The sequence below is a fragment of the Oncorhynchus keta genome, chromosome 11 (assembly GCF_023373465.1).
Source record: "Oncorhynchus keta strain PuntledgeMale-10-30-2019 chromosome 11, Oket_V2, whole genome shotgun sequence".
Classification (NCBI taxonomy): domain Eukaryota; kingdom Metazoa; phylum Chordata; class Actinopteri; order Salmoniformes; family Salmonidae; genus Oncorhynchus; species Oncorhynchus keta.
In genome coordinates, this window is record NC_068431.1 from 21,429,480 (window position 1) to 21,501,568 (window position 72,089).

At 43.3% G+C, this 72,089-nt stretch overlaps 3 protein-coding genes across 3 annotated transcripts in view; 2 read left to right on the forward strand and 1 right to left on the reverse strand.

The window, feature by feature from the left end:
* The window catches only part of LOC118389907 (uncharacterized), a 12,244-nt gene extending 7,669 nt beyond the window's left edge, over positions 1-4,575 (reverse strand). The window contains exon 1 of the mRNA XM_035779872.2: positions 4,341-4,575. The gene's annotated coding sequence lies outside the window, so the exon portion shown is untranslated. The remainder of the gene's footprint in view (positions 1-4,340) is intronic.
* An 8,079-nt stretch (positions 4,576-12,654) lies between these two features.
* On the forward strand, positions 12,655-36,118 carry LOC118389908 (ceramide synthase-like). Its single transcript, XM_035779874.2, has 5 exons — positions 12,655-13,293; positions 23,857-23,943; positions 30,986-31,205; positions 33,017-33,112; positions 35,329-36,118. Exons 1-5 carry the CDS (start codon positions 13,172-13,174, stop codon positions 35,671-35,673), a joined length of 870 nt encoding a protein of 289 aa, XP_035635767.1. The 5' UTR covers positions 12,655-13,171; the 3' UTR covers positions 35,674-36,118.
* A 17,172-nt stretch (positions 36,119-53,290) lies between these two features.
* LOC118389909 (smoothelin-like protein 2) lies at positions 53,291-67,838 on the forward strand. Its single transcript, XM_052457512.1, has 13 exons — positions 53,291-53,504; positions 53,634-54,528; positions 62,966-63,041; positions 63,199-63,375; positions 63,500-63,694; positions 63,870-63,941; positions 64,328-64,746; positions 64,837-64,846; positions 65,468-65,513; positions 65,647-65,841; positions 66,264-66,378; positions 66,692-66,843; positions 66,987-67,838. The coding sequence occupies exons 2-13, from the start codon at positions 53,965-53,967 to the stop codon at positions 67,111-67,113; spliced, it is 2,148 nt and encodes a 715-aa protein (XP_052313472.1). The 5' UTR covers positions 53,291-53,504; positions 53,634-53,964; the 3' UTR covers positions 67,114-67,838.
* The last annotated feature ends 4,251 nt before the right edge of the window (positions 67,839-72,089 follow it).

A 72,089-nucleotide genomic window follows, 5' to 3' on the forward strand; every position in this document is an offset into this window, starting at 1 on the left:
CCTCAACCCATTTGAGATGGTTTGGGATGAGTTGGACTGCAGAATGAAGGAAAAGCAGACAACAAGTGCTCAACATATGTGGGAACTCCTTCAAGACTGTTGGAAAAGCATTCCAGGTGAGGCTGGTTGAGAGAATGCCAAGTGTGTGCAAAGCTATCAAGGCAAAGAGTGGCTACTTTGAAGAATCTAAAATATATTTTGATTACATATGTGTTATTTAATAGTTTTGATTTCTTTACTATTATTCTACAAAGTAGGTGTGTCCAAACGTTTGACTGGTACTGTACATGTATTTGTTTAAAATCACTTGATGGAGAGATAAATAATCATGTTATTTTGCAAAATGCTGTATATTCACCTCTCTCAGAGAAATAAGTAGTATTGCTAGGTTTTATACAGTCAACTGTAACAAATAACTACATTTTTAATAAAGAAATGTACAAATTATACATTTATGACATCAATGGTAAAAAAACATTTATTTAGTACAGTAATCTGAGATATGTATGTAAAACACCTACATTTGACATTTATGTCATTTAGCAGATGCTCTTATCTAGAGCAACTGTCACGACTTCCGCCGAAGTTGGTCCCTCTCCTTGTTCGGGCGGCGTTCAGCGGTCAGCATCGCTGGCCTTCTAGCCATCGCCGATCCACGTTTCAATTTCCATTTGTTTTGTCTTGTCTTCCCACACACCTGGTTTCAATTCTATAATTACATGTTGTGTATTTAACCCTCTGTTTCCCCCATGTCCTTGCAATTGTAAGTGCTTGTGCACGTTATGTCTGGTGTGCGACGGGGGTTTTATTATTAAAACTGCGCCGTTGTAACACAGTCTTTGCTCTCCTGCGCCTGACTTCTCTGCCGCCAGTACGCACTCCATACAGAATTCCTGACCAAAACTTATGGAGTCAGCAGGAGCAGGTACCCCGGGTATAGGATGTGGAGGAACGCGTCCGGGAGCATGCAGCAATGCTCCACCACCACGGACCGCGTTGTCCAGAAAATGGACCGCTGGGAGAGACAGGCAGTTCTCCCAGCATCTCCACCAGCACAACCCGGGGTCTCCACTACGCGCCCCTCCTTCTCCTGGTCCCAGTGGGATTCGACTCTCCCTTCCCCAGGAATATGATGGGATGGCTGCGAACTGCCAGGGGTTCCTATTGCAGCTGGACTTATACCTGGCAACCGTCCACCCGGCTCCTTCAGGCCGCGAGAGTGTGTCCGCCCTCGTCTCGTGCCTCACCGGGAAAGCCCTGGAGTGGGCTAACGACGTGTGGAGAGAGGGAGATGCGGCGTTGGACCAGCGCCTCTTCCATCTGAGACAGGGGATGAGGAGAACCCAGGAGTTTGCCCTGGAGTTTCAGACCCTGGCTGCCGGCGCGAGATAGAATGACAGGGCCCTGATCGACTATTACCGGTGCAGTCTGCGCGAGGACGTCCGTCGGGAGTTGGCCTGCAGAGACACGACCCTCACGTTCCACCAGCTGGATCCCCCCCCGCACCCCCTCTCCGATACCCATGAAGCTGGGAGGGCGGTGCGCAGGGAGACTCCAGCTCGTGCACCATCTGTGGCCGCAGAGGTCACACTGCCAGTCGGTGCCGGATTGGTTCCTCTGGGTATCGAGGCAGCAGGCAGGGCGCTCTGGCGCCACCCCAGGTGAGCCCGGCACCATTCTCACCGAGAGCCCTCTGTTGCACATATGTTTGTATGTCACTTTCCCTGAGTTTTCCCCACATTCCCAGCATAAGGCGCTCAGTGATTCAGGCGCGGCTGGGATTTTTATAAATCGTTCGCCCATAGTTTAGGGATCCCCATTGTTCCCGTGGCTATGCCCTTCCCCGTTCATGCCTAAAGATAGTCGACCATTAGGGTCAGGGTTGATTAGGAGGCCACCGCTCCTCTGGGCATGGTGACGCAGGGGAGTCACAAGGAGAGAATTAGTATCTTCCTTATTGACTCTCCTGCGTTTCCCGTGGTACTAGGCCTACCCTGGTTAGGTTGTCATGACCCCACTGTTTCTTGGCCACAGAGGGCTCTCACGAGTGGTCGCAAGAGTGCTCGGGGGGTGTTTAGGGGTTTCCGTTGGTGCTACTACGGTGGAAAGTCCAGACCAGGTCTCCACCGTGCGCATTCCCGCTGAATATGCCGATTTGGCTCTCGCCTTCTCCGAAAAGAAGGTGACTCAATTACCACCCCATCGACGGGGCGATTGTGCGATAAATCTCCTGGTGGAAGATGGCTTTCAGTACCATCTCAGGGCACTATGAGTACCTTGTGCCGTACGGGTTGATGAATGCGCCATCAGTCTTCGAAGCCTTTGTAGATTCGATTTTCAGGGACCTGCACAAGCAAGGTGTAGTGGTGTATATTGATGATATTCTGATATACTCCGCAACACTTGGTCGTCTGTTGGAACATGACCTGTACATCAAGGCTGAGAAATGCCTGTTCTTCCAGCAGCCCGTCTCCTTCCTAGGGTATCGCATTTCCACCTCAGGCATGGAGATGGAGAGTGACCGCATTTCAGCTGTGCGTAATTGGCCAACTCCCACCACGGTAAAGGAGGTGCAACGGTTCGTAAGGTTTGCCAACTACTACCAGAGGTTTATCTGGGGTTTTGGTCAGGTAGTGGCTCCCATTACCTCACTGCTGAAGGGGGGCCCGGTGCGTTTGCAGTGGTCAGCTGAGGCGGACAGGGTGGCTGGCCCGCTCCAGGAGTCTGAGGTGCGGGACGTTCCTCCGCCCTCTCTGGACATCGAGGGGTCCCCGGCGTACTCCGTTCGCTCCATACTGGATTTGAGGCGTCTTGCGAGGGGCCTTCAGTATCTCGTGGACTGGGAGGCGTATGGTCCAGAGGAAAGCTGCTGGGTTCCGGTCAAGGACGTGTTGGACCCTTCAATGCTGCAGGAGTTCCACCGTCTTCGTTCGTATCGCCCTGCACCTCGCCCTCCGGGTCGTTGTCACGCAATGACCTTAGAGAGCTTTTTATGTCTCTATTTTGGTTTAGTCAGGGTGTGATTTGGGTGAGCATTCTATGTTCATTTGTCTGTTTTGTATTTCTTTGTTTTGGCTGGGTATGGTTCTCAATCAGGGACAGCTGTCTATCGTTGTCTCTGATTGGGAACCATACATAGGTAGCCTTTTCCCACCTGGTTTTGTGGGTAGTTGTTTTCTGTTTAGTGTTCTGCACCTGACAGGACTGTTTCGGTTTCGTTTTGCACTTTGTTATTTTTGTTCTAGTGTTCAGTTGTTAATAAAAATCATGAACACTTACCACGCTGCGCTTTGGTCCGATCATTCATCAGATGACAACCATTACAGTAGTCCCCGAGGCCGGTGTCGGCGCGCGGCTGGTCCCTCTCCTTGTTCGGGAGGCATTTGGTGGTCAGTGTTGGCCTTCTAGCCATTGCCGATCCACCTTTAATTTTCATTTGTTTTGTCTTGTCTTCCCACACACCTTGTTTCAATTCCATAATTACATGTTGTGTATTTAACCCTCTGTTTCCCCCATGTCCTTGTCCGGAATTGTTTATTGTTTGTGCTTGTGCACGTTATGTCTGGTGTGCGACAGGGTTTTGTCCCATTGTATATATTGTTTTTGTTCACGGTGATTTTTATTATTAAAACTGCACCCGTTGTAACACAGTCTTTGCTCTCCTGCGCCTGACTACTCTGCCGCCAGTACGCACTCCTTACTGTAAGTTGCTGTAAGTGCATTCATCTTAAGATAGCTAGGTGAGACAACCACATATCACAGTCAAATATAAAGGATACAAACATTCCATTCCAGCTAAACAATGGATATATAGTGTATTGCAAAAAAAAAACACATTTTCACACATCAAGAATCTATGAATAAAAAATCTGAGAAAAGTACAATTTTACACAAACATGAATCTACACAACCAATAATTTCTGATGAAAAAAGGCAATTAAAGGGGTACACACACCAATTAACCATCAAGAGTAAGGAACTATGAAAATATTTCAAATAAACCCTATTTAATCTATTAAAAAAACTGTCACAGAGAATATATTATTTTCAGTATGGATCAGATGGAGGGCATTACCACTAAATACATTAATAAGAACTTGTAAGTGTGCCACAATTTTATATCCCATCAAAGTGTGCCATGGTTTAAAAAAAAAAAGGTTACGAACCACTGCTTTACGCAACAAAATACTTAAATGCAAAAGATAAATACTATTCATATATACATACTTACTCTGACAATTCAAATGTTGACCCAAAGGTCCCTTTTATCATATTGTTTGCATAACGAGTGACATTACATTTTGTAGCATAACACAGTACACCAAGTTAGCCACACTAACCTGGAATAACAGCAACTGGTGTGTCCCTCTTTCTCTTCTCCTCTTATTCTCTTCACCCAGTTTCATCAGCTTTTATACCAAACTGTATCCAAGTCACGTCATCATATCCACATCACCATAAAATATTTTTATTTTTTTACTTAATAAACGGATGTCCATCCTCCTGTTCATGTTGGCAATTTATTGCCAGGAGAACTGTAAAAGTATATTGCACTATCAGTTTGCTGTCAACCTCTTATCTGACTTCAGGGCAATGAGGAAAGACAGGAGATAGACCTAACTGGGAACCATGCACTAAAACAGTACTAAACCGTATCTTATTAAATAGGCTGTCAAAGGGAAAGATTATAATTATCAGAATATATATATTCAAGGTGTCCTTCATTAAAGTTTTTGTCATTTAGCACACATTCTTATACATAGCAACTTACATTCAGTGCATTCAACTAAGTAGAAAATAATAATAAACACATTACAATTATTGCAAGTACACCCTTCCTCAAAAATAGCCATTATCAGCCAAATCAGTTCCTTAACTGATCCAGGTGGTAAAAGCCAAGGTGATTGGATAAAATACATGTACTATGTAATATAAGGATTTAAGGAATATGGTAGATACTGGGCACAAACATCAATTCAACATCTATTCCACATTGGTTTAACGTAGTTTCATTGAAATTATGTGTAAACAACGTTGACTCAACAAGTGTGTATTATTTCCCTCCTCTTGAATTCTTGAAATATAGTGTGTCTGTCATTATGGCAATGTATTCACGTAGGGCCCTGAATGGTTGGAGCCAAGCTGTCAGACATTTTCCATTGGTGTCAATGGACAATGGGCTTCTTCATCTACACCTTGTGTCCCAAATGTCACCCTATTCCCTACATAGTGCACTACATAGGGCACCATTTGGGAGGCAACCCTGAATAGGCCCAGTAAAATGAACATGTGTTAATAAAATATATACTGCTCTGTGAATAACATTGTGTTGATTATACAGAGTTCTACTGAATGACTCAAGACTAAGCCTACAGGTTGGTAGCCTGTGAGATGGTTGAAGATGAGTTTGTGTGAGTATGAAGAGGAGATTTGCCCCCGGACCGTCATGGTAATGAGAGAAAGAGAGTGAATAGACTTTGCAGTTATTTGTGTTATTGTTTTGTGTCATTGTGTTTAGCTCTCTTTTTGTTTTGTTTCCGTTTTAAATTATTTCACTAATTTCTGTAAAATAGCATGAAATACACTCATATACGTATCCACACACCCATGCAAAACTGCACAAATTGGTTGTGCGGACACACACACACTACAGACACATGCATGCACACCTACATTCCATAGATGATCTCATTGTACTGATTCAATGTTTTATAGATATACACTGCATGACTTGATTGTACTGATATACATGTTCTTTTTTTATATTTTTTTACTTATCAAAGCTAAATTCTTTTTAGATTATCTCTACTATTTTTATTAATCTATATGATTTAAATGTTATTACTTTACAAAAATATATTTTTAATCCCTTTGGTATTATTTTCACAAGTATGTGGTACATTTTCATAACTTTTAGTACAAAACTCACTGGTCACGCTTGTAACGAAGCCAGTCTTTCATTCAAAACCTGTCATTGTGCATTAATTTGGATCGTAAACATCTGTCACCACACAACCATGGATTCAAAACGTAAGTTTATCGTGAAATGTAATGAGAACATTGGTTTAAATCACCAAAACACAACATAATTATATATTTACAATTTAGTTGTTTTAACTACCAGTTAATCCAATAGCAAACCATGCAAGATACGTGTTTAAAATCACCCTTAGAAGTACTGAAAGTAATATGCTACAGTCTGTAAATGACAGTAGATTACACATTTTTCACATTAGGCAAAGCACTTACATTATCCAACAAAATTGACAGAAATAATTTCCATAAGATCTATCCAACGTGTAATCAAAGGTGTGATCAATAAAGACATCCTCTACAATCATTCATGCAAAAAAACATAGCACTTTTCAGTATAATTGCAACATAGTTGTACTGTCTGTAATTAAATGTAAAAAATGAAATAAAACAACTTAAATGAATAAAAATAAAACAGCGTTTAGTATGCATTCATTTGCATCTAGCATGTCTTGAGCATTAGGCCATAAATTCTCATCCACATCACAATGAATGTCCTCATTGTTAAAAATATTTGTTGGTCTGATGTGATTAATAAGGAGCATCCAGACGCTGCAATTGATTAATTTATGAAATTGCTTCTTCCAATTATTAATAAACATGCACCTGTTAAGAAACTGACAGTTAGAACTGTTAAGGCTCCATGTATTGATGAGGAATTGAAAAACTGTATGGTTGAAAGAGATGGGGCAAAAGGAGTGGCTAATAAGTCTGGCTGCACATCTGACTGGCTGACTTACTGCAAATTGAGAAAGTATGTGACTAAACTCAACAAAAAGAAGAGGAAACAGTATTATGAATCCAAGGTCAATGATATAAAGATTGAAGTGATGTGCAGAAAGACAAATTCAATTCCATCTTTCATTGAATCAGATGGCTTATCCATCACAAAACCATTCGATGTTGGTAATCATTTTAATGATTACTTCATTGGCATAGTGGGAAAACTTAGGCTGGAAATGCCAACAACGAACAGTGTGTCACATCTGCTCCTGCCACGCCCTCTAGTGCTCATCCGGTGTCTCTTGACCTGCCGCCACTCCCCCAGTGTGGTCTGTCTGTCTGTCTGTCTGTCTGTCTGTCTGTCTGTCTGTCTCTCATAATCAAGACCTTTACAGACACTCAGCACTGCCAGATCTCTGCTCAGTCAGTCTACGGTTCCCTACTATTTAGATCCTGTTGTGCCTGTTTTCCTTGCTTGATGCTGTTTTCCTCTCCGCTACAGTTCTGCCCGTTCTGATTCTGGTCCCTGTCGTCAGTCCTGCTGCTCTGTCCTGGATTCCCCACTCTACGCTCCCTTGGATTCCCCTCCGGATCTGCTTACCCTGTCCCCACACCTCTCGCTCCAGCCTGAGCCACCGCACCTGGTTTCCAGCAACCCGCCCAGGCTTCCCCTGGCCTGCACTCAATCTTCCCCCCGTGTTTCAATAAATACCTTGGTTACCTCATCCCAGTCTCCTCGTCTGAGTCTGAGTCTGCTCTGCTCCTGTTCCACTCCACATGTTGTTACGTTACAGCCTTATTCTAAAATTGATTCAATCGTTTTTTTACCCCTCGTAAATCTACGCACATTTCCTTTTATTTAATTTTTAATGTTTCATTTAACCTTTATTTAAATAGGCAAGTCAGTTAAGAACAAACTCTTATTTACAATGATGACCTACCCCAGCCAAACCTGGACGACGCTGGGCCAATTGTGTGCCGCCCTATGAGACTCCCAATCATGGCCGGTTGTGATACAGCCTGGAAATGAAGCAGGGTCTGTAGTGACACCTCTAGCACTGAGTTGCAGTGTCTTAGACCGCTGCACCACTTGGGAGCCCAACAATGCTCCATAATGACAAAGCAAAACAAGATTTTTAGAATTTTTTACAAAAAATAAAGAAAATATAACATTTACATAAATATTCAGACCCTTTACTCAGTACTTTCTTGAAAAACCTTTGGCAGCGATTACAGCCTAGAGTCTTCTTGGGTATGATGCTACAAGCTTGGCACACATGTATTTGGGGAGTTTCTCCCATTCTTCTCTGCAGATCCTCTCAAGCTCTGTCAGGTTGGACGGGGAGCGTCGCTGCACAGCATTTTCAGGTCTCTCCAGAGATGTTCGATCAGGTTCAAGTCCATGCTCTGGCTCGGCCACTCAAGGACATTCAGAGACTTGTCCGGAATCCACTCCTGCATTACCTTGGCTGTGTGCTTTGGGTCGTCGTCCTCTTGGAAGGTGAACCTTTGCCTCAGTATGAGGTCCTGAGCTCTCTGGAGCAGGTTTTCATCAAGGATCTCTCTGTACTAGTCTCCCAGTCTATGCCGCTGAAAAACATCCCCACAGCATGATGCTGTTAGTACTGTAGGGATGGTGCCAGGTTTCCTCCAGACATGATGCTTGGCATTCAATTTCAATCTTGGTTTCATCAGACCAGAGAATCTTGTTTCTCATGGTCTGAGAGTCTTTGTGTGACTTTTAGCAAACACAGAGAAGGCTGTCATGTGCCTTTTATTGAGGAGTGGCTTCTGTCTGGCCACTCTCCCATAAAGGCCTGATTGGTGGAGTGCTACAGAGATGTTTGTGGTGCTGGAAGGTTCTATCATCTCCACAGAGGAACTGTGAAGCTCTGACAGATCGGGTTCTTGGTCACCTCCCTGACCAAGGTCCTTCTCCCCCAATTGCTCAGTTTGGCCAGGTGGCCAGCTCTAAGAAAAGTCTTGGTGGTTCCAAACTTCTTCCATTTAAGAATGATGGAGGCCACTGTGATCTTGGGGACCTTCAATGCTGTATAAATTGTTTGGTACCCCTCCCAGATATGTGTCAAAAAACAATCCGGTCTTGGAGCTCTACGGACAATTCCTTCGACCTCATGGCTTGGTTTTTGCTCTGACATGCACTGTCAACAATGGGACCTTTGTTAGTCAGGTGTGTGCTTTTCCAAATCACGTCCAATCAATTGAATTTACCACAGGTGGACTCCAATCAAGTTGCAGAAACATCTCAAGTATGATCAATGGAAACAGGATGCACTTGATCTCAATTTCGAGCCATATAGCAAAGAGTCTGAATACTTATGTAAATAAGGTATTTCTAAAAAACAGTTTTCGCTTTGTCATTATGGGGTATTGTGTGTAGATTGATGCGTAAAATGTGTCATTTAATACATTTTAGAATAAGCCTGTAATGTAACAAAATGTGGAAAAAGTCAAGGAGACTGAATACTTTCCGAACTGATAGATGCACACATAAAATACATGTTAATATTTTTAAATGTATGTAAATTGTAAAGTATCTTGTCTGTAACATCTTTTTCGTTAAATGGCGACCAATTGTGGTTACCACTATGTTAAATCAATTGGCAATAACGAGTAGTCAACGGTTGTCATGTACCATACATTGCATTCGGAAAGTATTCAGACCCCTTGACTTATTCCACATTTTATTACGTTACAGCCTTATTATAAAGTGGATGAATAAATATAACATCTCATCAATCTACACACAATACCCCATAATGACAAAGCGAAAACAGATTTTTAGATATTTAATTCAGACCCTTTGCTATGCTTATTCAGACCCTTTGCCATGAGACTCAAAATTGAGCTCAGGTGCATCCTGTTTTCATTGATCATCCTTGAGATGTTTCTACAACTTCATTGGAGTCCACCTGTGGTAAATTCAATTGATTAGAAATTATTTGGAAAGACACACACCTCTTTATATAAGGTCCACAGTTGACAGTTCATGTCAGAGCAAAAACCAAGCCACGAGGTCGAAAGAATTGTCCTTTCAGTTCCGAGAAACATTCTGCAGCATTGAAGATCCACAAGAACACAGTGGCCTACATCATTCTTAAAGGGAATTTGTTTGGAACCACCAAGACTCTGACTAGAGCTGGCCACCCGGACAAACTGCTCAATTGGGGGAGAATGGCATTGGTCAGACAGGTGACCCAATGGTACTTCTGACAGAGCTTCACAGTTCCTCTGTGGAGATGGGAGAACCTCACAGAAGGACAACCATCTCTGCAGCACTCCACCAATCAGGCCTTTATGTTAGAGTGGCCAGAAGGAATCCACTCCTCAGTAAAAGGCACATAACAGGTCGCTTGGAGTTTGCCAAAATGCACCTGAACACTATCAGACCATAAGTAACAAGATTCTGCAATTACTTTACATTTAAGGTATTTCTAGATGAAACACTGATTAGGGTTGGTGAAAAAGTTACTGTGTGATTTTGTGTGTTGTAGTAAGTCAATTGAAAATGCACTTAAAGTTTTGAAAAAACAGCATTGTTGAATATGTGTTTTAAGTTTGTACTAACAGTTGTGACATTTTACCACAGACTAGTGAAAAAAGTACCAAGCAATAATATATATTTTTATTTATATATTTTTTTCCTCTTCCTCTAATCACCATTACTATTATTTATTTATTTATTTACTGTTTATGTAATTATCTCACTTTGATTTAGCAACAGTGGCCTTGTCATTCATGTTAATAAAGTATATCTGAATCTGGGAGAGTGGGAGATACCATGAGAGAGAGCAGTAACACCAACAGGATATCTCTCTCCCTCGTGTGTGTGTGTGTGTGTGTGTGTGTGTGTGTGTGTGTGTGTGTGTGTGTGTGTGTGTGTGTGTGTGTGTGTGTGTGTGTGTGTGTGTGTGTGTGTGTGTGTGTGTGTGTGTGTGTGTGTGTGTGTGTGTGTGTGTGTGAGGACTCAGTAGGGGTAAGTGGGTGGTGCTGGCTTTGGGAGCCCATGGGGCAGGATTAGGGGCTGTGACGGGCACACTGGAGAACAAAGGGGAGCCTGTGTGGACTCAACAGCACTGGGTGACCTGTGGGTCACTAAGCCCTCACACCATGAGCCCTCCACCACTCAGTGAGCGCCACAGCCGGAGCGCCATTAATGCCACACTGCCCTTTACCCATCCCACCATACCCCCCTCAGCATGAAAACCTTCACTCACTACTTACTGTTGTCCCCCATCGTATACATTGATATACAGTGCCTTGGAAAGTATTCAGACCCCTTGACTTTTTCCACATTTTGTTATGTTACAGCCTTATTCTAAAATGTATTAATTAAATAAAAATCCTCAGCAATCTACACACAATACCCCATAATGACAAAGCGAAAACAGGTTGTTTATTTTATTTTAATTTGTTTTAAGTATTCAGACCCTTCGCTATGAGACTCGAAGTTCAGCTCAGGTGCATCTTGTTTCCATTGTTCATCCTTGAGATGACTATACAACTTGATTGGAGTCCACCTGTGTTAAATTCAATTGATTGGACATGATCTGGAAAGGCACACATCTGTCTAAGAAGGTCCCGCAGTTGACAGTGCATGTTTGCGCAAAAACCAAGCAATGAGGTCGAATGAATTGTCCGTAGAGCTCCGAGACAGGAATGTGTTTTGGCACAGATCTGGGGAGGGGTACCAAAACATTTCTGCAGCATTGAAGGTCCCCAAGATCACAGTGGCCTCCATCCTTCTTAAATGGAATTTGTTTGGAACCACCAAGACTTCCTAGAGCTGGCCATCCGGCCAAACTGAGCAATCGGGGAGAAGGGCCTTGGTCAGGGAGGTGATCAAGAACCCGATGGTCACTCTGACAGAGCTCTAGAGTTCCTCTGTGGTGATGGGAGAACCTTCCAGAAGGACAACCATCTCTGCAGCACTCCACCAATCAGGCCTTTATTGTAGAGTGGCCAGACAGAAGCCACTCCTCAGCAAAAGGCACAAAACAGGTCACTTGGAGTTTGCCAAAAGGCACCTAAAGCGCTCTCAGACCATGATAAACAAGATTCCCTTGTCTGATGAAACCAAGATAGAACTCTTTGAGACTAGATAGGATCGAGGGAAAGATGAACGGAGCAAAGTACACAGAGATCTTTGATGGAAACCTGCTCCAGAGCGCTCAGGACCTGACTGGGGCGAAGGTTCACCTTCCAACACAACAACAACGCTAAGCACACAATGCAAGAGTGGCTTTGGGACATGTCTCTGAATGTCCTCAAATGGCCCAGCCAGAGGCCGGACTTGAACCCAATCTAATATTTCTTGGAGAGACCTGAAAATAGCTTTGCAGCGACGCTCCCCATCCATTCTGACAGAGCTTGAGAGGATCTGCAGAGAAGAATGGAAGACACTCCCCAAATGTAAACAATTTATTAATTTTTAGAATAAGGCTGTAACGTAACAAAATGTGGAAAAGGTCAAGGGGTCTGAATACTTTACGAAGGTACTGTACTTATACAGAATGTGGAGCAAATACAACATTGACAGAGCTCTTTTGATACTTATATGTTTTATACAGCGTTTAAGGTGATTAGAAATAGCATGCACATTACATCAATACATATACAGAAAATACATACAAATGTGGTGAATATTTATATTTCTACTTCTCTTTTGTGATACATATAAATAGAGTGTTTTTAAAGAAAATGCATGCTTTTATAATAGTGCATAGTCTAATGCAGTGTTCTAGTGGAGACTAGTAAGCGTTGGCTTCTAAAACAGCTACATTCAGAATAATCAGGGTTCTGTAACGGTATGCAGCACAGGTCCGCTGCTGCCTAGATGGCGCTGTCTTGCGGAATGCACCTTGCAGTCCACTGTGTGTAGGGTCTGCACCGTCAGGCATAAAAGCGCTTGTCGAGTCGTTGATGGTTAGCAGCATAGCACCCCATCTCGAAGAAGTATAGGTCGAACCTTGCCTTTCCGCGGTTTAATTCACATATTTATGATATTCATCGTGGACTACCGGGCGCATGTTTTTGCTGGTTGAATAATCTCAAACCTCGTAATTAAAGTGTATTCCGCGGCATGTAGTTAGCGTGTTGGCTAACGTTACCGGCTTTGCGCCAGGGCAGGAGTGAAGACCAATCAATCACCGGGTACCTTCACCGCTAGTTTTTGTGTAACGGTACAGTGTGGTGCTGCTGAGGCAAGGGAAAAAACGCAGCGGTCACCGGTGACTGGATCTTGTGGCGTGAGCACCAATGCAGTCTAGAAAACACGGCGAATCCCAGTCACCGGTGTAAAACACGGTGTGTAAAATACATTTAGTAGCCCTCGAACCAAATTATAATAATAGATAGGTCGCTAGCTTGATAGCAGGACAAGTGCAACGCAAGGATGTTGCAAGTGCTGGCTTGCGGCGTCGTAGTTTTTCCCGGTCTCTTCTTCATCTTTCGGAGAGTACTCCCTTCCATTTTCAAACAGTGGACCGATGCCGACGTTGTACTGGTCAGCGAGAGGTAATTATTAATTTCCTTTCTTTATGGTATATGTTTAACCCTGGACAAGCAGTAGCTGGCCCTAAGGCTATGCTAGCTAGCTAGCTGGCTAGCACGGTCGTGCAAGCTGATAAAACAACTTGAGTCTTGAGCTTGGCACAAGGTTTTAAACGAATTAGCCACATTTGCTCTTTCAAACAGCGCTAAAATATATTATTCTGTTAGATATTATTTGTTTGTAAATTTGATTTGTCTTAATGGCCATGTCGTACTCAAATCTTATTGTAGGTAGCGTTAGTAGCGTTATTATAACGGTGGCTAACCCAGTGAATTACAACATAATAACTAACACCTTGGGAATATTGCTCCGTTTTGGTCAAAATTATGCACTCACATGCGCAAGGGTCAATTCAATGTTCATTTGAACCCTGTCACTCTAGTTGGGAACCATGTCACTCCAGTTGATAATCCCCGCCAACCTCCAGCGCTGTGGTGGCTACTGCGTTATGCAATGTTAAGTGCTGAACTATACTGAGCGGATCGCTTGGTTTTAATAACGCTCTTATCAATTCTGTAATAATTTCCCGTTAACGGGAAAAAAAACATCTTTTTTTTTTGGATACGTGTGGATGCCCCAGGGGCTACATTCTCAGTAGCCCGGTAAACTCCGTTTGAATGCCTCTCCAGTTTGCTACATTGTCACACAGCCCGTGTGTTGATGTTGTTTTCTTTAGATTAATTTGGACGTTGTCTGTCTGCAATACCGCTATAGGATAAGTTTTGTTTTCCGATCTGTTGGCCAGCAACTGTATGTGTTGTATTTATTTTACCTGCCTGTTAGAATTGCCAGTGGGTCAGTCGTCTGGATAAGCTGCAGCATGTGATGCTTGAGTTGTTCTATCTCTAGCGGTATTTTAGCCAGTGATGTGTTTTACCGACACTGCATCTCAGTGCTAAAGGCGTCACTACAGACAACCTGGTTCAAATCCAGACTGATTTTAACACTGTCAGCGCAGGGATTAGATCTTGCAACCTTTCAGTCACAAGTCCAACGCTCTAACCACTAGGCTACCTGCCACCCCTACAGGTGGGTTCAAGGCCCACCAACCACCATGACAGAACATCAGATCATTAATTCCCATGTACCCACACTGTTCGAATCCATGCTTTATGTAATAATCTAGGCCTCATATTAATTATAATATGGTAATTATGTCAACACGCTTATCCAATGAAACATACATTTCAATATATATACACTACCGTTCAAAAGTTTGGGGTCACTTAGAAATGTCCTTGTTTTTGAAAGAAAAGCAAAAGTCCATTAAAATAGCATAAAATTGATCAGAAATACAGTGTAGACATTGTTAATGTTATAAATTACTTTGTAGCTGGAAACGGCAGATTTTTAAGTTGCTCAATTGTAATTACTTCGCTACTATGGCCTATTTTCTTTGCCTTACCTCACGCCATTTGCACACACTGTATATAGACTTTATTTTTTTCTATTGTGTTATTGACTGTAAGCTAGTTTATTCCATGTGTAACTCTGTGATGTTGTTTGTGTCGCACTGCTTTGCTTTATGTTGGCCAGGTCGTAGTTGTAAATGAGAACTTGTTCTCAACTACCTTACCTGGTTAAATAAAGGTTAAATAAATAAAAACTTCTGACTTCAACTATATATCCAAAGCAAAAAACATCTACATTTAAATGGACTTAATATTATTTTGCATATATTTCCATTAATTCCCACGGAAAGTTTCCACCGTAGAATATTCCCCAACATGTGCAACCCTAGTCGCACCATTCTCTGTTTACCCTAGACACTGGATCTGGCGTTCCTGGCACCGACCATCATACCACTCTCAAAGTCGCTTAAGTCACTAGTTTTTCCCATTCTAGAGTTCAATTGAACAGTAACAATGCCTCGATGCCTGTCTGCTTGCTTTATATAGCATGCGAATGCCACATGCGATCCATTGTCATGAACTGGGTGGTGTACCTAATAAACTGGCCTGTGTGTATATAAAACATTAAGAACACCTGCTCTTTCCATGACAGACCAGGTGAATCCAGGTGAAAGCTATGATCCCTTTTTTTATGTCACTTGTTAAATCCATTTCAATCAGTGTAGAAGGGGAGGGGACAGGTTAAATAAGGATTTTTAAGCCTTGAGACAATTGAGACATGGATTGTGCATGTGTGCTATTCAGAGGGTGAATGGGCAAGACAAAATATTTAGGTGTCTTTGAATGGGGTATAGTAGTAGGTGCTGGGCACACTGGTTTGTGTCAAGAACTGCAATGCTTCTGGGTTTTCCACGCTTAACAGTTTCCCGTGTGTATCAAGAATGGTCTACCACCCAAAGGACATCCAGCCAGCTTGACACAACTGTGGGAAGCATTAGAGTCAACATGGCCAGCATCTCTGTGGAACACTTTCTACACCTTGTGGAGTCCATGCCCTGGCAAATTTAGACTGTTCTGAGCACAAAAGGGGGTGCAACTCAATATTAGGAATGTGTTTCTAATGTTTTGCACACTCCGTGTATATAGCCTACTATAGTCATTGAATGTGGCTATTGGCCAACACAGTAGTAATATAGGCCTAATTTAATCCAAAGAAACATATTGTTATGACATTTATTCATTAGGTTATATTTGGCTAATACAATACCTAAATCAAACCCACAGCTCAGCTATTTTGAGCCCCATGCTCCTCCAACCAACTGAAAATCATGCTGTATGTGGCCATTTCCACATTTGATATTTTTTGGCACAATGATACACCAGCATCAGGGTACCTATAGGCAAGACATGACCTTGCCCCAGTTTAAAAAGAACTGAGTTTATCTGGATTGGAGAATAGTTTCCTCCACAGTGATGGAGACAGACATGGTCACAGCGTTGCACCAGAAGGTTTTCAGCTGCCCCATTTCTGCTATTATGTGAATGTCAGTTTTCAATGTGTGGCTGCATCCCACATTTTCCTGAAGTGTGCACTTGACTTGTGTACTCCACTTACAATTAAAGCATGATTCTATGCTAGAGGGAGTTTCCACCATATTTTTCTTGTACCAGTAATTTCCATGGATGGGGTCCTGGGGTCCAGCAAAATTAAGGCAGTTATACATTTTAAAAACATTACAATACATCCATAACAGATTTCACAACATATTAAGTGTGTGCCCTCAGGCCTCTACTCTACTACCACTAGCATCTGTAACACAAAATCCATGTGTACATGTGTGTGTATAGTGTGTTTGTTATTGTGTGTTTGAATGCATGTGTCTTTGTTTGTGTGGCTTCACTGTCCCTGCTGTTCTGTAAGGTTTTTTAAATACAATTTTACTTCTTGCATGAGTTACTTGATGTGGAATAGAGTTCCGTGTAGCCATGGCTCTATGTAGTACTGTGCACCCCCCACTTTCTGTTCTGGATTTGGGGACTGTGAAGAGACCTCTGGTGGCATGTCTTGTGGGGTATGCATGGGTGTCCGAGCTGCCAGTAGTTAAAACATACAGCTCGGTGCATTCAACATGTCAATACCTCTCACAAATACAAGTAGTGAAGAAGTCAAACTCTCTTCCACTTTCAGCCAGGAGAGATTGACATGCATATTATTGTTAGCTCTCTGTGTACATCCAAGGGCCAGCCGTGCTGCCCTGTTCTGAGCCAATTGCAAATTTCCTAAGTCCTTTTTGTGGCACCTGACCACACGACTGAACAGTAGTCCTGGTGCGACAAAACTAGGGCCTGTAGGACCTGCCTTGTTAGTGCTGTTAAGAAGGCAGAGCATCGCTTTATTATAGACAGACTTCTCCCCATCCTTGCTACTGTTGTTTCAGTATGTTTTGACCATGGCAGTTTACAATCCTGAGTTACTCCAAGCAGTTTAGTCTCCTCAACTTGCTCAATATCCACATTATTCATTACAAGATGTCAAATCAAATTGTATTAGTCACATGTAGGGTTGCAAAGGGTAGGAAACTTTCTGGTAAATTTAAAAAAGAAAATCAGAAATTGTCCATGGGAAGTTAAGCTCGGGAATTTGGGGAATATTGCTTAAATTCATCAAAAAAGCTAGCTTATAACAGTGAATGTTTTTTGTGGGATACACAAGGTAATTCTAGGTCTTGTGGCATATTTTGGTTACATTATCCCCAATTCAATGGAATTACAATCCTCTGCATACACAGTACATTCTTCCATCACATGTGTAGTGCGCTCTTCCATCACATGTACAGCTGATTCTCAAGATCTTACACACTAATGAGATGCTATAGAGCCCACACTACCACACTGTCTGAGCCAAGGCCTACATGCTTTCTGGTAAGTTTTGATTACAATATTGGGTGGGGTGAATATATTTTATGGGACATACATGATACTTTGTTAACTAATAAATAGTAGCCTAAGGCAAAGTGTGTTTAAATCATTTCTAACTTGTTAACAATTTCTGCTAGTTAGTTTTTGCTATCATGTGGATTTTTAGCTTGCTTGAAACTGCTAACTGAGTGTTAATTCACCTGTTTACATAAATGTTTTAAAATGAAACATGTATCTTACAAAGGAGTTGTTTAATCTAACTGCTTAACTATTTATCTGTACATGGAATTGTATTTTTTTTCCCCCTAATCTTTACAGGAAAATGCCACGGGCACTATCTGATGTGTGGAGACATTTACTGCCGCTAATGTAGAAGGAAAAGCTGTGTACATTTGCAAATGCTGTGCCAAATCATATGTGAAGAATGCAACAAAGATGCAGAATCATCTGGCCAAGTGCATAAAGTTCCCTCAGCACTCACAACAAGCAACCTCTGACAAAAGTCCCTCTACTTCTATTCGAGGTGAAAATTATGAATCAGACACTTTATCGATAGCAACAGCTCATGGTTCTCCTGGAATCAGAAGTTTTTTTTGACTCAATGGAGGATCATAGTCAGAGAAATGCTGATGAATGTCTTGCTCGAGCTGTATATGCAACTGGTTCACCTCTGATGCTCATAGGCAATGTGTATTGGACAAGATTTCTGAATGTTCTTCGCCCAGCACACACCCCTCCAACCAGACATGCTTTATCTACTCATTTGCTGGATGCAGAGTTCAACAGAGTTCAAGTGAAGGTCAAGCAAATCATAGAGAAAGCAGACTGTATTGCATTCATCTCTGATGGGTGGTCGAACGTTCGTGGGCAAGGAATAATTAACTACATCATCTCCACCCCTCAACCAGTATTCTATAAGAGCACAGACACAAGGGACAACAGACACACCGGTCTCTATATTGTAGATGAGCTGAAGGCAGTCGTCATTGTCCTTGGACCACAGAAAGTATTTGCACTGGTGACAGACAATGCTACAAACATGAAGGCTGCTTGGTTTGAAGTTGAGGAGTCCTACCCTCACATCACACCCATTGGCTGTGCTGCTCATGAATTGAATCTGCTCCTCAAGGACATAATGGCACTGAAAACAAGAGAGCCAAGGAAATGGTTAGGTATGTGAAGGGTCATCAAGTTATAGCAGCAATCTACCTCACCAAGCACAGTGAGAAGAATAAGTGCACCACATTGAAGCTGCCCAACAACACTCGTTGGGGTGGTGTTGTCATTATGTTTGACAGTCTCCTGGAGGGGAAGGAGTCTCTCCAAGAAATGGCCATATCACAGTCTGCTGATATGGACAGCCACATCAAGAGGATTCTCCTGGATGATGTATTTTGGGAGAGAGTGGAAATCAGCCTGAAACTCCTGAAACCTATAGCAGTAGCCATTGCACGGATTGAGGGACACAATGCCATCCTGTCTGATGTTCAGACTAGAGGTCGAACGATTATGATTTTTCAACGCCGATACCAATTATTCCAGGACCAAAAAATGCCAATACTGATTCATCGGATGATATTTTTAAAACATTTTAATTATTATTTATATATATTATTTGTAATAATGACAATTACAACAATACGAAATGAACAATGAACACTTTAAACTTAATATAAACATAAATAAAATATATTTAGTCTCAAATAAATAATGGAACATGTTCAATTTGGTTTAAATAATGCAAAAACACAGTAATGGAGAAGAAAGTAAAAGTGCAATATGTGCCATGTAAAAAAGCTAACGTTTAAGTTCCTTGCTCAGAACATGAGAACATATGAAAGCTGGTGGTTGAATATTCCCAGTTCTTCAATATTCCCAGTTAAGTTTTAGGTTGTAGTTATTATAGGAATTATGACGCGTCGACTATTTCTCTCTATACCATTGTATTTCATATACCTTTGACAATTGGATGTTCTAATAGGCACTTTAGTATTGTCAGCCTAATCTCAGGAGTTGATAGGCTTGAAGTCATTAACAGCATGTGAATCAAGCACTGCTAAGAGCTGCTGACAAACACAGTATCGTTTGAATGAATGCTTACGAACCTGCTGCCCCTTACCACCGCTCAGACTGCTCTATCAATTATCAAATCATATAGTTTAATGCTAGCTAGCAACTTACCGTGGATCCTTGCTGCACTCACGTCTCAGGTGGTCAGCCTGCCACGCAATTTCCTCATGGAATGCAATGTAATCGGCCATAATGTGTCCAAAAATGCTGATTAATCGATCGACCTCTAGTTCAGACTCTGCTTGCAGATATAAGAGAAGAAATCCGTCCTGCCCACTTCACTGTTGCTCCAAGCAGAGGAAACTACAGTTCTGAAATGCATCAAAAAGTGTGAAGACTTCTGCCTGAAGCCCATACATGCCGCAGCGTACATGTAGGTCCCCAAGTATGCTGGCAAGAGCATCCTGTCTGGTGCAGAGATCAACAAGGCCTATGGTGTCATCACTACTGTCTCGCCACCTTGGCCTGAATGAGGTCAGGGTTCTTGGCAGTCTGGCGAAGTAGAGTTCCAAGCAAGGGCTTTGGCCAATCTTGGTGTTCTCTGGCAAATGCCAAACGTCCTGCACAGTGTTGGGCTGTAAGCACAACCCCCACCTGTGGACGTTGGGCCCTCACACCACCCTCATGGAGTCTGTTTCTGACCATTTGAGCAGACACATGCACATTTGTGGCCTGCTGGAGGTCATTTTGCAGGGCTCTGGCAGTGCTCCTCCTGCTCCTCCTTGCACAAAGGCGGTTGTTGCCCTCCTACGGCCTCCTCCACGTCTCCTGATGTACTGGCCTGTCTCCTGGTAGCGCCTCCATACTCTGGACACTACGCTGACAGACACAGCAAACCTTCTTGCCACAGCTCGCATTGATGTGCCATCCTGGATGAGCTGCACTACCTGAGCCACTTGTGTGGGTTGTAGACTCCGTCTCATGCTACCACTAGAGTGAAAGCACCGCCAGCATTCAAAAGTGACCAAAACATCAGCCAGGAAGCATAGGAACTGAGAAGTGGTCTGTGGTCACCACCTGCAGAACCACTCCTTTATTGGGGGTGTCTTGCTAATTGCCTATAATTTCCACCTGTTGTCTATTTCCACCACTGACTCAAAGAGCCCTTATGAGCCCCTCATTTACAGAAGAAGCCTCAAACAAGTTTCTAAAGACTGTTGACATCTAGTGGATGCCTTAGGAAGTACAACATGACCAATATCCCACTGTATCTTCAATAGGGAATGAGATGAAAAATGACCAACCTCAGATTTCCCACTTCCTGGTTGGATTTTTTCTCCAGTTTTCGCCTGCCATATGAGTTCTGTTATACTCACAGACATCATTCAAACAGTTTTAGAAACGTCAGAGTGTTTTCTATCCAAACATACTAATTATATGCATATTATAGATTTTATGGCTGAGTAGCAGGCAGTTTACTCTGGGCACCTTATTCATTCAAGATACTCAGTACTGCCCCCTAGTCACCAAGAAGTTAATGAGTGTTGCTCTGTTTGCTCTTTTCCTCTCACTCTGCACTCTTTTCCCGGTCGGCCCGGGCAGGCACCAGTGCACTGTGCTGCTCTAAATTACACACACCATTAACCATAGGAGGAGAAAAACACTGCTCCTGACTCAGAGAGGGCAGAAGGGAGAGAGAGCGAGAGGGTAGTCTTCAAAACGTGGCCCTGCCACACACAGTAGCCATAAAGAAAGAAAAGGAAGACCGACCGACTCTGTTCTGGGAAAAGGAAGCCACGGTTAGGGAAGAAAGGGAAACATGACAAAACATGGCAACCCACCTCCCTCTCTTCCCCCTCAAGGCCTTTAAAGGGAGGACACAATTGTGGGTTTTGAAAATCTAGGTCTCGTGACAGAGTGTGCAGCCCGAGGAGGCAGTGAGGCGTGGAGGTAAAAACAGGGGGGGGTGTATGGAGGGCAGTTGGGGTGGAGGAAGGCAGGGGGGGATGGTGAAAGGGAGGAGGGGAGGTTGGTAGTCTTATCCAGCTACGGGCTTGTAGGGTCACATAACCACTGTCGTCATCACGACAGCCTGCGTTGCCGAGGAGAAGGGTGGCGGGCCTCCGGAGGAAACAGCTCTGTGTGTGTGTGCCTTCTCTCTCCCTCCCTCCCTCTGACCTAGCCTGGACTGAGAGACTCCATTGTACTGCTAAATAGAATCACCCGTTTAATCATTTGGAAATCGTGCAATGCATAAAAGGCGTAAATAGCGAGTGGCTGTGGTAAGGGCGAATTAATGAGATTTCCGTAATATTTCAGAGCTGCTTATTGCCAGAGGTGCCAAGATCTGTCAAACTAAGCTGGGAGGTGGAAGTGCCTGGTTGAACAAGCCATTTTTCCACATTTTAAAGGGGAACTCCATTGCGGTGTCTGAAATTGCACGCTATTCCCTATAGTGTACTACTTTTGACTAGGGCCCATAGTGGTGCCATCTCTGCAGCACTCCACCAATCAGGCCTTTATGGTAGAGTGGCCAGACAGAAGCAACACCTCAGTAAAAGGCACATGACAGCCTGCTTGGAGTTTGCCAAAAGGCATCTGAAGGTCTCTCACACTATGAGAGACAAGATTCTCTGGTCTGATGAAACCACTCTTTGGCCTGAATGCCAAGTGTCACGTCTGGAGGAAACCTGGCACCATCCCTATGGAGAAGCATGGTGTTGGCAGCATCATGCTGTGGGAAAGTTTTTCAGCAGTAGGGACTGGGAGACTAGTCAGGATCGAGGGAAAGACGAACGGAGCAAAGTACAGAGATTCTTGATGACAACCTGCTCCAGAGTGCTCAGGACCTCAGACTAGGGCAAGGTTCACCTTCCAACAGGACAACAACCCTAAGCAAACAGCCAAGACAACGCAGGAGTCGCTTCGGGACAATTCACTTCATGTCCTTGAGTGGCCCAGCCAGGGAGACCTGAAAATAGCTGTGCAGCGACGCTCCCCATCCAACCTGACAGAGCTTAAGGGGATCTGCAGAGAAGAATGGGAGAAACACCCCAAATACAGGCGTGCCAAGCTTGTAGCGTCATACCCAAGAAGTCGCGAGGCTGTAATCGCTGCCAAAGGTGCTTCAACAAGGGTCTGAATACTCATGTAGATGTGATATTTCAAAAAAATGTTGTTATAAATGTGCAAAATAAAAAAATGTTTTTCATTATGGGGTGTTGTGTGCAGATTGATGAGGAAAATAAACAATTGAATCCATTTTGAACAAGGCTGTAACGTAACAAAGTGGAAAAAGCCAAGATTCTAAATACTTTCCGAATGCACTGACCTGGCCGTGGTCCCCCTGCAGTACCTTTGCGGACCCCCAGGTCTAGAAAGTAGCCTGTACAATCGGTGTCCTCTAAGAAATGATTGTCTGGTTTAGCTTTTGTCTAAAGATTGGGTCAAAAGATTTGTACGGTTGGGGTCAATTCGAACTGAGGTCACCCAATTCAGAATGTGAGTTTGAATTATAATTGGAAAACTATAAAATAAAATGGAAAACTAAAAAAAAAAAAAAAATTCTTCATTTGTTGCAACACCTGTGAATGTGAGCCAATTGCTGACATTTTGCCTGACATCCCACATTACAGACATGGGGTGCAAACAGTTTCAATGAAGGCAGGTCCAGAAAGAAAGGGAGAAGTGAAACTACAATGAAACTGAGTACCCCATTATGCTACATGTGAATTGCACCCCAATCAATAACGTAGTTAATAAAAGTTTGCAGTTCAAGACCAAATGAAACAGTAAACTGATAAAATGGACTTTCTATTAGCCTGCCATAATAAATGCTTGTGAGACAGGATATGGAGTAGCCTACCCTGGGTAAAATGCTTACATCCTTAATTTGCCTGAAGAAAAATTAGACTCTGTCTATTTGCAACTTGTGAAGCGACATACTTCCTTTAGAAAATGGAGAGTATGATGATGCTGTCTAGTTCTGCTCTCCCTATGATTTTCTTGTCTCTTCTTGAAATCTAACATACATTGATAAAAAAGTTGACAGCTTTTCATATGATTGTATTGCCTGTAAATACTGTTTCTGGTCATTGACATTCTGCTAACTGTTATTATTAATGCAACTGGTATTATTAATGCAAGCTGGTAATTATAGTAGTGAACCGACGGTTTCTCCTGAAACTTCACATTTCTAGTTGTCTTAATTGCGTGTTTGTGAAACATTTCTCTCCTTTTTCTCAGGCTGGTGTCCTCCATCCACGCCATCATGGCCACCACGGCGGGAGTCATCGTGGTGTCGGCGTGCAGCGGTAACGTCATGACTGACAGGTAGGACAGCCACTCACAGACTGGAACAAGCACAAAATTAACAACCCCCACCCGCCAAATGCGGGTAGATTTAGGTATTGGCAGGTAAGAATGTCTATTTCACCAGCCACGTTGGCAGGTGGTCAGTTTGCAGGGCTCTACAGTGATTTAATTAAATGTATTTATTTCACGTTTATTTAACCAGGTAGGCTAGTTGAGAACAAGTTCTCATTTACAACTGCGACCTGGCCAAGAATAAAGCAAAGCAGTTTGACACATACAGCAACACAGATTTACACATGGAATAAACAAGCTTACAGTCAATAATACAGTAGGAAAAAATATATTTACAGTGTGTGCAAATGAGGTAAGATAAGGGAGGTAAGGCAATAAATAGGCCATGGTGGCGAAGTAATTACAACACATCAATTAAACACTGGAGTGATTGATGTGCAGAAGATGAATGTGCAAGTAGAGATACCTTTGGGGTGCAAAGGAGCAAGATAAATAAATACAGTATGGGGATGAGGTAGTTGGATGGGCTATATTACAGATGGGCTATGTACAGGTGCAGTGATCTGTGAGCTGCTCTGCCAGCTGGTGCTTAAAGCTAGTGAGGGAGATATGAGACTCCAGCTTCAGTGATTTTTGCAGTTCGTTCCAGTCATTGGCAGCAGAGAACTGTAAGGAAAGGCGACCAAAGTAGGAATTGGCTTTGGGGGTGACTAGTGAGATATACCTGCTGGAACGTGTGCTACGTGTGGGTGCTGCTATGGTGACCAGCGAGCTGAGATAAGGTGGGGCTTTACCTAGCAGAGACTTGTAGATGACCTGGAGCCAGTGGGTTTGGCGACGAGTATGAAGCGAGGGCCAGCCAACGAGAGTGTACAGGTCGCAATGGTGGGTAGTATATGGGGCTTTGGTGACAAAACGGATGGCACTGTGATAGACTGCATCCAATTTGTTGAGTAGAGTGTTGGAGGCTATTTTGTAGATGACATCGCCAAAGTCGAGGATCAGTAGGGTGGTCAGTTTTACGAGGGTAAGTTTGGCAGCATGAGTGAAGGATGCTTTGTTGCGAAATAGGAAGCCGATTCTAGATTTAATTTTGGATTGGAGATGCTTAATGTGAGTCTGGAAGGGGAGTTCACAGTCTAACCAGACACCTAGGTATTTGTAGTTGTCCACATATTCTAAGTCAGAACCATCCAAAGTAGTGATGTTGGACGTGTGGGCATGTGCGGGCAGCGATCGGTTGAAGAGCATGCATTTAGTTTACTTGCATTTAAGAGCAGATGGAGGCCACGGAAGGAGTGTTGTATGGCATTGAAGCTCGCCTGGAGGTTCATTAACACAGTATCCAAAGAAGGGCCAGAAGTATACAGAATGGTATCGTCTGCGTAGAAGTGGATCAGAGAATCACCAGAAGCAAGAGCGACATAAAATCAAATCAAATGTATTTATATAGCCCTTCGTACATCAGCTGATATCTCAAAGTGCTGTACAGAAACAAATGAATAAACATCATTGATGTATACAGAGAAGAGAGTCGGCCCGAGAATTGAACCCTGTGGCACCCCTATAGAGAGGTCCAGACAGGCCCTTCGATTTGACACACTGAACTCTATCAGAGAAGTAGTTGGTGAACCAGGTGAGGCAGTCATTTGATAAGAATGTTGATAAGAATGTTGCATAAATTGCATAGTAGAGAAGGTATGGTGGGATTCGAAATGGTCGGTAATCTGTTTGTTAACTTGACTTTCGAAGACCTTAGAAAGGCAGGGTAGGATAGATATAGGTCTGTAGCAGTTTGGGTCATGAGTGTCTCCCCCTTTTGAAGAGGGGGATGATCGCGGCAGCTTTACAATTTTTGTGAATCTCAGATGATACGAAAGAGAGGTTGAACAGGCTAGTAATAGCATTACAGTAATGATAGCATTACATTCTCAAATAAAATTGTCAAAAGTCAAGTATGAGCGCATGAGTATTTCTGCTGTTTTGTTTTATAGCTGCTGATTGCACAAAATAAATATAAATCCCATTATTTCACCTCACACAGAAACACTGCCTGGCAGGGGAACTGTGCGCAATGAGTGAAGTGCTGATAGATTCATTTTTGTAGGCTCTGCACACAGGCATAACAGTTGGTCTAATTTACTCAAAAGTCTACAAAGTGAGGCTGTCCTCGTGGTTCTTGGCCATTTGCATTGTTTTTTTTTCACAAGCTCGGTTGTTATTCAACGTTAGTTTGTCTGCTGCTTCAACTGATAGCGAAGAGACGCCCTAGTCAGATTCCAAATCTCACACTCCCAGACAAGCATGACAGGACTGAGTGGCCCGATACCACAATAACATCCAGCCCTTAAAGGAACAGCTGAACATTTTTTCTCTGATATTTTCGTTAATAGACACCGGTCACAATTATTTTTCAAGGAAATTGAGCAATATACCACATGACCTCTTACTAATACATTTATTGTTTTAGAAACATTACGAAGCATCTGTTTGTGTTTTTGTGATATAATTATGGAGCAACAATATTTTGGCTAGTTAAACATCTGAGTGGCTGGAATATTTTTTTATCTACCTGCCACAGTGGCTGGTGGACCAAAAGGTTCATTTAGGCCCTGAACCCCTCTATCCTGAGTCAGATCTGCTCAGTCAGTCAGTGGCAGTCAACAGCATAGCTTTAGCTTACTATCCGTATCCTTGACCTGGCCAGTGCTACCTAGCTGATGCTAATAATGTATCTCGGTCAGATGGCCATATGCTCAGTCTGCAAGTAGCAGGTTGCTGTGTGGGCTAGTGTAGCTTAGGATCCTTATCCCTGTATCTCTCTCTATCTTGGCTTGAGAAGTGCTGCTTGGCTAATACTAACACTACTGCTAATGCTAATAGTCAGTGTAATCCAGCCAGTCAGTTGCCATAGCCCGGGATGCCTCTGACCATGGCCCAGCCTCAGTCAGTGCTATGTCCTTTCTTCCTCCTGACCTAACCCAGCATCAGTGCTCTGCTAATCCCCCCCCCACCCCCCTGGGCTTAATTCCCCAACAGCATAGCGCAGAGCAGGCGCGCGAGTCGCCAGCCTGTAACATTGCAACACACACAGCCACGGTGCAAGGAGGATAGACTGTTTGTGTTATCCTTGTCATTTAGCTTAGGCAGGCAGGCAGGGCGCACACACACACACACACACACACACACACACACACACACACACACACACACACACACACACACACACACACACACTCACACTCTTCTTCCAATAGACTCATTGCTGGCATGGGAGGGACCAGCAGAGGGTTAGTAACAACAACTAATGTGCTCTAATCAACTGAGCTAATTGTTCTACGTGGTGTGTCGTGTTTCAGTCTATACATTGCTACATTCCTACATATAGCTGAAGTTAATGTTATAAAATAATTGCCACAAACACTAAACAGACACTTTTATCCAAATAAACTTACAGTACAGTGAATTCACTGAATAAATATTTTGTAACAGTACCAGTCAAAAGTTTGGACACACCTACTCATTCAAGGGTTTTTCATTATTTTGATTATTTTCTACATTGTAGAATAATAGTGAAGACATCAAAACTATGAAATAACACATATGGAATCATGTAGTAACCAAAAAAAAGTATTAAACAAATCAAAATATATTTGAGATACTTCAAAGTAGCCACCCTTTGCCTCGAAGACAGCTTTGAATGCTCTTGGCATTCTCTCAACCAGCTTCACCTGGAATGCTTTTCCAACGGTCTTGAAGGAGTTCCCACATATGCTGAGCACTTGTTGGCTGCTTATCCTTCACTCTGCGGTCCAACTCATCATTAACCATCTCAATTGGGTTGAGGTTGGGTGATTGTGGAGGCCAGGTCATCTGATGGAGCACTCCTTCTTGGTCAAATAGTCCTTACACAGTCTGGAGGTGTGTTGGGTCATTGTCCTAGCTATATTTGTACCAATACAAAATGGTCCAAGGCAAAGTATTATTATTTTTTAAAAGGACACTACTTTAAATATATATAACAAATGATAGTCCCACTAAGCGCACACCAGATGGTATGGAGAATGCTGTGGTAGCCATGCTTCAAGTGTGCCTTGAATTCTAAATAAATCACAGACAGTCTGACCAGCAAAGCACCCCACACCTCCTCCATACTTCATGGTGGGAACTACACATGCGGAGATCATCCGTTCACCTACTCTGCGTCTTACAAAGACAGTGGTTAGAAACAGAAATCTCAAATTTTGACTCATCAGACCAAGGGACAGATTTCCACCAGTCTAATGTCCATTGCTTGTTTTCCTTGGCCCAAGCAAATCGCTTCTTCTTATTGGTGTCCTTTAGTAGTGGTTTCTTTGCTGTTAATCGACCACGAGGGCTTTAATTACACAGTATTCTCTGAACAGTTGATGTTGAGATGTGTCTGTTGCTTGAACTCTGAAGCATTTATTTGGGCTGCAATTTCTGAGGTTGGTAACTCTAATGAACTTATCCTTTGCAGCAGAGGTAAATGTAGGTCTTCCTTTCCTCATGAGAGACAATTTCATTATAGCGCTTGATGGTTTTTGCGACTGCACTTGAAGGAGCTTTCAAAGTTCTTAAAATGTTCCACATTGACTGACCTTCATGTCTTAATGTAATGATGGACTGTCATTTCTCTTTGCTTATTTTAGCTGTTCTTGCCATAATATGGACTTGGACTTTTACCAAATAGGGCTATCTTCTTTATACCACCCCTACATTGTCACAACACAACTGATTGGCTCAAACGCATTAACGCATTAAGAAGGAAAGAAATTCCACAAATACATTTTTAACAAAGCACACCTGTTAATTGAAATGCATTCCAGGTGACTACCTCATGAAGCTGGTTGAGAGAATTCCAAGAGTGTGCAAAGCTATCATCAAGGCAAAGGTTGTTTATTTTGAAGAATCTCAAATATAAAATATATTTTGATTTGTTTAACACTTTTTTGGTTACTACATGATTCCATATGTGTTATTTCATAGTTTTGATGTCTTCATTACTACAATGTAGCAAATAGTAACAAAGAAAAAAAACTTGAATGAGTAGGTATGTACAAACATTTGACTGGTACTGTATGTATGTGATCCCTGAGGGAATTGAACCCACAAACTTTTTTGCCCACTTGGCTCACACTTCTCTTACCAACTGAGCCACTCTGGGACCAAGAGAAACTCACTAGCTTTACTACCCAGTTTACCCTAAGCACTTCCTGGCATGTTAAGCCATCATGGCTGTCTGGTGACCTTATAATACAGGGTGAAGGTTGAATCTACTGAGGGGGTCAAAGGTCACCAACGCTGTTCTGGCCGGTCATGATATGAACCAGTAGCAATCTGCTTTTATTAGGGGCAGTCTGCTCCTGTGCTGCTCACTCCCAAGCTCTTCATTTCTTTATTACAGTTGCACCATAAGCTTAGCTGCCTGTATAGCCCTGTTGTTGTGTACATGATCACTCATGTGTCTGAGAGTGCTTGCTTGCTCATATGAGTTTCGCAGGAAAATGTGTAATGCTGTATCAACAGAAACACAGGATGAAACTTCCTCAAGACTTCTCACTCCCCATACACACAGAAAGAATCTGGGAAATGGAAAGGCAATACACAACTGAATGCATTCAACCAAAATGTGTCTTCCACATTTAATCCAGCACCTCTGAATCGGAGAGGTGCAGGGGGCTGCGTTATTCGACGTCCACATCATCGGCACCCGGGAGCAGTTGTTGTTGGGGGTAAACTATAGGCTTTGGTGGTATACCGATTTTCCTATAGTCATACCGACCTTCTCTCATCCCGGGATTTACAGTATTACCGGCATAGCACACAAGGGGGCACTAAAGAAGCAAATAAATCCCATTGGGCCTCTTTTACCAGAATCCTGAAAAAAATTGCACAAACTAATAGCAAAATCACATAGACGCTGTTAGCTAAATGCTAAAAAGCGAAAACAAACAAACTAATTGCAAAGACATGCAAATCCAGATCATAAAGTTATATAAGCATAGCAAGTAGCTACCGAATGTAATTTTCGGTGAGTGGACATGTTACAAGCAAAAGTGAATGAGATAAATTGTACAAATGAATAAAGTTTTGATGCATGCTTCTTTGAAGGAAGAGCAGCATGTGTACACTGAGCAGAGGGGAGAAGAATGGAGGATAGGAAGAAAATGCTAATAGCAACACAGGGAAAAAATGACAACTGTACAGAACTCATCCAGAGCTCTTTGACTTCTGTCAGAAAGCCATTATTAGATAGCTGATGGCTAACATGTAGTAGTGGATTGCATATGTAGAACGCCAGCTCCAACTTTCTCCTGTTGTGCTTTTTACATACGTGACTGTCTTAACTGTTCTGGGGAACTACGGTAAGCTTCATAATGTAAAGTAATGTGACAGGTGAAATGAGGAACACAATGCTTTAACTCCTAACATATAGCACAAGTTGACTGCAGTTATTAGCTTAAAAAGTAACTACAAATATTCAAATATTTTGACAAACTTAAATAGTTTTGACGGTGTTTAAAAACCATCCCATAGATTTTTCCAAATACCCCGGTATACGGTATACCGCCCAAGCCTGCCTTGCTCAAGGGCAGAACGGCAGATTTTTCCACCTTGCGGGCTGGAGTTTCACCTTTCGGTCACTGGCCCAAAGCTCTTAACCGCGAGGCTACCTGGGGCCTGTTTTGGAGTATACAACATTACAGAACATTCAGATAGAAATGTATTGTGTTATTATTGATATTGTATGTCAAATCAGCACTATTCACTATTCATACTATTCTATCCATTTTACGATACCCTGAACTTTTCACATCAATGAACACACCCATACTAGGTCTTAATCACGAGGAACATACGGAACCAAAAGGGCCATAATGCGGAGGGACAATCTGAAGTCACTAATGAACATGACCTTGGGTTGTATTCACTAGGAACCAAACACAAGCAAACAGCCAAAACGGGGAGGGACTAACCTGAACGCGTCCAATAAGAAACGCTTGTTTCCCTCCCTCTCTCTCAGGTACTGGCTGGCCACCTACTTTGTCATCTGGTACGGCGTGCCCTACATGACATACGATATCTATGCCATGTACCTAAGCCACTACTACCGCTTCCGGGTCAAGGGCCACGAGGAGTACAAGGAGCACTCGCTGACCACGGTCAACTCGTTTGTCCGCCGCGAGTTCCTACTGGTGCTCCACCACATCGCCCTGCTCACCATCTTGCTGCCCGTCACCCTGGTCAGTAACACACACACACACACACACACACACACACACACACACACACACACACACACACACACACACACACACAAAATCACACACACACACAAAATAAATCACACACTGAACGTGTCCAATAATAAAAATCATCATGTACATTTGCAATTAACAAAAATTACAAAGAAGGGAATCATATTGATCGTGTTCTTTTGTTTTTATATTTTATTTGACAAATCACACATAGACACAGACACACACACACACACGCACACACACACAGACTCTCTGGCCTCAGTCTCATGCCTCTCTTGTCCCTGTCTCTGACCATCACCCTGGTCAGTAACACACACACACACAGACTCTCTCTGAGGCCAGAAAAACAGGGGAGATTTTAATGCCCTGCTGAACATTCTGCTGCCTGCCACTGACGAGAGGAGGAGGAGAGACGTGGGAGAGGAGGAGGGGAGACGTGGGAGAGGAGGGGAGACGTGGGAGAGGAGGAGGGGAGGGAGATGAGAGGAGGGTGAGTGAGTGATAAAGTGACATGGGCCTTCTGACCATTGTGCTGCTCATCAGTCTGGTGAGAGAGAATATAGAGAGAGGGAGGGAAGGAAGGGGGAAGACAGGGATACCCCGTTGACCATTCTGCTTCCTGACATTGATGAGAGGGAGGGTCAAAAGAGGGGAGAGAAAAGGGATGAGTGAATGATGGAGGGAGAGGCTAAGAGAGATATGGCACTAACCCTATTTGACAAGTGCTTTGACAATGATACAAGAGATACTAGCTGATATTTTCCTTCTATTAGTTTGCCGTCTTCAGTCTTCCCCTCCACAGCATTTTCAGTCGAACGCTAGCTAATGGCCGCATAACGACAGATGAGTGCATAATACAGTAATCAACAGTGAACCTACCTACACAGACACACACACACACACAGATCGTGTTAGCTTCCATTTCATGTAGCGAGGAGGCCAGGTGCATTGGAAACCTGACCCCTGTGTTTGCAGTGGCTGTCAATGGTGATATGAGATCACCTTACCCCCCTCCATTATTCAGGCTCCAGCTACTGTAATCCTCCTCTCTTCCTCCTCTCCCCTCACTCCCGGCTTTGTTCCCCTCCCACACACGCAGGTAACACACACTGACATGTATTACACACACTCACACACAGAGGCCTGGTCCAGCGGGTAGGTAGGTAGGTGTAGTGTTACATAGCAGCAGTGTGTGCTGCAGGTCATCCTTCCATTGGGCAGATGGCAGAGTTTGTGTCTTACCCTTTGCACCCGCATGCTACTGATTTATTCATCATCACACACACACACACACACACACACACACACACACACACACACACACACACACACAGCTATGTCTCACACACACACACAGACACGCACACGCACAGCCATATCTAACACACACACACAAAACACACACAGAGCCCTCTCTGTTTGGCATCCTTGTCTGCAGCTTCCATCAATACACTCCTCCTTATGTTTACTCATAGTGATCCATTCTCTTCCCATACTGACTGGGCTCATGGCATAAGTCTGGCTCGTATTCATTAGTGTACTCAACAGAAACCTTTTACAATGAAATACGAGTGTTTCTTATTGGAGTTTCTGGGCCTGGTTTCTCTTCTCTGTTGGTTTGTGGCCTTGTTGGTGTTATTGAGCCGGGTCCTGACTCCTGTTTTTGTATGCAGCCATAGGGACAATCCATTCCTCAAGTCCTTTCTGTTCCTGGGGGGTTTGTGTGTGTGTGTGTGTGGTCTTGTATCAGACTGTAGTAACGGTGTGTCATCTCCCTCCCTGTGCCTTTTCAGTTCTTCAGGAGGGACCAGGGAGACTACTTCATTGGCTGCCTGTTTCTCACAGAGCTCAGCACGCCCTTCGTCTCCTTAGGGAAGATCCTCATCCAGGTGACACACACCTAACAATGTATAGATACGCTATATACACACAAGTATGAGACACCCTTCAAATTAGTGAATTCGGCTATTTCAGCCACACCCGTTGCTGACAAGTGTATAAAAACAAGCACACAGGCATGAAATCTCCATTGACAAACATTGGCTGTAGAATGGCCTTACTGAAGATCTCAGTGACTTTCAACATGTCACCGTCATAGGATGCCACCTTTCCAACAAGTCAGTTTGTCAAATTTCTGCTTTGCTAGAGCTGCACCGGTCAACTGTAAGTGTTGTTATTGTGAAGTAGAAATGTCTAAGAGCAACAACCGCTCAAATGGTAGGCCACACAAGCTCACAGAACGGGTGTAAAAATAATCTGTTCTTGGTTGCAACACTTACTACCGAGTTCCAAACTGCCTCTGAAAGCAACGTCAGCACAAGAGCTGTTGTAGGGAGCTTCATAAAATGGGTCTCCATGGCCGAGCAGCCGCACACAAGCCTTAAGATCACCATGCGCAATGCCAAGCGTCGGCTGGAGTGGTGTAAAGCTCGCCGCCATTGGACTCTGGAGCAGTGGAAAAGCGTTCTCTGGAGTGATGAATCATGCTTCACCATCTGGCAGTCCGACAGACGAATCTGGGTTTCGCGGATGCTAGGAGAACGCTATCTGCCCGAATGCATACTGCCAACTGTAAAGTTTGGTGGATGAGGAATAATGGTCTGGGGCTGTTTTTCATGGTTCGGCCTAGGCCCCTTAGTTCCAGTGAACGGAAATCTTAACGCTAGAGCATACAATTACATTCTAGACGATTCTGTGCTTTCAACTTTGTGGTAATGTTTTTTTCAGCAGGACAATGCACGCGTACACCAAACGAGATCCATAAAGAAATGGTTTGTCGTGATCGGTGTGGAAGAACTTGACTTGCCTGCACAGATCCCTGACTTCAATCCCATCAAACATCGTTGGGATGAATTGGAACCCCGACTGCTAGCAAGGCCTAATCACCCAACATCAATGCCCAATCTCAATAATGCTCTTGTGGCTGAACGGAAGCAAGTCCCCGCAGCAATGTTCCAACATTTAATGGAAAGCCTTCCCAGAAGAGTGGAGGCTGTTATAGCAGCAAAGGGGGGGACCAACTCCATATTCATGCCCAATGAGATGTTCGACGAGCAGGTGTCCATATACTTTTGGTCATGTAGTGAATGTACTAAATGTACACTTTTGGTATGTGTGTATCACAAAAAAAGCAGAGCAGTGAGCAGGCAGTCCTCTTGGCCTCCAGCTCCCTTTCTGCTGACATCTGTCTCTTCAGTCTGTAGGGCCGCCCGCCACAGATAGAACAATGAGACAGATATTTCACTGGATGTTTAAATGTGAAGCATCCGGTTGGTGTTCCATATGGTAGTGAGAAGAGGAAGCCCAGTGGCCGGCAGTTGGAGAAGATGGAAGGAGATGGATTTTGGATGAAATTCTGCACATTTTCTCATCAATGAAACATTTGATCTCAATACAGTTTGCTGTTCCCAAAACTAGAATCTGTTATAAACAGAGTGGACTAGGTTTGTAAACTTAAGCCTTTGCAAAAGTTTGAAAAATGTGCATTGTTTAGAAGGAGTGCAAAAGCAAATTGAGTTATTGCACAGGTGCATTTCACAGAGTAGGCGTTCCCTAACGGAATTATGCAGATTATGCTAGAACACACCAATAGGATATCGCTAGCTTGTGCTTGGCTCTGCCCCCCTCCATGCTTGTTTTGCCCACTATGTCTCATTCTTTCCCATTGTAAACGGCAGGCTGTGGGCTATCTTGGTTTAGTTATAAAAATCTTTGGGGCCGCTCTCTGTCTTTACTCACAGCTCCCTCTGGTGGACTGGTTGGGTACTGCAGAGCCACTGTCACTTGTGGGCCCTGTTAGAATGCCTCCTTCCCTTCCTGTAATGGTGTATCAACTGATCTATCATTATGCATGGGCACCACATCATAGAGTTCACCAGTTCGGTCGTGTCAGATCAGTAATTTCATCATGGAAAGGAGGAAGGAAGGAAGGAAGAATGCATTTTCAAAGTATTTGAACAGGCCCAGGTATTCCAACCCACTTTATGTTCTGCTCACTTAGAATTTCAACACTGTTTGACCATATATTGACCTCTTTTCTCTCTTTTTGTCTCTTTTGAATATTTTCCCAACACATCCTTCCCTTCTCTCCTCTTGTTTGTCATAGCTGGGTCTGCAGGACTGTTGGGTCCACAAGGCCAATGGGGGCATGGTGCTGCTCAGCTTCTTCCTGTGTCGAATTGCCCTTTTTCCCTACATGTACTGGGTCTACGGCCGCCACTACGGCATCCCGATCTACGGCGTGCCGTTCCATCTGACGCTGTCGGTCAACCTTGGCAACTTATGCATCCTGGCGCCGCAGGTCTACTGGTTCGTGCTGCTTTGCCGCAAGGGCTGGCGGCTCTACCAGCGCCAGCGTCACGCCACCGCTGCTGCCGGCAGCCAGGACTCCTCCCCCCTGACCCCACCTAGCCCCTCCCTCACGGACAACCAACCCAAGGGAGACCATTAGAGCTGGAGAGCTCACGCTGTCATCATTGCGCTCTCTCGGATCTTTCTTGTTCTCTCTACTCTACCTGCGCTCGAGTCACACAAAAACGAACCACCATTGACTACTATTTACTACTTACTACTACTACTACTACTGCAAAGGCACTATGGCTACTTACCACAGTCTCCCCAAAACAACTACTACTACTACTACTATTATCACTACTTCTACTACTATCGTTACTACTATGATTACACTAGCTACTGCTCTTCCACCCATGCCCAGTCCAAGCGATACTGATGATGATTTTTGACCCCCCCTTAGATATTTTTTGGGGTTCCTACCCCCCCACCCCCCTCTTTCTGGATTATAGGGACTGGACATGGGTTATATTTGGAGTGTTACAGTGGAGTTTCCGAAAAGGATATGAAGAAGACTGAGAATGGAACTCCTGGCTTTTTTTGATGGGGGGTCTTGCTTCTTCCCCCATATTACGTGACCTGTGCAGTATTGAGTCACTCCCCCAGCCTCGCCCCCCCCTCTATTACTAGATCTGCTGATTGGAGGGTCTGTTACAGTGTAGATGAATGTGTCTGTAGAATTGATTGATTTGTTCTATTTGGTGTCAATGATTTTTAAGTGTCAAGTTTTGAAGATCCCCATTTTATGAATTGTTTGTCCACCCACCCAGTCCTGATCTTTAAAAGACCGGAGGGAAAGGAGGAGAAGCGGGTAGGGGGCTCGGCATGCAGATAGAAATAGTGGCAAGGCTGGGTGGAGGGACAAGGGGTGGGTTGGAGGGGTGGGATGGGATAGACTAAGCTAGGTACGGGTGTCAGCATCCACATTTGAAGGAGACAATGAAGTAAAAATGTTTGCTCCAAGCTCTTTGCACCAGCATAGCTACACAAAAAAAACCATTTAATGTGATTGGATTGTGGAACCCCACACTCCTTTATCCATTTTGACACCTCCCATTGTCCTTTCTCCTCATTAGCCTGTCTCTATGGCTGCTGCCGCTGGCCAATCGGTGCACCTGCAGCGCTCCCGTCTTCCTCCTTTGTTGTTTATGGCCCAACAGAGTTCTGTGTGCTGCCCTGCTGCGTCTGTTTATAGTAAGTCTATCAGCCCCACCCCTCAGTATCACGCAGGGGGTGGGGCATCACAAGCTCCACCCCTCCCAGGAGAGGGGGAGGAGCCTATATTATGCGCTGTGACCTACCTGCCTAAAGGGGAAGGCTTAGCAAAAGTTTAGTCCGTATGTTTACACACGCAGGACTTCTCAGAGATGGAAGAGCAAGCGAGATATCCCACTCCCTCATTTTTTCTGTTTCAATGGAAGTCCATGAACGAGGTAGACCAGACCCAGCTGCTATTACATTGGTGTCTATGGGAGAGCCACCCCCTTAAGTACACCTGAACTGGAAAAAAAATGATATGGTAAACGGCCTGAGTGAACTATCTTCATTTATTCACCATCTTTGGACTTCTCTGGGAGCGCTGTAGCGGCATTAGAAGGAAAGGGGTAGGTAGTTTAGTCCCGGGTTTGGCTCGGTTGCTACAGCGACAACTGAAGCTGCTTTTAATGGGTGGAGACAAGACTTTACGGTCACTCGAGGTCAAGTTTGCCGGGTGTGGGTGATCCGGTGCTTCTGTTAGGTACATTTTGCCCTCCTGCAAAAGGTGTCAGGGATGCTTCTGTTAGGTCAATGCTGCCCTCTGGCAAAGGGGTCTGGGGGCCACATGGGAGGGGCTTGTATACCACTGGGCATCCCATTTAAAGTGGAACTGACATCGTTTTAACTACTTTGCAGATATGAAACAGACAATCATAATATCAATCAATTCCCAGTTTATCCCTCAAAACCAACTTTATAAGAGGTTATTTTAATATATATTTTAATATATATATCAGTCAAAAGTTTGGACACACCTACTCATTCCAGATTTTTCTTTATTTTTACTATTTTCTACATTGTAGAATAATAGTAAAGACAACAAAACTATGAAATAACACATATGGAATCATGTAGTAACCAAAATAAATGTTTCACAGAGTTCAAGTAACAGACATCTCAACATCCACTGTCCAGAGGAGACTGTGTGATTCAGGCCTTGATGGTCGTGTCAGGCCTTCCAACCGCCCTGTCTTTGTGATACGCAGAGTAGGTGAATGGATGATCTCCACATGTGTGGTTCCCACCGTGAAGCATGGAGGAGGAGGTGTGGGGGTGCTTTGCTTGTGACAGTCTGATTTATTTAGAATTCAAGGCACACTTAACCAGCATGGCTACCACAGCATGCTGTAGCGATACGCCATCCCATATGGTTTGCGTTTAGTGGGACTTTTCATTTGTTTTTCAACAGGACAATGACCCAAAACACAACTCCAGGCTGTGGAAGGGTTATTTGACCAAGAAGGAGAGTGACGGAGTGTTGCAGACCTCAACCTAATTAAGATGGTTTGGGATGAGTTGGACCACAGAGTGAAGGAAAAGCAGCCAACAAATGCTCAGCATATGTGGGAACTCCTTCAAGAAAAGCATTCTCATGAAGCTGGTTGAGAGAATGCCAAGGGTGTGCAAAGCTGTCATCAAGACAAAGAAGGGCTACTTTGAGGAATATAAAATATATTTAGATTTGTTTAACACCTTTTTGGTTACTTCATTATTCCATGTGTTATTTCATAGTTTTGATGTCTTCACTATTATTCTACATAGTAGAAAATAGTAAAAAATTAAGAAAAACCCTTGAATTAGTAGGTGTGCTCAAACTTTTGACTAGTACTGTATATATAACTTAGATTTTACTAAAAATTCCATGACTTATAGTCTGGTATTGGTGGCAGAATAGATGGATGCAGTCAATGCATGATTAATATATTTTACCAATACGTTCTTGGCAGTGTAAAACATATTGCTATCAGGTTGTATGAGCTGTGATTTACATTGTTTGCTGCTTGCAGCCATTCGAGTGATGAACTGTCGTAAGTTGCACTCGCTCAATATTTTCGACAAAGCTACCAAGGGCAAGGATCATAAGTCAACATGGCTAATAGGCTATCTGATCTTTTTATGTATTTTTGGCAAGCTAAAAACACATTACCTTGTTGTACCTAGCTAGCTGCTGGGAGGATTTAATGTCAACGCTTGGATTTACATTTACATTTAAGTCATTTAGCAGACGCTCTTATCCAGAGCGACTTACAAATTGGTGCATACACCTTATGACATCCAGTGGAACAGCCACTTTACAATAGTGCATCTAAATCTTTTTAGGGGGGTGAGAAGGATTACTTACCCTATCCTAGGTATTCCTTGAAGAGGTGGGGTTTCAGGTGTCTCCGGAAGGTGGTGATTGACTCCGCTGTCCTGGCGTCGTGAGGGAGTTTGTTCCACCATTGGGGGGCCAGAGCAGCGAACAGTTTTGACTGGGCTGAGCGGGAACTGTACTTCCTCAGTGGTAGGGAGGCGAGCAGGCCAGAGGTGGATGAACGCAGTGCCCTTGTTTGGGTGTAGGGCCTGATCAGAGCCTGGAGGTACTGAGGTGCCGTTCCCCTCACAGCTCCGTAGGCAAGCACCATGGTCTTGGATGAGTGGGTAAGTGACAGACTTTATATTATTTGAGATATTTTTTCTCCCCAATTGGTAATTAGTCTTGTTCCATTGCTGCAACTCCCTACGGACTCAGGAGAGGCGAAGGTCGAGAGCCATGCATCCTCCGAAACACAACCCTGCCAAGCCACACTACTTCTTGACACACTGCTCGCTCAACCTGGAAGCCAGCCGCACTAATGTGTCGGAAACGCCATACAACTGCCGACCGTGTCAGCATGCATGCGCCCGGCTTGTAACAGGAGTCGCTAGAGCGCGATGGGACAAGGACACCCGACCGGCCAAACCCTTCCCTAACCTGGACGACGCTGGGCAAATTGTGCGACACCTCATTGTTCTCCCTGTTGCGGCCAGCTGCAACACAACCCAGATCTGTAGTGATGCGTCAAGCACTTAGACCGCTGCGCCACGGGAGGCCCTGACAGACTGCTAAATTGCAGTTGTCATTTGGTTCATTAGCTAACAAGAAATCTGACTCACTTCTGAACCTGAATGACTGTTATCCACAGTTACCATATCTTAGTTGTCAATCAAATGTGCAGGCTAGCAAGCTGGTAAATCCCGTTAAATTGACAAAAACGTGGGTTATGGGACAGACGGCAGGCTACAACAGGACGAGCAAGCAAGCTATTCCCCATCGTATCAGTGTAACTACAGGCTGAAAAGGTTTGACTGAGCTTATCCCTCACTAGATTTAACTCTTCTGGTATTTACATATTTAAAGCCCCAATGCATTATTTTTCATTGTAAATCAATGATATATGTTTAATAAATCACTGTTTTATTTAATGAAAATATCTTTTTTATTTACCTGAGCCTCCTTTTGCCATTGAAATGCTCAGTCTGATTGTGTGGGTGTGATGATACAAATGTAAATATATTTACATACACATCCCTAATGGATGGATAGGATCGTCTAGACTCTAGTCTAGAGCAGGGATAGGCAAACTATGGCCTGCTGGCAAGCCCATTGAATCCGGCCGGGGGAAGTTTTTTTTGGGTGGGGGGGATTATTATGGGTTAAAAAAAACACTCCAGCCTCCCGGGTGGCGCAGTGGTTAAGGGTGCTGTGCTGCAGCACCAGCTGTGCCACCAGAGACTCTGGGTTTGCGCCCAGGCTCTGTCGTAACCGGTCGCAACCGGGAGGTCCGTGGGGCGACGCACAATTGGTCTAGCGTCGTCCGGGTTAGGGAGGGTTTGGCCAGTAGGGAAATCCTTGTCTCATCGCGTACCAGCGACTCCATGTGGCGGGCCGGGCACAGTGCACAGTGCCAGGTGCACGGTGTTTCCTCCGACACATTGGTGCGGCTGGCTTCCGGGTTGGATGGCCCTGTGTTGGTTGGGTTGTGTATTGGAGGACGCATGACTTTCAACCCTCGACTCTCCCGAGCCCGTACGGGAGTTGTAGCGATGAAACAAGATAGTAGCTCCTAAAACAATCGGATACCACAAAATTGGGGAGAAAAAAGGGTAAAATTCACACACAAAAATAAAATAAATAAAAAACACTCGAGGCCACTGTGTTGAATGTCTAAAACTAGATAGAAGATATGTAGAAATTATAATGGACCTATATATTTTCAAATAACTGCACTTTTTCTGGCCCGCAAAAAGATTTTGACAAACAAAAAATGTGCGGCCCTACGTTGAATTTCGAAATCCTGATGTGGCCCTCGAGCCAAATAGTTTGCCCACTCCTGGTCTAGAGCCTACCCCGCTTACCCCTTCAAAGTAGGAGGAAACATATGCAAATAAAAGTTGAATGGTCATTGGTCAGAATAATTCGATCAGAATGTGATGTCATGCTGTTGGCCAAAAACTCCATCCCACCTGAGCAGGTTGAAATTCCAAGAATGTTTTTTGTCTTCCACAAAGCTCTTTACTAAAAGGTTATTATCATAATTTTCACCATTTCAGAGTGTTATTTCAGCCTTTATAGTGTTGGAATATCATTTAAAAAAAACTGGAAATCACATTTTTGACTGAACTGCCCCTTTTAAAGAACCATTCAGGTGTATTTTGTGGGTTTTGCTGAGTGCTTTCTATGACCTAATGTCGTGCTGTTGTAACTGCCTGTAAACACAGTTCAAAGTGAATGGCATTATCCCCATATGGCAATGGCTTATTTGCATATAGGCCGACTAGCTCTGATTAGGTACGGCGTACTGGTCTGTGAAGATTCTGATCCAGGACAATACTGACAAGTTTTTATTCGTTTTTATTTAATGCGGTATGCTGTGTCTATTAATTGCTCAGACACACAGCCACTTTCCCACTCATATTACTATAGAATCTTCACAAATACCCGACTCAACGTCATTCCCAAACGTTCTATGAATGTATAAAAACGTGAAATGACCATATCTATGTGCTCACTTGTCACAAAATGTAAAGAAATGCGCCATATTTGAATGAGATTTAATGGTGCCAAAACGCTGTCAGTTCCTCTTTAACGTCAAATGGTGCCCACCGGGGACCGCTCACAAGGCGCCAGTTAGAGCACTGGTTCCCGACTCAGGTCCTCGAGTACCACCAACAGTTCACATTTTTATTGTAGTCCCAGATAAGCACACCTGATTCAACTTGTCAACTAATCATCAGGCCCTCAATGAGTTGAATCACATATGTTTGTCCAAGGCTACAACAAAAGTGTGTGCTGTTGGGGACTGTTGAGGACTGGAGTTGGGAACCACTGAGTTAGAGCAATAAAACGAGGTTGAAAACGGCGAGGACAATGTAAAACCCCACGTAGAATAGATTAACCTGATGTTTAGATAGAAAAACAGTAAGGTTCCTAGCATGATGCTTGAGCAGGATGACTACACAGCTGCATGCGACCCTGCTCCAAAATGATTTGTTTTCACAAAGATTGTGGAATAGAAGAAGAAGAAAGTCTTGGTGGTGGCGACACACTCATTTCATACATTCTACTTTCCCTTGTGATTTCCTGTTGTGGGGATGAATTTAGAGTTTGTCCCTTACTTGGTTGGGTCCTTAGGAAAGGTCAGCTAGGTGGGAAAGGACCCCATACTTATACAGTATATTCAGAAATATACAGAAATGACCCCATACCCCATACTTATACAATGCACAATTTTTTAAATGTGATCCACCTCATATTGGTCACAAAACCCATACAGCCTTGAGTTTTATGTTATTCTCTTAAAAAATATTCCTCCTTAGCCTTCCAATCTGAAGGCAATAATTCTGTATAAATGAATTAAATAATGTTAACGTGTAGATAATTATTACAAATTTACAGCTAAATTTAAGTGCTAATGATTTTAACCAGAGTTCCCGTCCATGGCATGTGTTTATAATGGCAACAAGGAAGTGACGTTTGTGTTGGCATCAGCGCTGCTAGCATGGAGTACCAATCATAGGGCTGTAAATACAGGATAATAATAACAAAATGTGTTTTTAGAGAAACCATTACCAAATGAACGCAATTTTTTTAATGATGACAACCTTAATTAGAAGCTTCTGTAGATTCTGTTAGCACTTAAAGTCTGAAACCATCAAACTGCACTTGAGCGGTAGATTTATATCATGTGTACACACACACACACACACACACACACACTGTATTTCTGCTCAAACTCAAAACATGATTCTAGTTTTAACGCTGAGCAGACATAAAAAGGCTGACCTAGGCAATTGAATACATTTGAGAAAGGAGGGGAGTTTGTGTGTGGTAATAAAAAACTTTGCTTCAAACCTACATGCGCCGACTACATTTTAGCTTGAGTTAATCATAATAATTTTAATTAACATTATCAGGTCTTGGAGGCTATTTTAAGAAGTAGTGGTCCCTCGTAAGGATGCATTATTTGTGGCACATCCAACAAAGGTGATTTATGTACAGACCCTCGTTCTGCTCCTTTGCGTCAGTTATGTCAACGTGTCCCTGTCCCCTGAAATTCTGTTTGCAAGTTCAAGCTTGCATTGTGGGGACTTTGCTCTCTGTAGGAGACTACTGCATTGTGGGGACAAAGCCGTTTTCTGCAGAAAAACACTCCAGTCCAGAGCCAAACCGGACCACTGTGCTTCCGGGCATTGTGGGGACTTTGCTCTCTGTAGGAGACTACTGTATTGTGTGGGTTCCGCTCTCCTGTGTAGGAGACTGCTGCATTGTGGGGACTGCTTTACTTTATAGGGGACAGTTGCATTGTGGGGACTCCGCTGTTTTCTGCAGAAAACACTCCAGTCCAGAGCCAAACCGGGCCCAAACTAAACCGGCCACTGTGCTTCCGGCAAGGTCCGACATTAACGATGGCCCGCTGGCCCAGGGCCAGTGAAAAAAACAAAAATTTGTCGGGTCAGTAACTTCTCAGTGCATTTTGGAGTTCCAATTGAACATTTACCTGCTGTATCGCAGTCTGCCATAGAAAACTATTGAAGACTGCACACAGAAGTCATGTTATTTGTATCTGAGCAATATGATTGGCTATTCATTCAACCACGATCCTCGTGAGTTACAACTTCTCGAGCACTCAATAAATGAGTTGAGTTCACACTGCACACACAAGCACTCATCAATCCACTCACTGAGCTTTTTTATTTTTGGGAAAGTGAATCACAAAAGTAAACCTTTTAATAGTGCAAAAATGCTAGCAATAGACTGGCTAGTAGCTACTGTTAGTCTGTAAAAAGAATGCTAAAAAGACACCTAGTGTTCATCTAGGCTAGCCTACTGTAGCCAGATATCTTTTGAAAAGCAGTTGTCTTAACGTGGCAACGTCCTATTTTGAGAAAACAAATCTCCTATTTTAGAAACAAAAAACAATTAATACAATGCCATTTTAAAGAATAGAATGTCTTACATTGCTAAATTATATTACACAGCTTTTTAATATATACCCTAATAACCAAATGTTGTCTCTTACTTGCTGAATAGAGTGAAAGCAGGTCAACCTAGTCCCGCCACGACCCTAATACATTTATAAACTACCCCATGTTTGGGCCAGTAGAAATTTTGTTCGGTCCAGTAGAAAAAAAAGTTAAATGTTGGACCCTGCTTCCCGGGGCAGTCGTGTGTGAAAGTGATGAGTGCACTGCGGGCCTGCTGGCAGACAGGTTGTTCTGTAACCACTGGAGCGAGAGCAGGCAGGAGGCTGGGGAAGGAGGAAAGCTGAATGCTGCTACTGCTAAATGATGGGCTTGTTTGGCCGGGACTCCGAGGCAGAGAGTGGTGAGGCTCAGTCTAGCTCTATCAATGTGCCTCGACTCAAGTCTTTTGTCTGTCTGCCTGAGACAACCACAGCACTCCTTCTAGAAACATCCCAGGCCTTCTTTTTTATTTTTTTACTAGGCAAGTCAGTTAAGAACAAATTCTTATTTTCAATGACAGCCTAGGAACAGTGGGTTAACTGCCTGTTCAGGGGTAGAATGACAGATTTGTACCTTGTCAGCTCGGGGATTTGAACTTGCAACCTTTCCAGTTACTAGTCCAATGCTCTAACCACTAGGCTACCCTGCCATGCACTCTCTTGCCCTCCCTCTTTCTTTGTCTGTTACACTTTCTCTCTCCCTTCATGTCTCTTCATCTTTCTCGCTCACTCCTCGTACCCTATCTAGATGCACTGCCACTGGCTTCAGGTGTCCAGTCTCTACTCAGCATCTCACAGTCCAGGGAACACAGGGTTAATTGGGATACAGGGGCCCTTTCTTAACGAGGCCATTATGGCTTTAAAAAGGCTCTCTGGATGTGCTGCTCCCTGCAGTCTGCAGCTCTCCTGAGTCAGTCCACAGCACACAGTGAGATGCCTGAAGGACAGACTCATCATCTGTACACATGGGTTCTGTTCCAACTGGCACCCTATTCCCTATATAGTGCACTACTTTTGACCAGAACCCTATTGGACCAGAGCAGAATACACATGCCCTCACAAGTCGACGCCACTAATGTCCTCTCAATGCAGCACAGCCACTGTGAGGAGCCTTTTATGGTTTAAATCGACATTTCAGAGATATTTGCCCCCATCTTGAAGTGTTCAGTTGTTCTCATATGGGTTGTTATTGATTGATTTGATGTTTAAGCCGATGACATATGTGGTGTGGCCTGATATAGTAAGGGTGACAGTGATGGCTTTAGGGATTTTTATGGTATACGTTTAAAATGTCCCTTTGTCTCTTGCTAGCTCGACGTCGTTGTTGTGAGGTTTGAGGCGGAGTATAGAGAGCCAGTAGTCTCCTACACTTTGAAACTTAGGGCACCTCGATGTGTCGCTAAAGTGCAATCCCCCTTCCCTGACATGCAATCCAGAGCCTTTGAATCCCGCGGTTCAAGGGTCAGCATTCAAAACACATATCCTAATAATCCTCTTTATATTCATTCTTATTCCGGACAGATTTCTTTAATTTTTAATTTTTACAATAATGAATGAAGTCTTATGTTCGGCCTCCTTGGAGGTTCCTCTCTTTGCTCAGGGTTTGATGAAGAAAATGTTAACATATATCTGTATAGCTTAGATTTATTTTAACATTTGTGAAACTGAGTGAAACAAGAGTTTCGATGAAAATGATGGATTCCGAAATATGAAAATACCTGGAATGTCGTGCTGTCTTCTCCTGCTTGTTCTGTTGTTTTTTTGCTTTCTTCCAAATGCGTTCTGGCATGGCTTGCGGTATCGCAACCAGTAGGGTTGGTAGACCAAAGATTGTCAGGCACTTTAGTCAACCATGTTATCATAGAATCATTAACATTAATCTCCAAAGCACTGGAGCACAGATCTAGAACCCACCCCCCACCACCCTCAGTGTGTCATCTCATCTCACACTGTCATCCTCCTCCTTCCTCCAGCCTGGTTCTCCAGGGGGGACTCTCCACTATTCATACTCAAGAGAGGGCTTACCCTCTTGGGCTTACTGTAGACTGAACCACCCGCCTACCCCCACCCAGCCAGGGAGGAATGAGGACTGGGAGTGCATGCCTTACCAACCAGACTGCATGGCAGTGTCTCCACTCCCCCACTAACACAACCCTGATCCCAGGTCACCATCCATCCACATCCAGTCTATGCAGGAACATCGGTGGGGTGGACCGTGAGGTTTGCATGGCCAGTGTGATCAGGATTAATGGCTGTGTTGAGGTGGCAGACTTACATTTCCAGTATTTTTGCTGCTTTGATTTCATACATCCATACAGGGCCAGTCGCTCCTATCAAGGGACATATGGGCCTGGAGGGTTATCGAGGGTATGGCCCACTGACTGGCTGGCCAGTGGATTTAAATTCCAATTTAAGACTGAATCGGGTTGTAACAAAACAAGAGGGAAGGGAGTTATATTAGTAGAACTGGGCTGATGAAATTAATTCAAAATTAAAAAACTATCAAGGGAAAAAAATGGATTAGAACTTTTGGGCAAATGTATGGTGCAGATTGATTGTATCATTTGTTTGTAGTAAATATATTCTTAACTCAATTTCTTGAACTGCATTGTTGGTTAAAGGCTTGTAAGTAAGCATTTGATGTTAAGTTCTACACCTGTTGGGTTATTCGTCGCATGTGACAAATAAAATTTGATTTAATTTGGAACTCTGGATATAGTGAACCAAATTGGTATCCCTTGCCTTTGTGATACCCACAAAACTCGGGGCGATAACAGAGTTGGCAGGCATCATTTACAGGTTGTGGCTGTCTTTCTTTCTGGGTCAACTCCAACTTTCGGTAAAAAACGAAAATGAAAGCAAACCCTTGGGGCATTTATCAAACGAGGAGGCAGCAGTTTTATCCGTTGCATGCACTCCCATCGTCCTCTTAGTACAATACCACTGTACACGTATTCAAAAATCCCCCAAACTTTTATCTTCATTTTCTTAATACAAAAGGGTGTTTGTCGACTCCTACAGGGAGTCTTCCAATGTGTTTCTCTCTTCCTTCGTCACGATTCTGTACATTTTTTTTATATACTCCAGTTCAGAATTAGTTTGCTGTGCTTCGTTGTTTTTGAATTCAAATTATATTCTCTCTCTCTCTCTTTTATTTATTTATTTATATATATATACATTAGCGTCTCTGTCATCTCATGTCCCATCTTGGCTGTATAAGTTACCATATGCAGCTTATTCACAACCTTCAACACTCCCTGCCTCCTGTTATTTTTTTGATAACATTATCTGATTTTTTTCATATATATTTCTGTATCTACTTTGATATATACATATATGTTTTTGTTTGTTTGTAGTGTGCCCTTTTTGAGGAATTTCTTATCTGAGAAGAGAATGGGCTCTTTAATTAAATAAACTAAGCATTGATTGAGAGGAAATATTTTGTTGCAACTTGTGAAATCAGACACCCCTTAAAGACAAATAAAACTGATTTGATGAATTATTTTGAACCAGAGTCTGTTATTTGCTGTACATGCCTCTTCCTCAATTTGCACAGAGAACTAGGGTTTCTTTAGTAGCTACAACATTTGAGAAAATGTTCCAAAACGGAGTGAAACAGGGAGGTACTATCAGAAGTTGTCCAAGAAGAAACACTCATTAACGTTTATTGTTTTTCTATGGTGGGACTCAATGAACACCACCCAGGGTTGTGTTCGAAATGACAGAACGTTGTTTGATTTAATGGAAAAGGTATTGTACTGAACGACCAGTAGAAGAACGGTGTGATTATGGTGGCCCAGAGGGCGATCGTGTATGGTTGGCTGCATGAGTTTTGTGATTTCTAATGGTCACTCCCATATTGATCAGGCTACAACTCGTCACACCCACCAAACGGGAGCAAGCGTAGCACTACTTCAAAGGCTGTTGAAGAACGGTGTGCACATTTTTGTGGAAACATGTTCAGTACAAACCGCCACACAACGTAGAAAACGTTGAACCAAACTGAACGCATCTCTGGTCTCTGTTTCACTCTGGCTGCATCTCTGAAGTCTGCAGTGTCTTCTACTCTGGTCCTTTGTGCATCTCTGAAGTCTGCAGTGTCTTCTACTCTGGTCCTTTGACGTAACAGATGAGAAAGATCTGGACAAGTGAAAGCTGGTTTCCGGTAGGTATCATTTTCCATATGTCTTCAGTACAGATGAAGGAGAGTAGAAGAGGATGCAACTTAAGCTTATTGAGATGCACCTTCTGTTTCTTTCCTCCCACGTTCCTAGCCTTGTCCCAGATCTGTTAGTGCTGTATAGCCAACTCCTATAGTCGTAAAACCACTAGAGCAGGGTTCCCCAACAGGTCCTTTACATTTTTTATTGGACTTAAACATATTTTTTTGCAAAAACACCAGATAATCAGCTCCAACTGATTTTTAATTTTGAAAATGTGCCAAAGTATCCCCACACATAATAGAGAGATATATGTGATCGTATACAAATGTAAGCAAGGTTTGAAATTATTATATTTCAGTCAAATATTTTATCTGTTTGTGCTTCTTGCGGTTAATTTGCAGTTTACAAATTATTTGTAATTATGTTCCGGCCCCCTGACCGTCAGATCAAGAAAAAATCGTCCTGCAGCTACATCTAGTTGATGATCCCTGCGCTAGACAAACAACAAAGACCACACAAACTGATCTGGGACCAGGCTGCCACATTCCTTTAGAAAATGAAATGTTCTCTCTAAAACCAGCAGATGGCAATCACACGCAACACAATAAGGCACCTTCAGATCTCGAAACTTAACTCAAATTTTCTCGCGGGTCTCCAGTTGCCATCAATAGATGATTTTACATGATTTGTGCATGGCTCGTCAGTCAAACTAGGTTGCATGGGGCAGGTGTTGGATTTTGTTAGAGCAGATGCAATGGGAAAGGCCATTTCTCTGTCCTGGACAGTTGGTGGAGCAGATGGCGATTATAAGGCAGCTCTATTTGGTCCCGAAGCTCTTGTTATCCTGTATCACTGTAGAGAGTTATCTCATGTCACTTGTCTCTCTCAGTTTGATCTGAAATGTCTAAGGCTTTTATTTTGATGGCTACTGGGTTTATACTTATCTAGTTGAGCCATTAAAATGCCACTTAGCAGCTTTCCATTACGCAGAGGAAACATAGTCCTATAAAAAAAAATATTCATTTGAATTCATGACCTGTCTGTCGGATCAGCCAGTCTGAAATTGCTCCCTATCCCTCCCCCTTGGCCCTAACCGCTTGATCTTAGCATGTGGGATGGGCCTGGATATATATCAGCAGTGTAGTGTTGAAGCTTCCACCATATTGCTTCCACCTGACTGATCAGCAAACATTAAAGGGTCAGGGCTGGGGAGGAGAAGGTGGGAGGGCGATTTGGAACTGGCTCTGTTCCTTCTCACAGAGTCAGGTTAAACTATATAATGTTTATGTCTCGGTGCATGTCGGTGTGTGTGTTAAAGTTAAAAGAGTCGGGTCAGGCTGTGGTGGCACTTGCGGGGACACATGTACAGGACAGGTCACAGGGTCAATTTGATTTGCTCAACTCCTGCATCCTCTCTGGCCTCCTTTTGAAAAAGCTCAAAAGTAATTGAGGATAAGTGGGGGGAAAAAAGCACTTGTATGAATTGGGACTCTCCTACAATCGTGCTTCATTTGGCAAATGATATTTACAGGGTAGATTTCCAAAATAAATGTATAAAGTGATACAAACTAATTTAGCTAGTTATGCAAGACATTTTATTGATAAAAGTATAAGTAGCATATCGTTTTTAAATGTTTCCATTCTTTTCCCATTGAGAAAAATATAGCTGATTCAAAGGGGATCTGGCAGATTTTAAAGATGCACAATGCAGAAATCGCTCTGCAATTTCCTGGTTGCTAAAATTCTAATGGTTCACCTAACATCTGTTTGTGACAAAAAAAGCAACTGTAGTGTAGAGAATCATTGTACCATCGAAACCGCTGTGAAATATTGTATTTTCAGCTGTTTGAAGCTGGTGTACAAAACCAGAAGCAAAAATTTGCCTACTAACGAATTCACACACTCCTTGATCTCTTATCGGTTACTGGGTCACGGAGGAGAGAGGACGGAGGACAGACTTTTGCCCAAATGAGAGAACCCCATAGTGTCCCAATTCCAAAATGGTCGCTAATGCCTACCCACTAGGAACCTTTCTAGATCTAGAGAGATTAAATGGTGCCAGCAAAACAGCAATAATGACACCGAATATGGTAAGGTAGCAGTAATACAGCTAATAACCGTCTAATCATTTGAGATCTACATTATGCCTGTTTCTGTAAGCAGTAGGGCTCCGTTTAGATTCCTGCTAGATTCAGAGAGGGCTGAAGCTCTTTGAAAGACTCTAAAGTCCAATCTTTCTTCATACTACTAGTCCTGCCATGGGAGGCCTAAGGCAAACAGATGAGTGTCCTTGCATACTTTTCAATGTAGCCTGTAATGTTTTTGTTGGACCAAGGGCCAAATCACTCCACACTTGAAGAAACACCACCAGCAATATGAACAATACCTTGTATTACCTCCAATAATAAATCACTTTAACCAACCTCTCTACCCACCCTTCCTGACTGATTAGGTGTTTCTTTTCAAAGAACCATGATATCATAATGTTGGCACAATGTTTTGTTTGGTTCTAAAATCCGTCTCTCGTAGCAACCGTGATGTCACGGCAGAGACCGAACAGACATCGACATCAATCCATCGTCGATAGACACTTTTTATAGTTATTTGTCGACGCATTGAGAAGGAGGCTGTTTTTTGGTGTCTCCAGTGTGTCTAGCTGACTGTTTGTATTTTTCTCTATAGCACCCATGGGATATGTCTGTACAGGTGTCTGTTTGTATCTTATGTGGTGGGTCGACATCAGGGCTATATGAAACATTAGACCCCAGTAACCAAAATGACGTTGAAAATATGGATTTTAGACGTATTTTCCAGGTGCATAATGAAAAGTTATACGTATTTTTCGGACATAGAAATCAAGTGCATTTTAGATGCTAAATGAAAGGTACAAATATGTATTTTCTAGAAGTTTAAAATGTCATTTTTCAGTCATTGGTTCTATGGCCAAATTTCAACTCTTTTTTTTATTATTTTGTATTTATTTCACCTTTATTTAACGAGGTCGGCTAGTTGAGAAGTTCTCATTTACAACTGCGACCTGGCCAAGAATAAAGCAAAGCAGTTCGACACATATAACAACACAGATTTACACATGGAATAATTAAACATAGTCAATAATACAGTAGGAAAAATCTATATACAGTGAGTGCAAATGAGGTAAGAAAAGGGAGGTAAGGCAATAAATAGGCCATGGTGGCGAAGTAAATACAACACATCAATTAAACACTGGAGTGATAGATGAGAGAACAGTGTGGTAGTAGTATAGTTTTAATTCAGTACAGTACAGTAGAGTAGGGTACAATACAGTACACTATACTTTTCTATACTTTATTCTAGTGTGCTCTACTGTATTGTACTGTACTCTATTGTACTATACTGTACGGTACTGTGCTGTCCTATGCTGTCCAAACTTGTGAAACATACAGTAGGTGTCTATGTCCTGATGGGACCTAATCAAAACGTCTTTGTTTAGGGAAAAATATAGGCCGGTCCGGACCAAAAATCAATGTCCGTGGAAGGTGAAGTCAAGGCTGGTACGGATCACATCAAAAAATACCAAAAAAAGACATTCAAAAGACGTCGCCTGACATTAAATGCTTAGTGGGATATCTCTCTAAAAACGTTCGCCTCCATAACATCCCGTTGTGCTTCAACAGTACAGCTGAACCTACAAAGATTAGTGAAGTCTGGGGCCTGTTCATTCCCGGTGGAGAGATTGCACTCTCATTCTGACTCGTGTTTCTGCTCCATCAAATAAGAGTAGAACTCATGGGAGGCTAGCTACACAGTCACTACCCTTACAGTCAATAACTATACATTCACTAGCTACACAGTCACTACCCTTACAGTCAATAACTATACATTCACTAGCTACACAGTCACTACCCTTACAGTCAATAACTATACATTCACTAGCTACACAGTCACTACCCTTACAGTCAATAACTATACATTCACTAGCTACACAGTCACTACCCTTACAGTCAATAACTATACATTCACTAGCTACACAGTCACTACCCTTACAGTCAATAACTATACATTCACTAGCTACACAGTCACTACCCTTACAGTCAATAACTATACATTCACTAGCTACACAGTCACTACCCTTACAGTCAATAACTATACATTCACTAGCTACACAGTCACTACCCTTACAGTCAATAACTATACATTCACTAGCTACACAGTCACTACCCTTACAGTCAATAACTATTCAGTTACTAGCTATACAGTTACTAACTATACAGTCCCTAGCTATATAGTTACTAACTATACAGTTACTAGCTATACAGTTACTAACTATACAGTCCCTAGCTATACAGTTACTAACTATACAGTCCCTAGCTATACAGTTACTAACTATACAGTCCCTAGCTATATACAGTTACTAACTATACAGTCCCTAGCTATACAGTTACTAACTATACAGTCCCTAGCTATACAGTTACTAACTATACAGTCACTAGCTATATACAGTTACTAACTATACAGTCCCTAGCTATACAGTTGCTAACTATACAGTCACTAGCTATATACAGTCATGTGAAATCACTGGTTCATGCTTGTCATTCTCTAATCTCCCAATGCATTCCCTTTTCTTGTATCGGGCATATTTAGGTGATGTAATCTTCTCTCTCCTACACACACACACACACACACACACACACACACACACACACACACACACACACACACACACACACACACACACACACACACCAGTGGAGGTTGGTGGGAGGAGCTATAGGAGGACGGGCTCATTGTAATGGCTGGAATGGAATTGATTGAACGGAGTCAAACATGGTTTGATACCGCTTGATACCATTGCATTTATTCCATTCCAGCCATTACAATGAGCCCGTCCTCCTATAGCTCCTCCCACCAGCCTCCACTGACACACACACACACTTACTTTTAACTCCAGCACAAGTTGGGCCCACATCAGGGTGGGAGGGAGGGAGGGGGAGTGCTGCATGAAGTCTGTACCCTCCCCTTTTACTCCCTCCTCCTGCTTATTCCCCTAATACAGAGATGAACCTACTCACAAGGCTGGTGGTTTAAAGCAGAGCTGCACAGCATACAGAACACACACAATAAAGCAATTCTCATGACATTACTTTAGAGGTGTGTGGATGAAATCCACACAAACAAACAGACACATACACACACTTATATAAACATACACACATGGGGACTGGATTACACTACTGGACTGCTCCCTCAGCAGGACTCTTCAAAAGGTTTGTTTGATATGTCTACCTCCTCAAATTTTCCATAACCTCCTCAGTATGAAAGTTGACAACTTGATTTTGACAACTTGACAACTTGATTTTGAAGTGTATAATTTTGGCATCTCTCTTTTTGAACAGAACCACAGAGCCTAGGAATAATAGCTCTTGTCCTCTGTGGAAGTGAGAGAATCTGACTGTGTCGAGACTGAAAGACCTCTGTGGAGTTAATTGACTTGGCTGCTTAGGAATCTATTTTCCAACACAGTCCTCCTTGAAAACTATTTTAACTGTACTGGGAAACAGTTATAGAGCACCTTCTAAAACTCCCCCCTTCTAAGACCTCTCTGTGGTATCAGAGAAAGATCAATCCCTCCCTCATCACCTCCTCTCAGTAGCCCAGGCAGAAGAAACGGGGAGAGAAGGAGAAGAGGAAAGAACAGTAGAGCCGCCGCCATCGTCCATTAAACATATGCACCGCTCCATTTCCTCTAAGCTGAGGGTGTCTGTTGCTAGTGGGGACATGGATGCCGCTCCTACCACCGTGTCGGCAGCCGGGGATGCCACGTGCGACGAGACGGTGTGTGAGGCACTGGGTCGCTTCGAGGTCACGCTGGCGGCGGCGGTGCGCGAGGTGCACGTGGACGTGAGTGCCTTCAAGCGGGGCGTGGAGCGGCGGGTGGACGAGGCATGTCAAGCCCAAGGGCCCCTGGCCGAGGCGGTGCAACGGCTGACGCAGGAGAACCTGCAGCTCCGGAGTCAGCTGGAGGCGCTGGCCCGCCTGGTGGAGGGTCTGACAGGGAAAGGGGTGGACAGGAGCGCCCTGGAGGACAGGGACAGTAGGGGACAGATCCCCATGACTTCGTCCCAGGGGATGGTGAACAGGAGCCACGGGAGTCCCTCCACCATGGTCCCCAATGGACCGTCAGAGTCTGGTTCTTCTGGTCTTGGTTCTGGGTCTTCTGGTTCTGGAGCCTCTAGTTCCACATCAGCCCATCTCTCCAGCAGAGAGCCCATGGAGGACAACATGGTTAATGTGAGTATTGCCTTGTTACTGGAGAAGATATTGTCCCATTTAGTATCGTGTGTGTGTGTGTGTGTGTGTGTGTGTGTGTGTGTGTGTGTGTGTGTGTGTGTGTGTGTGTGTGTGTGTGTGTGTGTGTGTGTGTGTGTGTGTGTGTGTGTGTGTGTGTGTGTGTGTGTGTGTGTGTGTGTGTGTGAGAAAGAGAGATTGAGACAGTGCTAAGTTGTAAATCTGTTGTCTCTCTCAGTGGGGAAAGTGCTGTGTTGCCCCTGGTCATTCATTTTAAAGCTCCTGGCTTAGTGTAGTACTAATAAATTCAATGGTGTGAAGCTGTGTGTATCTACAGTAGGCAGTAATGGGACAAGGGCAAGCTGCCCATCCTCCACCCGAATGACCTTCTTTAAACATGGCACTTTTTGCATTTGGACACACTCCAAAAAACGAATTCAAGCGTCTATGTGTACACCACAGGAGGTTGCTGTGGGGACGACGGCTCATAATAATGGCTGGAACAGAGTGAGTGGAATGGCATCCAACACATGGAAACCACGTGTTGGATGTATTTGATACCATTCCACTTATTCCACTCCAGCCATTACCACGAGCCCATCCTTCCTGTTAGGGGCGGCAGGTAGCCTAGTGGTTAGAGCATCGGACTAGTAACCAAAAAGTTGCAAGATCAAATCCCAGAGCTGACAAGGTAAAAATCTGTCGTTATTCCCCAGAACAAGGCAGTTAACCCACTGTTCCTATGCTGTCATTGGAAATAAGAATTTCTTGTTATTAACTGACTTGCCTAGTTAAATAAAGGTAAAAATATATATATTATAATATTAGGGTGCCACCAACCTTCTGTGGTATACACACACACACCAGAAAATACAAGTAGTGGAATGTATTTGGAAATACACTTGGAAAGTAAAGGTATGTATTTGAGAATACCCAAATACACTCCCAAACATTTAACCCAAGTGGTTTCGGTGTTTGAAATAATGTATTTGAAATAAAAATAAGTATTTCAATATACTTTCAAATAGTAGGCTATTTATAGGAAATTATTTGAAAATAGTTTCACATACACTGTACATCAAATAGAACTAGTTGATTCGGGCCACATCATTTGAAAATTCTCAAATACACAGATTATAAGTATTTAAATAAAAAAATAACACACATACACATGTTTGCAGACACCCAAATTCTACACATACAATGTAACATCTCTGCTGGTGGTTCCTTCAGTGGGACCATGAGCATGACATCCAGAGGACCTCCTACTGTCTGCCTGTCTGTCTGTGTGTCATTAGGTACCTCCCGTTGAAAGAAGATACTGTACTTGTACACACATGAATGCTCCCACAGTTTTATTATTTATTCAGACTGTGTAAGGGTATCTATTTTTCTTTCGTGGCTATTTTTAAGTGTACTTTTTGTACCCTGTAGTGCACCTTGAACTAACTGGATGCTTGTACACTACTTCTAATCTCTCATTGAATCCAAAGATTTAAATCTGTCTGTGTGTTTTTCGGTTAAGCCAAGAGGCCAGTCAGTGCTATCTGCTCCTCCATTCCCCTCTCTCCGCTCCTTCCGTCCTCGCAAAAGGGCACATGTATTTTTGGCAGGGAAGGTCTGATTGATGGCTCTGATCCTGGACATTTGGGTTGGAGCTTTTTGGGACTGCTCTGTACCCCCCTGGTCCAGCAGCTCCGTGTGGAGCTTTAAACCTCCCATCAACTTTTAAAACAGGCCTCATTTTTTAAATCCAACGCCAAGCTAGTTTGAGTCCTCAGCTGTGTGTGTGTTTCACCTGAAAGTATAATTTCCAGTCTTGGTTCAGGACAGATTTTAATAGCACCACAAAGTCCTAGCTAACATAACTTCCCATAACTGCAACTCTGGATGTATAGAAACAGAGAGAGAGGAGAGAAAGGCTGGAATAGGAGACAGACATAGCAGCAACCCTCTCCACCCTTCCCAGCACCTTCATAGGTGCGTATTTTGGGTGAACATTTTTAAACTCAAAGCACAGATAGGACACATGGAAATTAATTTCCTTAGGCATTAATCATGCAAACACATTTTATTGTGACATTGCATCAAGTGAGAATCAAACCTATAATCATCTGTTGTCTCTCCATGGAATTAGTCCACTACACCACCAGGATGGAGCTGGCATGCAACGTTTTTTAAACATACAAATCTGTTCATTTTAGTCTATTCAAACAGACCCCATTTCAAAGGAAACAAACACTCATTAAGATCAGGTGTGGCCAATTAGCGGGCACACCTGAACACATTTACGATGGAGGATATTGAGAGTTTTGTTGAGGGTGAGAATGGAATGTACAGTTAAAGTTGGAGGTTTACATACACTTAGGTTGGAGTCATTAAAACTTGTTTTTCAACCACTTCACAAATATCTTGTTAACAAACTATAGTTTTGGCAAGTCGGTTAGGACATCTACTTTGTGCATGACACAAGTCATTTTTCCAACAATATTTTACAGACAGATTATTACACTTATAATTCACTGTATCACAATTCCAGTGGGTCAGAAGTTTACATAAACTAAATTGACAGTTCCTTTAAACAGCTTGGAAAATTATGTCATGGCTTTAGAAGCTTCTGATAGGCTAATTAACATTATTTGAGTCAATTGGAGGTGTACCTGTGGATGTATGTCAAGGCCTACCTTCAAACTCAGAGCCTCTTTGCTTGACATCATGGGAAAATCAAATCACCAGTCTAACAGAGGAATTCAAGTGTGCAAAAACCAGGCTCCAGATGACACTGAATGAATCTCAAGACCCAGTGGTGAGCAACAACGCGCCGACCTTGGCAACTGGGCGCAAATGGAGGCCAGGAAAAGCAGTCCAGGAGGCAACAGCAGCCCTCAGACATGCTGACATTGTGGGTCATGTTCAGCATGGGAGAGGAGGCCTTGGGCTAACTAGCCGTGCTGCTTGGAGTAAGGCCACTGCACCAGAGCGGCGGAAGATGGTAGTGCAGGAAGTACGCCATCAGGAGGAGGCTGCAAGGTGGGCCAAGGCAGTCTCTCTTGCCAAATAGGGACAGTGGACTCGATGGGACAGTGTGGAGAAGAGGAAGATCAGCTGGAAGGATCTGTGGGCCATGGAAGCGAGGCGGTTGAGCTTTTCCATCAGAGCAACATATGACATCCTTCCAACACCAGTTAATCTTCACCAATGGTATGGTGAAGATCCGGACTGTGCCCTCTGTTCCATGCCAGCCAACCTCAGGCACATTCTCACAGGGTGTAAAACAAGCCTCACCCAAGGACGCTACACTTGGCGTCACAACCAAGTCCTTAAAAACCTTGCGTCCGCCAAGGAGGACAAGCGTGCTGCCACCAACTCCCAACCACCCACAGCAGCATCACACTCCTTACGGACAAACTTTGTCCGCGAAGGGGCTAAACCACCGAAGAGCGGCTCTACACCATTAGAGCGAGACCAGCTGCGCTTGGCCCGCGACTGGAAAATGCTAGCTGACATTGGCCGGCAACTTGTGTTTCCTCCGGAGATCGCAACCACCACCCTAAGACCTGACATGGTGCTCTGGTCCCGTTCACTCAATAAGGTCTTCATCATTGAGCTCACAGTACCCTGGGAAAACTCAGTAGATGAGGCTTATGAGCGAAAACATCTGCGCTATGCTGATCTAGCTGCCGAAGCACGGCATCATGGCTGGAACACAGAAGTCCGACCAGTGGAGGTGGGCTGCAGAGGTTTTGTGGCAACATCTACAACCAGACTGCTTAGAGACCTGGGAATTAAGGGCCAGAGCCAGCGTTCGGCAATCACAGCTGTATCAGAGGCGGCAGAAGGCAGCAGTCAGTGGCTCTGGATGAAGAGGAAAGACCCCAGCTGGGCCCCGAAGTGAGAGGGCCAGGAGGTATGCGGTCAACAATGCTTGACTCAGGGAGGAGGACGCTCCTGCCATGCATAGTCCCATGGGATGTTGGCTATCAACAACAAGGCAACTCCTATGACTAATTGGGAATGGGACGCAAGCGTAGGATTGATCACCCTGTCGCTGGCCGCCTTTGGGGAGGGTGTATAGTGTGAAAGGCCGAAACACCCTAGGAACCAAAGGTACACTACTGACGATGCGCTCCCCAAATTTCACCACGCTCACTGTTCATTAACTCTTGGAAGTGCTTGCAAAGGATAGTAACATCTCATCCTGTGTTCTTGGAATCAAACTCAGAGCCTCTTTGCTTGACATCATGGGAAAATCAAAAGAAATCAGCCAAGCCAATAAATAATTGTAGACCTCCACAAGTCTGGTTCATCCTTGGGAGCAATTTCCAAATGCCTGAATATACCATGTTCATCTGTACAAACAATAATACGCAAGTATAAACACCATGGGGCCACGCAGCAGTCATACCGCTCAGGAAGGAGACGCGTTCTGTCTCCTAAAGATGAACGTACTTTGGTGCGAAAAGTGCAAATCAATACCAGAACAACAGCAAAGGACCCTGTGAAGATGCTGGGGGAAACAGGTACAAAAGTATCTATATCCACAGTAATACGAGTCATATTGACATATCCTGAAAGGCCGCTCAGCAAGGAAGAAGCCACTGCTCCAAAACCGCCATTAAAAAAAAGCAAGACTACGGTTTGCAACTGCACATGCGGACAAAAATTGTATTTTTTGGAGGAATGTCCTCTGGTCTGATGAAACCAAAATAGAACTGTTTTGCCATAATGACCATTGTTATGTTTGGAGGGAAAAGGGGGATGCTTGCAAGCTGAATAACATGATGTGGGGGTGCTTTGCTGAGGAGAGACTGGTGCACTTCACAAAATAGATGGCATCATGCGGTAGGAAAATGATGTGGATATATTGAAGCAACATCAAGACATCAGTTAAAGCTTGGTCGCAAATGGGTCTTCCAAATGGACAATGACCCCAAGCATACTTCCAAAGTTGTGGCAAAATTGCTTAAGGACAACAAAGTCAAGGTATTGGAGTGGCCATCACAAATCCCTGACCTCAATCCTATTGAAGATTTGTGGGCAGAACTGAAAAAGTATGTGTGAGCAAGGAGGCCTACAAACCTGACTCAGTTACACCAGCTCTGTCAGAAGGAATGGGCCAAAATTTACCCAACTTATTGTGGGAGGCTTGTGGAAGGCTACCCAAAACATTTGACCCAAGTTAAACCATTTAAAGGCAATGCTACCAAATACTAATTGAGTAAATACTATTATTCTGACATTTCACATTCTTAAAATAAAGTGAATATCCTAACTGACCTAAAACAGGGATTTTTTTTACTGGGATTAAATGTCAGGAATTGTGAAAAACTGGGTTCAAATGTATTTGGCTTATGTGTATGTAAACTTCTGACTTCAACTGTATTTGAGAAAATTCCAAATATCAAACCAGTAGGAGATGTTTGCTAGAACACTACCAACATTTAAATTAAAAGTAACTATGTTTTTAAAAGTAACCACCAAACTTCTAGGAAACGTTCTGTTTTTTTTTGGTCAAGTTCCTTAAAGGGATACTTCGAGAGTTTAGAAGAGAGCCCCTTTATCTTGTTCCCCAGAGTCAGATGAATTCGTGGATACAATTTGTGTGTCTTTGTGTCCAATATGTAGTAAGTTAGAGGTACTGTAGTTTAGAAAGCCAATGCTAACTGGCGTTAGCGCAATGACTGGAAGTCTATGGGTATCTGCTAGTTCCAGTCATTGCGCTAACACTTGTTAGCAATTGCGCTAGTGCTAGTTTGCAACTTCCTTCAAACTGCACAAAGAGACATAAAAATGGTATCCATAAGCATCTGACTCTGGGGAAGTTAATAAAGGGCTTCACTGCCAAAATCATGAAGTATCCCTTTAAATGTGCTGGGAAAGTTCCAAAACCAAGCAACTTTGTGGGAAAGTTGTGGGAAGGTTGTATGCAAAATAACCATAGGACAACCACGCTCTCACCATGCTCTAAGAAACATGGTTCTCAGAATGTTATGTGCTAGCTGAAAGGCTATGTTGGGTTGTTGCTGGTTACAGGTCAGGATTTTTTGTGTTTCATATCAACTGCTCTTGGAGAATGAGAAGGGTTTGGTTGTTGGATCGATGACAAGATTAGTGGTTGGTAGGATTATGATAGGTGGTAGGTGATAGTCTGACACGGATTGTTGTTATTCTTATTTGACTTCCACCCCTAACGTATCTGAACACACATACACATACACACTTGAATTTGTATTTGGATCTACATTGAAATAAAGGGTTAGGCTTACAAGTGGTACACACACACATTTATCTTGGGGCAGCAAGTACCAGGTGGAGGCCCTTAAGGAACTATTCAGGGTCTCCATATCTCTTCACTTCAGCGCAGCACATGAGGGAGTGCTTCATCCAACCAATCCCAGTCCTGAGCTGAGCCTCCTGACGGGACGGAAAGTAGAATTCCGTCTCCCTGTCAATATCCCCCTGAGCAGGATTGCCAGCTGTTCCCCTCTCGAAACACACACCCTGCCAACATTCCACAGCGCTGATGTCACCTGGCTGTTCCCCCATCAACCCTGACTACGTCAGAAATGCGTTCCTACGGATTAGCTGGTCAAAATTAGGCTTCGTGAAAAGTGCAATACTGTTAATATGTGTTAGTGCAGGTTTTCAGTGAATTTATGTAAATCACAAAGCTCATCTGCAGAAAAATTATCAGCAACAAAAGAGGGATCAAATTAAGATCTTACATCCGTACGTGTGTATATCCTTTGTAACCATAGTCTTGTAATCCTGAGATTCAGCAAGTCTTGGAGGACAATGGAAATAAATAAAAATAATCTTTATAGTTAAAAGTAGATCTAAATTACATCTTAAAATGTGTGTGTGTGTACCCTGTAACCCTAACCCTGTATTTCCTGCAAATGTGTGTCTGACTGTGTTTGTTTGACTCTGTGTGTTTGTATCTGTATGTGTGTTTGCGTGTTTCTGAGGAAAAAGGGAGAGATCGACTAAAAGTCAAATAGATTCAGAAAGCGAGTGAGCGGGAACATTTTTTAAATGGAGATGCAGACCGGGTGAGACAGATAGAGAGCAACAATGATACAGTAGGTATGTGAGCCGTGCACACAGATCATCTATACTGCTAATCCCTAGTCTCTAGTGTCCCTAGCCTCTGCTATGACTTGACCAGGCTCTCATCGTGGCTCTATCGCTGGCAGTTGCAGCCATGGGGGATAGCGGGTGCGACTGCCAATCTAGAAGGCTCTGAAGTATTGAGTTCTGGCACTGAATGATAGCATTGGAACAGTTTGGCTGTCCCACTACTAACTCCCTGATCTCAAAAGGCCCTGTTTGGGGCTATATTAGGATGTAAGAGGAGTGGGGGACATTGGGGTGACTGATTACAAATCCAAAATAGCTCCAGGACTTAAGGCTTGTCTCTCCACACCTCTCAGTTAGACCCACTCGCCAGGCCCCAGTGCCACTAAAGACTACAGTCACAATTGGGATTTATGGAGACCCATAGATGAATAGGAATAATACCATCCCAGACCAAATGTCCAATGTTGTTATTGTCGGGGGGGGGGCTCTGTTTTTTCGTTCTTGGGGGTTAAAGAAGACCTAAAGCTGTACTTTTGTTTGTATCCACAAGGTGGACCATGTTTTCAATTTGCTCATCTGGCCATTTAAGGCAATGCTAGATTCGAAGGCTATGTTCCTGGTGCCATTTTGGGCCTGTAGCAAATTCCGGTTTGTTGTCCCCCATTATGAAATCGGGAAGTCACACACCATATCTCGGACAACACTGGCCAGATTTTGACATAACTTGAGTGAGTGATATATCTTGCCATAGAGATCCAACATTTACAAAATGACACTGATTACTATAGCCCAAGGCGGGAGCAAGAGGGATAACTGGGACCAAAGTCTGTCTTCTCCAGCAGGTGACATTTTATTTGGCAAATGACATGGAGTACAGGGAGTAGATTAGCTAAAGAGACTGCAGGGCTCGACAATCAGGGCTGCTTGCTGGCCCGGGCAACATCTGCCGAGTTCACTGGGCCAGTTAATAAAGCTTTCATTCACACTTGTTATCAACCAGCATTGCCTCTCTGTCTCGAGTGAGCCCCGCCTCAGTCCTGGATACGTCCTGGATACTCCCACCAGACTAGTCTAAGCAGAGGCGGGAAGCCCATCAACGCACTCAAAAGTCCTTCACCTGCTTTTCACAGCAATGTCAATAAAAAAAGTAACCACGGGAAGCGTGTTGGCCATTCGTATGCATTAGCAAAAATCATAATAACATTTCTTAACAGGGCCATGAGCCGTGCCCACATCATTTATTGTTCCTGATTTAACTTACATTTGTTTTAGAGTTTATTTATTGTGTATTCTTTTAGATTGTGCCTATTGTGTAGTAGTGGGGCTGTAGTTAAGTGTGTTCTGTTTCTCTTTTATTTAGGGTCACAAAGGTGTTGACAAAACGGAAGACAGAAATGTTGCTGCTGTGTTGGAGAATGGACATCACAAAGAGCAAGGTTTAAACACATCAGTGTTGGGGTCAATTCAGTTGAAAATTCTAAGTTACTATTCAAGATTTTAGAAAAAAAATTATATTAGGGAATTGAATTGAAACTGAATTGACACACACACACACACCTCTTTTCTCATGCATGTCTGCTACCTCCCATTCAGTCAGTGGTCAGGAGGCAGAGGAGCACAAGCCTCATCTCCCCGTCAGTGCCATGACCAGGACTTGTCCCGAGTCACCAACTGGCCCCAGACGAGCCTCAGTGGAGCTCAAGTCTCCTGGTCATTTATTAGCAGGTGTCACCTCACCCAAAGCCAGACCAGATTTTTTGTTTAAATCTGGTGAGTAAAATAACTGTAATATAATATAGCTAGCTATATGTTACATATTTGTTTACTTACCTTGTAAGCAGGCTATTGATATTTTTGTAATCCTCATATTGTATGTACACTCCTAACAAATCAGACGACTCATCATTCGGCGAGCCACATCTTCCCTGCACTGCCATAACCAAAACCGACTCCCCGGCTGGCCCCAAACCGCCAGCCCAATCTCCTGCTTTGGCCAGGAAATCTCCTGCTTCAACACCAAAGTCTCCTACCTACCCAATTGCTGACGTCACCACTCCCAAAACAGCACTTGATGCTCTGTTTAGTCCTGGTGAGTTGAACATGGATTGGACTCTCTACCCTTACCCTTGGATTTTGTGCAAAAGTATAGTAATTTTGGGGTGAACTGTCCCCCTAAGATGTGTTTTGAAAAATCAACCTTTATTATTAATAAATGAAGGAACATATCCATGGCTGACGTTTTTGACTTGTCTTGGTTGTTTCAGCACCAGCATTGAAGAGAGAGACCCCTGTATCAATGCATACATTTACCCTTCCAGACCTATCACAAGGATCAGGTACATCATATTTTTTGCTTTCAGTGGGCCTAGATTGTAACATGTAGTCATTTCTGCCAGATTGGGAATCTGTGTCTGTCATCTACTCTCATTGACACCTGGCCAGGTTCAAATAGTACTTGTTTTCTTTCAAATACAAATACTTGTTGATTAAGCCGGCCTGGAATGTCAAATGTACAATGTTTCCATTGGTTTCATTGCAGCAGTCAAGCTCAATCAAGTGCAGCTAAAGTATTTGATAGAAAACGAATACTGTTTGAACTCAGGTCTGGTTGACACAATCCATCTGACTGGAAATCACCCTCTAGTTCAAATCACACCTTGCATACAAGCTAAACTTTACCAGCAAACATTTTCTCCTCTTCTGTCTATTCTCACCCAATCAGAGAGTTTTTCTGGACAACAAATGCAAGTGAGGTCACCAGTCAGCAGTCATGCAGTGCAGAAGGAGAACATCTCTGTATCTCTGGCCCCACCTCATATCCCTGTCAGTGCCATGAGCAGAACTAGTCCAGAGTTATCAACTGCACCTGCCCCAAATCAGTCCCCTGCCCCCCATCATGGGCTCCTGCTGCCCCAACTCAGTCCCATGCCACCCCAACTTGGGCTCCTGCGACCCCAATTTGGTCTCCTTCTGCCACAACTCAGCCCCCTGCCACCCCAACTCAATCTTCTGCAACACCAACTCAGGCTCCTGCAGCCCCTCCATCTCCGTCCCCTGCATCCAAAACACCTAGTCAACCAGTATTTGAGGATACCACACCCAAAGCATCGGGAGAATTTCCTTTCAAACGTGGTGAACGTGGTAAGGGACACAAGGACTCTCTCCCTACTTTCTCTTTCCTCTTTTCCATTTCCGACTTTGTTCTTTCACATTTCTTTGTCTGACCTCCAGTTCTATTTCAGTTTTTTTTCCCTTCTTTCTTTCTTTTACAGTAGCACCTGCAGTTAAGACAGTGAGCCCGAGTCTAACGCGTAGCATGAGCTTCCCAGCAACCACAGGTAAAACTAGGAACTGGGCCCGAATTTGCAAAATATTCTTAAGAATAATGTTCTTCTTAATTGTCATTTTTTCCTTAACTATGAACTCATGAAAAGTTGCTATTCCTTAATAAGGTGCTTTGCTTGAAATTTTCAGTATTGATTATTTTAAACCCAAGAACATCTCAGTAATAAATATGCTAGCATTTTTAGATTGCTAGCTAGACCGGTTGTCTAGCAACAATCATCTTAAGAAGATAGTTAAGAAGTTCATTAGAAGATATTTGAGAGGTTTGTGAGAAAAATAATGAATTCTTAAGTAATGTTATTTTGCACTTACAAACTGTCTTATGAACTTCCTATTTTTTGTTAAGAGGCTTGTTTTTGTGTAAAGTGTTTTGTGAATATTTTTTCATTGTGTATTTTGTTGTATGCCTTTGCCTCTCTTAGTCTTTTGTTCATTGTCAGGTTAACATGGTTCTCTCTTTCTGTCTCGCTCTCCTCCTCTCTGTCTGTCTCTTTCTCTCTCTCTGTGTGATGTGCAGAAAAACTCCTACCCCCCAGAAAAGTGCCACCCCCTGGCACAGACAGGTCAGTCCTTGACGAATTATAAAACATATCAAATGAGACACTATTCAAATACATGTAAATCACAACCATGTAAACCTGGCATTTTAGTATTTATTCAGAAGCTCAATGATGTACATTTTTACATAATCTTTAGGAGCCTGGACAAGTTTGGCAGTCCAAATAAATTTGGTGGTCCAAACCAGTTAGGTGGTCCGGACAGGCTTGGTGGGCTGGACAAGTTTGGGGGTGGTGGGGAGCGGAAACTGCAGAGGTCACAAACGCTGCCTCGCAACCTCGGGATGCAGAGCAAACGGTCTCTGTTTGAGGGTTTGGCCTCTGAGTGTGACAGGTACAAAAGGCACAGTCAGTCACCCTGACTTCACCCATTGTCTCTCTTGCCCGACTTAGCTCGCTATTACTCCCTATTGAGTAAATGCTGAACCCTAGGTTTTGAGACCATAACCCTACTCCTATCAACCCAGTACTTTGTTTTGAGTGTCAATAAAAGCCAACAGGCCCTTGTATCACATTTGTACATGTCCCTCAACCCTTTATTACATGTATATTATTACTATCATTGTGTGAGAAGTCAGACACAAACACTGTTGTCCAAAGTGACTTAAAGCATAGTGTGTGCATACATTTGTAATGTGTGTGGAAAGAATCCCTTTGGAAATTGAACTCATTACCTTGGTGTTTCTAGAATCATGTTCTTACCAAGTGAACTACACAGCCACAAACAATTGACCACCTCTATGTTCCACTCTGCAGGTCCAAGGCTGCAGGCTCCAAGCCCAAACTGCAGCGCTCCCAGAGTTTTAACAGCGCTAGCAGCATCAAGGCAATGCTCCTGGAGTGGTGCCGATCCAAAACGTTTAGCTACCAGGTGAGTCAAGCCCTAGTCCTTTGTGACAGACTGTTCACAATGTGATAAGTGTTAGCTAGCACACGTGAGATTTGTTTCTGGTTTCCAGCAATTTGTCCATCTCAGTTCTTCCCAGGGCTTTAGACAGCTTAAGAGGCTCCATATTAACATGCCATTAACTTTTGTTCATAATTGGAGTGTGTTATGTTAATGGAATATTTACCAGCAAATGTGGCCCTTAAAGTTAGTCAATATATAGGAATACTTACGTTTTTAACTGGTCTTCTATGGAATTAACACTGCATTTGGCTCCTACCATTTTCTCCTCCATCAGAACATAGACATCCAGAACTTCTCATCCAGCTGGTGTGATGGAATGGCATTTGCTGCCCTGGTCCACTCCTTCTTCCCCCTGGAGTTTGACTACAACACACTGAATCCTGCCAATCGCAAACACAACTTTGAAGTGGCCTTCACCACAGCAGAGTAAGTGTGTATGTGTGTGTTGGGGGGTAATACCTCAAGGAGGATATCCTGGGACAAGTCTGTGGCATACGGTGTTATAATATATATGTATTAGAAACCTTATCTTTAAATATTGTGGGCTAAAAAAAATGTTTCTCTTTTAGGGAGCAGGCTGACTGTGTGCGTCTCATAGAGGTAGAGGATATGATGGTGATGGGTAACAAACCAGACCCCATGTGTATCTTCACCTACGTCCAGTCCCTCTACAACCACCTCAAGAAGTTTGAGTGACACCCCTGTGCAGAGGCGATCACCCCTATCACCGGGCACACTGACACTTTGTCAGCGAGCCAAAGCACTACTCCCTATTTGTTCAACTCTCGATAACTGTATATAACGATTGTGCTTGTACAATTCTATTTGAATTTGTCTTGTCATGTAATAATGTGCTGTGCATATGGTTTGGGGCTCTTATTTTGCCTCGTTTAGAAAATAGAGGTAGTGAATTGGAGAAAAGATTGTAGTTTTACAAATATATTTTTTAACTCAGAGAGCCACCTGCTGGTTATGTTTTAGTGGTGTAATTAGAATTCAATGTAGATCATAAACTAAATGAAACAAGATTTCTAAAATAGTGTTTGTCATGCATGAAGCTAGCAAAACACCTGAAAGACAATTTAAAATTCAAGTTGTAAAGAAAGTGAAAATGAAAGAAGTGTAAATGCAAAGAAAGGTGGCAGGAACAACTTGTTAGTTGTACGCACTGTTCTTGAATCAGTTTGGCCTTCTGCTAATGCCATTGGACTCAAGGCATTTTTGAAGGACTGTCTTGCAGTGAGATCATGATATTTTCAGGTATGTTGATGTTTAAAAGATGTCTGGTTTTATGTAATAAAAAGTCCAGATTGTCAGTGTTACAAATAAATAGCTGTATCTACAAAATGTATTCAATGTCAATCAAATGTATTGGATTAGCTTTTATTTCAACTGTATTAAAATAATAGTGATGTACACTATTTGTTATCACTTTCTGAATATGTAGCTATGAATCTTGTTGAAATCCTCTCAAATAGTCATTGATACACACACACACCAAAATGTGAACAGAGGCAAGAGATGCCAAATAGGTACTAGAGTGAGTTGGTGACTAGTACTATTGTGTGTCGTGTGTAGATGGTGGTGGGAATTACATTGATCATTCCTATGTGCATATATTTATTTAACCTTTATTTAACTAGGCAAGTAAAAAAAAAATGAAATATCACATTTACATAAGTATTCAGATCCTTTGCTATACAGTAAGACTCGAAATTGAGCACATTTCCATTGATCATCCTTGAGATGTTTCTACAACTTGATTGGAGTCCACCTGTGGTAGATTCAATTGATTGGACATGATATGGAAAGGCACACACCTGTCTATGTAAGGTGTCACAGTTGACATGATGGCACCGGAGGGGATGGCTGCCGTCTTATCAACTCTTAACCAACTAGTTAACTAGTGATTATCATTGATTGTTTTTTATAAGATATGTTTAATGCTAGCTAGCAACTTACCTTGGCTTACTGCATTCGCGTAACAGGCGGTCTCCTTGTGGAGTGCAAAGAGAGAGAGGCAGGTCGTTATTGCGTTGGACTAGTTAACTGTAAGGTTGCAGGATTGGTTCCCCCGAGCTGACAAGGTGAAAATCTGTCGTTCTGCCCCTGAACAAGGCAGTTAACCCACCGTTCCTAGGCCGTCATTGAAAATAAGAATGTGTTCTTAACTGAATTGCCTAGTTAAATAAAGTTATTATTACTATTATTATTATTTTTTAAATCGACAAATCGGCACCCCAAAATACCGATTTTCCGATTGTTATGAAAACTTGAAATCGGCCCTAATTAAAATCGGCCATTCCTATTAATCTGTCGACCTCTAGTCCGTACTATGAGACACCGAAGACAGCACTACAGGGAGACAGGACGGACAGCTGATCGTCCTCGCAGTGGCAGATCACGTGTAACAACACCTGCACAGGATCGGTACATCCGAACATCACACCTGCGAGACAGGTACAGGATGGCAACAACAACTGCCCGAGTTACACCAGGAACGCACAATCCCTCCATCAGTGCTCAGACTGTCCGCAATAAGCTGAGAGAGGCTGGACTTGTAGGCCTGTTGTAAGGCAGGTCCTCACCAGACATCACCGGCAACAACATCGACTATGGGCACAAACACACCGTTGCTGGACCAGACAAGACTGGCAAAAGTTGCTCTTCACTGACGAGTCGCGGTTTTGTCTCACCAGGGGGATAGTCGAATTTGCGTTTATTGTCAAAGGAATGAGCGTTACACCGAGGCCTGTACTCTGGAGTGGGATCCAGAGTTACACCGATGGCCTGGGGCGGTGTGTCACAGCATCATCGGACTGAGCTTGTTGTCATTGCAGGCAATCTCAACGCTGTGCGTTACAGGGAAGACATCCTCCTCCCTCATGTGGTACCCTTCCTGCAGGCTCATCCTGACATGACCCTCCAGCATGACAATGCCACCAGCCATACTGCTAGTTCTGCTCGTGATTTCCTGCAAGACAGGAATGTCAGTGTTCTGCCATGGCCAGCGAAGAGCCCGGATCTCAATGCCATTGAGCATGTCTGGGACCTGTTGGATCGGAGGGTGAGGGCTAGGGCCATTTCCCCCAGAAATGTCCAGGAACATGCAGGTGTCTTGGTGGAAGACTGGGGTAACATCTCACAGCAAGAACTGGCAAATCTGGTGCAGTCCATGAGGAGGCGATGCAATGCAGTACTCAATGCAGCTGGTGGCCACACCAGATACAGACTTTTACTTTGATTTTGAGAGGACGTTTCTTTTTTTCCCTGAGTTGATGTGTCTTAATTATTTAATCAAACAGTGTGCTTAAAGCATCAGACTAACTTAGTGAATATAATTAATTTGATTAAAACACATAGGATATGTCAATATATGGATAATTTTTGTTTGTTTGTTAGGGACAGCCCTATTGCGTAGTGTCACAGATTTGACAGAACTGTAGCCTATAAGTTCTAATTATTGAAGTTTAAGCTATGAAGCTTGTAAGAATCTTTGATAGCCTAGTGGTGCTCATTTTGTCGAGCTGATCTGCGCGTGTTGGTAGTCGCAAAGTATGTGGAGGCCTACGGCAGCATTTGTAGTGGGGCGCATATCTTTGTGTTATTCTGTACAATGACAGTTGCTGATACATTTCATATACATTTTTGTACATTTGAACAGTAGTAGGACCAATCTACCTTGTTTTATTAAGACTCTAAAGCAATACTACGACAGTTGTGCCCCCTCATGGTTTTAAAATACCCTCTTTTTAGGCATGTCATCCTGGAGCTGAGCCAGGCTGTTACTCACGCCATGTTTATAGCTTATTTCTCGCTTTATACGTGGGGGCTCAGGTTGACAGGACTTAAGGGAAAGCGTGTTTATAACTTTGTGCTTAATCCTGCAATGGTCACCTCTCATTAAGCTAGCAATTTTGCATAGCTTGTTCACACAATATTCTAGGCAAGAGAGCTGCACCCTGTGAGCGATGAAAGTGAGGTGGCCTTGCCACACCTTGCCTACCAGCCTGGTCTCATAGCATAGACTTAACATAGTAAACATTAATCCGAGACACTCAAAATATGTATGATATGTTACGTTTGGTATGGTTATATAAGACAGCTGGTTACTTAAAGCAAAAAACAAAAGTAGGGTGGTTGGTTTGGGTGGGTGTATAACACGAAAGTCTAGAAACCCAAAGGTTGCGAGTTTGAATCTCATCACGGACAGATTAAGCATTTTAGCAACTACTTACTACTTTGCAACTACTTAGCATGTTAGCTAACCCTTCCCCTATCCATTTAACTTAACTCCTAAACTTAGCCCTAAACCCTAGCCTAGCTAACATTAACAACCTTGCTAGAATTTGTAAACAAATACGTTTTGCAAATTCAAAACATATAATACGAATTGTAATTCATACCAAATATGAAAATGGGTGATGGACATTCACAAATTAATACATGCCATAAGAACCGTAACATAACATACTCAATGGAGTGTAGCGGATTTACGTACCGAATAATACGAAATGCTCTGATACCAGGTTGAGCCTACTCAGGGTTAAAGCTGAAAGTCTCCCAAAGGCTAAAACCGGGAGGGTTCAGGTGGACAGACAATTCCTGGTTCGCGCCCGGGTATGGGCAAGGGGACGGTCTAAAGTTATACTGTTACATTGGTGCCTTGACCCGGATCAACAGCATCAATATAACAGCATAACTTTAAACCGTCCCCTCGCCCATAACCGGGCTCGAACCAGGAACCCTCTGCACACATCAACATCAGTCACCCACGAAGCATTGATACCCATCGCTCCACAAAAGCTGCGGCCCTTGCAGAGCAAGGGGAACTACTGCTTCGAGGTCTCAGAGCAAGTGACGTCACCGATTGAAACGCTATTTAGCGCGCACAGCTAACTAAGCGAGCCGTTTCACATCCATACATATGGACAGCTAGGACAAAGCCTCAGCACCGCAATACTGGTCGACCAAACCGTGTATCGCCCAGGTTGGTACACTGTCACAAGTAATTAAAACATGGACAAAAAAAATAACAAAAAAACAAGTGGGGGGACAGCAGAGCACCCAGATGGAGAAGTATACTTCTGCAATACCCCCTAACATAGAGCTCTTACCAAGCTAACTCTCTCTGGAAGGAACCAAGTAAAAGAAGAGGTGGAAGTAGTGCCGTGGCAGCTTCTTAACGGAGTCAGCCACAGCACTACCCGGTACATGGGACTAATCTGGAAATCCTTATTCGGAATGTATCCTGCCGCACAAAAGATACCATATGAAGTGATCCAATATAATAATGGTGCAGGAGGGGGGAGTGGGGAGTGGTGGAAAGATGGCAGAAGTGGATGAACAGGTCGAATCAAGCAGTGTGTTGAGCAAAGTTGATGAAGACGAATGTACTGAATGGACAGTAGTATCGAAAACTGGAACAAAAGTAGTATCAAAAACTGGAACAAAAAATAAATTGTCTAAAATTCTTGTTGGGATGCGTTTGTTGAGTAAGGATTTACATGTGAGAGACCCCTTTGAGATGTCGAAAATGGTGAAGTATGCGCTGGGAAAGTGGACTGTCAGAGTGACCAGGAGTGGTCTTATTTTGATTAATTGTATATCTGAAGAACATTAGAAGATTGCAGTGAGCTTCAAAAGAATACAGAAAACATAAGTTTTGAACT

Excerpts from the sequence above, each read along its gene's own strand:
- LOC118389909 (XM_052457512.1), top strand. The coding sequence starts at position 53,965 with ATGCACCGCTCCATTTCCTCTAAGCTGAGGGTGTCTGTTGCTAGTGGG. Across the intron at positions 63,042-63,198 it reads TGGACATCACAAAGAGCAAG|TCAGTGGTCAGGAGGCAGAG; the intron begins GTTTAAACACAT and ends CCTCCCATTCAG. Across the intron at positions 66,844-66,986 it reads GTGGCCTTCACCACAGCAGA|GGAGCAGGCTGACTGTGTGC; the intron begins GTAAGTGTGTAT and ends TTTCTCTTTTAG.
- LOC118389908 (XM_035779874.2), top strand. The coding sequence starts at position 13,172 with ATGTTGCAAGTGCTGGCTTGCGGCGTCGTAGTTTTTCCCGGTCTCTTC. Across the intron at positions 23,944-30,985 it reads GGTAACGTCATGACTGACAG|GTACTGGCTGGCCACCTACT; the intron begins GTAGGACAGCCA and ends CCTCTCTCTCAG. Across the intron at positions 31,206-33,016 it reads TCTTGCTGCCCGTCACCCTG|TTCTTCAGGAGGGACCAGGG; the intron begins GTCAGTAACACA and ends GTGCCTTTTCAG.